The sequence below is a fragment of the Oncorhynchus mykiss genome, chromosome 7, assembly GCF_013265735.2.
Source record: "Oncorhynchus mykiss isolate Arlee chromosome 7, USDA_OmykA_1.1, whole genome shotgun sequence".
Lineage (NCBI taxonomy): Eukaryota > Metazoa > Chordata > Actinopteri > Salmoniformes > Salmonidae > Oncorhynchus > Oncorhynchus mykiss.
Genome location: NC_048571.1, coordinates 88,489,654 through 88,561,742, shown reverse-complemented (window position 1 = coordinate 88,561,742; position 72,089 = coordinate 88,489,654). Strand labels below are relative to the sequence as shown.

Below are 72,089 nucleotides of genomic sequence, written 5' to 3'. Positions count from 1 at the left end.
ATTTTCACCTACCTCATCCCCATACTGTTTTTATTTATTTATTTTTATTTTTCTGCTCTTTTGCACACCAATATCTCTACCTGTACATAACCATCTGATCATTTATCACTCCAGTGTTAATCTGCATAATTGTAATTATTTGCCTACCTCATGCCTTTTGCACACAATGTATATATAGACTCCCCTTTTTTTCTACTGTGTTATTGACTTGTTAATTGTTTACTCCATGTGTAACTCTGTGTTGTCTGTTCACACTGCTATGCCTTATCTTGGCCAGGTCGCAGTTGCAAATGAGAACTTGTTCTCAACTAGCCTACCTGGTTAAATAAAGGTGAAATAAAAAAAAAAAAAAAAAAAAATACTATGGACCACCTCAGTTAGAACACATAGTATAGACCACCTCAGTTAGGACACATACTATAGATCACCTCAGTTAGGACACATACTACAGACTACCTCAGTTAGGACACATACTATAGATCACCTCAGTTAGAACACATACTATAGATCACCTCAGTTAGAACACATACTATAGACCACCTCAGTTAGAACACATACTATAGACCACCTCAGTTAGAACACATACTATAGACCACCTCAGTTAGAACACATACTATAGACCACCTCAGTTAGGACACATACTATAGACCACCTCAGTTAGAACACATACTATAGACCACCTCAGTTAGAACACATACTATAGACCACCTCAGTTAGGACACATACTATAGATCACCTCAGTTAGAACACATACTATAGACCACCTCAGTTAGGACACATACTATAGACCATCTCAGTTAGAACACATACTATAGATCACCTCAGTTAGGACACATACTACAGACTACCTCAGTTAGGACACATACTATAGATCACCTCAGTTAGAACACATACTATAGATCACCTCAGTTAGAACACATACTATAGATCACCTCAGTTAGGACACATACTATAGATCACCTCAGTTAGAACACATACTATAGACCACCTCAGTTAGAACACATACTATAGACTACCTCAGTTAGGACACATACTATAGATCACCTCAGTTAGAACACATACTATAGATCACCTCAGTTAGAACACATACTATAGACCACCTCAGTTAGAACACATACTATAGACCACCTCAGTTAGAACACATACTATAGACCACCTCAGTTAGGACACATACTATAGATCACCTCAGTTAGAACACATACTATAGACCACCTCAGTTAGGACACATACTATAGACCACCTCAGTTAGAACACATACTATAGACCACCTCAGTTAGAACACATACTATAGACCACCTCAGTTAGAACACATACTATAGACCACCTCAGTTAGAACACATACTATAGACCACCTCAGTTAGAACACATACTATAGACCACCTCAGTTAGAACACATACTATATACCACCTCAGTTAGAACACATACTATAGACCACCTCAGTTAGGACACATACTATAGACCACCTCAGTTAGAACACATACTATAGACCACCTCAGTTAGAACACATACTATAGACCACCTCAGTTAGAACACATACTATAGACCACCTCAGTTAGAACACATACTATATACCACCTCAGTTAGAACACATACTATAGACCACCTCAGTTAGGACACATACTATAGACCACCTCAGTTAGAACACATACTATAGACCACCTCAGTTAGAACACATACTATAGACCACCTCAGTTAGAACACATACTATAGACCACCTCAGTTAGAACACATACTATATACCACCTCAGTTAGAACACATACTATAGACCACCTCAGTTAGGACACATACTATAGACCACCTCAGTTAGAACACATACTATAGACCACCTCAGTTAGAACACATACTATAGACCACCTCAGTTAGAAGACATACTATAGACCACCTCAGTTAGAACACATACTATAGACCACCTCAGTTAGAACACATACTATAGACCACCTCAGTTAGAACACATACTATAGACCACCTCAGTTAGAACACATACTATAGACCACCTCAGTTAGAACACATACTATAGACCACTTCAGTTAGAACACATACTATAGACCACCTCAGTTAGAACACATACTATAGACCACCTCAGTTAGGACACATACATACAGAATCCTGACTAGAACCAAAAAATTTGATCCTGTCTGGGTTGCCCCCCCCCCCCCCCCCCCTTAAGTTGTGCCGTGGCGGAGGTCTTTGTGGGCTATACTCAGCCTTGTCTCAGGATGGTATGTTGGTGGTTGAAGATATCCCTCTAGTGGTGTGGGGGCTGTGCTTTGGCAAAGTGGGTGGGGTTATATCCTTCCTGTTTGGCCCTGTCCGGGGGTGTCCTCGGAGTGGGCCACAGTGTCTCCTGACCCCTCCTGTCTCAGCCTCCAGTATTTATGCTGCAGTAGTTTATGTGTCGGGGGGCTAGGGTCAGTTTGTTATATCTGGAGTACTTCTCCTGTCCTATTCGGTGTCCTGTGTGAATCTAAGTGTGCGTTCTCTAATTCTCTCCTTCTCTCTTTCTCTCTCTCGGAGGACCTGAGCCCTAGGACCATGCCCCAGGACTACCTGACATGATGACTCCTTGCTGTCCCCAGTCCACCTGACTGTGCTGCTGCTCCAGTTTCAACTATTCTGCCTTATTATTATTCGACCATGCTGGTCATTTATGAACATTTGAACATCTTGACCATGTTTTGTTATAATCTCCACCCGGCACAGCCAGAAGAGGACTGGCCATCCCACATATGCTCTCTCTAATTCTCTCTTTCTTTCTCTCTCTCGGAGGACCTGAGCCCTAGGACCATGCCCCAGGAATACCTGACATGATGACTCCTTGCTGTCCCCAGTCCACCTGACTGTGCTGCTGCTCCAGTTTCAACTATTCTGCCTTATTATTATTCGACCATGCTGGTCATTTATGAACATTTGAACATCTTGACCATGTTTTGTTATAATCTCCACCCGGCACAGCCAGAAGAGGACTGGCCACCCCACATAGCCTGGTTCCTCTCTAGGTTTCTTCCTAGGTTTTGGCCTTTCTAGGGAGTTTTTCCTAGCCACCGTGCTTCTTCACCTGCATTGCTTGCTGTTTGGGGTTTTAGGCTGGGTTTCTGTACAGCACTTTGAGATATCAGCTGATGTACGAAGGGCTATATAAAATAAATTTGATTGATTGATACTATAGACCACCTCAGTTAGAACACATACTATAGACCACCTCAGTTAGGACACATACTATAGACCACCTCAGTTAGAACACATAAACTCAGCAAAAAATACAAACATCCCTTTTTCAGGATCCTGTCTTTCAATGATAATTCCTAAAAATCCAAATAACTTCACAGATCTTCATTGTAAAGGGTTTAAACACTGTTTCCCATGCTTGGTCAATGAACCATAAACAATTAATGAACATACACCTGTGGAAAGGTTGTTAATACACTAATTATTTATGCGCTTAATTATCCGTTATTTATGTCCAATTAGCTACTTTTGTTTGAGCGTTTGGTACACCTATCCAAACGCTGGTGCTGGTCGACCTTTTCTTCGGACAAAAACTTCAAAAAGTTATATTACAGGTGGAAGAAACATTTCAAACTCAGTACAGAATCAATCATTAGGATGTTTTTATCATATATCTTCAATAAATTTCCAACCGGAGAATTCCTTTGTGTCTTGAGGAGCAACGGAATGCAAGTGGATCATGTGGAATGCGCGTGAACAGAAAATGGATGACACCTGTTCATTCTGTTATTATTCAGTCCCACAACACAGTAGAAGCCTCATTCAAAATTCTATAGACGGTTGACATCTTCATTCATATCTCAAGGGGATTTCAATGGGAACTGTGTTGAAAACCTGCCAACCTCAGATTTCTCACTTCCGTTTTGGATTTCTCCTCAGGTTTTTGCCTGCCATATGAGTTCTGTTATACTCACAGACATCATTCAAACAGTTTTAGAAACCAGTTTTCTATCCAATACTAATAATAACATGCATATATTAGTAACTGGGACTGAGGAGCAGGCCGTTTACTCTGGGCACCTTTCATCCAAGCTAGTCAATACTGCCCCTGCAGCCATAAGAAGTTAAGGGACCCTAGTCTATAAGAGATGGTGAACCTAAATCTGGTTAAAAACATGGCCAACCTTGCCTGACGAGGATTCAGTCTCTTCGCTGCACGTATATACTCCAGACTACGATGGTCAGTCCAGGTGAAGAAAGGGTGCTTGGCCCCCTCAAGCCAATGTCTCCACACCTTCAGAGCTTTTACCACAGCTAACAACTCCCGGTCCCCCACATCATAATTTTGCTTGATAGCACGGCTCCAACCCCAGCCTCAGACAAGTCCACCTCCACCATGAAGGGTCCGGATGAACCAACACCGGAGCATTGGTAAACAGCGCCTTCAGACGACAAAAAGCTCTGTTCACCTCCGCTGACCACTGTAAACGCACCGGCCCCCCCTTCAGCAGTGAGGTAATGGGAGCCGCCACCTGGCCAAAACCCTTGATAAACCTCTGGTAGTAATTGGCAAATACGCACCAAGTTATACACGCTCCTGAGGTCCAGATTTGTGAAAAAGCACACTCCGTGAAATGATTCTACCACCGTAGTGATGAGAGGTAGCTGGTAACTAAACCCCACTGTGATGGAATTTAGACCTCTGTTATCAATGCACAGACGCAGACCTCCCTCCTTATTTTTCACAAAAAAGAAACTCGAGGAGACGGGTGACGCGGAGGGCTGAATGTACCTATGTCTCCATAGCCACTGTCTCATCCAGTTAAGACCAAATTCTTATTTACAATGACGGCCTAAACAGGGAACAGCGGGTTAACTGCCTTGTTCAGGAGCAGAATTACAGAGTTTTACCTGGTCAGCATGGGGATTTGATCCAGCAAACTTTTGGTTACTGGCCGAACGCTCTAACCGCTAGGCTACCTACCGCCTTCTTCAACACACTGTCTGTGTGGGTGGACCATTTCAGTTTGTCAGTGATGTGTACACTGGGGAATTTGAAGCTTTCCACCGGCTCCACTGCGGTCCCATCCATGTGGATTGTCGAAGTGCATAGGGGCTCCCACTGCTGTTTCCTGAAGGCCACGATTAGGTCCTTTGTTTTGTAGACATTGTGTGAGAGGGAGGAGATCAGATGGGGGAGATCAGTAACAAAATCTATGGCCTTTCTAGGGAGTTGTTCCTAGCCACCGTGCTTCTACACCTGCATTGCTTGCTGTTTGGGGGGGGGTTAGGCTGGGTTTCTGTACAGCACTTTGAGATATCAGCTGATGTATGAAGGGCTATATAAATACATTTGATTTGATTTGACAGATGGTACCAATGATGGTGCGGTCTGGTTAACCTCTCTTTTGTAGGGGGAAGCATTTTGACATCCGGATAAAAAGCATGCCCAAATTAAACTGCCTGTTACTCAGGCCCAGAAGCCAGGATATGCATATAATTGGTAATTGGTAGATTTGGATAGAACACTCTAACATTTCTAAAACTGTTACAATAATGTCTGTGAGTATAACAGAACTGATATGGCAGGCAAAAACCTGAGAAACTACCATCCAGGAAAAAAATAATTGAGGTCACTCTCTTTTCAATTATATTTCTATGTGGATCTAGATTTCTAAGGCACTTGCTTGCAGTTCCTATCGCTTCCACTAGATGTCAACAGTCTTTAGAAATTGGTTGATGTTTTTCCTTTGATAAATGAAGAAGTAGGGCTTGCTAGAACGAGGGTTGAGTCTGGTGTACTGTTGTGGTTGGGGCGCATGACCTGAAAGCTCGCTCCACTTTGTTTTTGTGCGGTATTGAACACAGATTATCCCGTCTTAAATTTTATCGATTATTTACGTAAAAAAATCCTAAAGTTGTATTAGGAAAGTTGTTTGAAATGTTTGGAACAAGTTTACAGGTAACTTATTAGATATTTTGTAGTCATGTTGCGCGAGTTGGAACCAGTGTTTTTCTGGATCAAACGCCCCAAATAAATGGACATTTTGGAGATATAACGACATAATTTATTGAAAAAAAGGACCGTTTGTGATGTTTATGGGACATTTTGGAGTGCCAACAAAATAAGTTCTTCAAAGGTAAGGCATTAATTATATTGTTATTTCTGAGTTTTGTGTGACGCCTGGCGGGTTGATTGTTTGTTTGATGTCTTCAGATAATCGCATGCTTTACTTTCGCAGGAAAGCCTTTGTGAAATCTGACACATTGGCTGGATTAACAACACGTGAAGCTTTAATTTGGTGTATTGCATGTGTGATTTCATGAAAGTTTAATATTTATAGTAATTTAATTTGAATTTGGCGCTCTGCCATTTCACCGGATGTTGTCGAGGGGCTCCACTAGCGGAACGTCTAGCTGTAACAGGCTAATCTGAAGATGGTGCTAGCTAAGGCTAAAACTGGTGAGTGTAGAGAGTAGAGGGATATTGTTATCCACGTCAGCACCAACGATGTTAGAATGAAAATGTCAGAGGTCACCAAGTGCAACATAGCCTCAGCATGTAAATCAGCTGAGTAATTGTCTCTGCCCCCCTCCCTGTTAAGGGCAGTGATGAGCTCCACAGCAGAGTCTCACAACTCAATCGCTGGTTGAAAACAGTTTTCTCCCAGAAGCTAGAATGTGTAGATAATTGGCCCTGTTTCTGAGACTCACCCACAAACAGGACCAAGCCTGGCCTGCTGAGGAGTGACGGACTCCATCCTAGCTGGAGGGGCCTTGTCTACGAACATAGACAGGGCTCTAACTCCCCTAGCTCCACAATGAGATAGGGTGCAGGCCAGACATCAGGCTGTTAGCCAGCCTGCCAGCTTAGTGGAGTCTGCCACTAGCACAGTCAGTGCAGTCAGCTCAGCTATCCCCATTGAGACCGTGTCTGTGCTACCTCCATTCCTGTCGTTATTGAAAGAGATTGTGATAGCTCACATCTCAAAATAGGGCAACTTAATGTTAGATCCCTCACTTCCAAGGTAGTTATATTCAATGAACTAATCACTGATCATAACCTTGATGTGATTGGCCTGACTGAAACATGTCTTAAGCATGATGAATTTACTGTGTTAAATGAGGCCTCTCCTCCTGGTTACTAGTGACCATATCCCCCGCGCATCCCGCAACTGAGGAGGTGTTACTAACATTTACGATAGCAAATTTCAATTTACTAAATAAAACGACTGCGTTTTCGTCTTTTGAGCTTCTAGTCATGAAATCTATGCAGCCTACTCAATCACTTTTTATAGCGACTGTTTACAGGCCTCCTGGGCCATATACAGAGTTCCTCACTGAGTTCCACCGGGTGTACCAAACTGACTAAAAGTGGCAGTAATAAAGCTTCTCTTGAAAAAGCCAAACCTTGACCCAGAAAATATAAAAAATGATCGGCCTATATCGAATCTTCCATTCCTCTCAATTAAAAAAATATGTAGCGCAGGAATTCACTGCCTTCCTGAAGACAACAATGTATACAGTGCCTTGCGAAAGTATTCGGCCCCCTTGAATTTTGCAACCTTTTGCCACATTTCAGGCTTCAAACATAAAGATATAAAACTTTATTTTTTTGTGAAGAATCAACAACAAGTGGGACACAATCATGAAGTGGAACGACATTTATTGGATATTAGAAATTATTCAGCCCCCTTAAGTTAATACTTTGTAGCGCCACCTTTTGCTGCGATTACAGCTCTAAGTCACTTGGGGTATGTCTCTATCAGTTTTGCACATCGAGAGACTGACATTTTTTCCCATTCCTCCTTGCAAAACAGCTCGAGTTCAGTGAGGTTGGATGGAGAGCATTTGTGAACAGCAGTTTTCAGTTCTTTCCACAGATTCTCGATTGGATTCAGGTCTGGACTTTGACTTGGCCATTCTAACACCTGGATATGTTTATTTTTGAACCATTCTATTGTAGATTTTGCTTTATGTTTTGGATCATTGTCTTGTTGGAAGACAAATCTCCGTCCCAGTCTCAGGTCTTTTGCAGACTCCATCAGGTTTTCTTCCAGAATGGTCCTGTATTTGGCTCCATCCATCTTCCCATCAATTTTAACCATCTTCCCTGTCCCTGCTGAAGAAAAGCAGGCCCAAACCATGATGCTGCCACCACCATGTTTGACAGTGGGGATGGTGTGTTCAGCTGTGTTGCTTTTACGCCAAACATAACGTTTTGCATTGTTGGCAAAAAGTTCAATTTTGGTTTCATCTGACCAGAGCACCTTCTTCCACATGTTTGGTGTGTCTCCCAGGTGGCTTGTGGCAAACTTTAAACAACACTTTTTATGGATATCTTTAAGATATGCCACTCACATAAAGGCCAGATTTGTGCAATATACGACTGATTGTTGTCCTATGGACACAGTCTCCCACCTCAGCTGTAGATCTCTGCAGTTCATCCAGAGTGATCATGGGCCTCTTGGCTGCATCTCTGATCAGTCTTCTCCTTGTATGAGCTGAAAGTTTAGAGGGACGGCCAGGTCTTGGTAGATTTGCAGTGGTCTGATACTCCTTCCATTTCAATATTATCGCTTGCACAGTGCTCCTTGGGATGTTTAAAGCCTGGGAAATATTTTTGTATCCAAATCCGGCTTTAAACTTCTTCACAACAGTATCTCGGACCTGCCTGGTGTGTTCCTTGTTCTTCATGATGCTCTCTGTGCTTTTAACGGACCTCTGAGACTATCACAGTGCAGGTGCATTTATACGGAGACTTGATTACACACAGGTGGATTGTATTTATCATCATTAGTCATTTAGGTCAACATTGGATCATTCAGAGATCCTCACTGAACTTCTGGAGAGAGTTTGCTGCACTGAAAGTAAAGGGGCTGAATAATTTGGCACGCCCAATTTTTCAGTTTTTGATTTGTTAAAAAAGTTTGAAATATCCAATAAATGTTGTTCCACTTCATGATTGTGTCCCACTTGTTGTTGATTCTTCACAACAAAAATACAGTTTTATATCTTTATGTTTGAAGCCTGAAATGTGGCAAAAAGTTGCAAAGTTCAAGGGGGCCGAATACTTTCGCAAGGCACTGTACAAAAGACTTCAGTGTGAAGTTGGTAAATGACCTTTTAATGGCATCAGACCGAGGCTCTGCATCTGTCCTCGTGCTCCTAGACCTTAGTGCTGCTTTTGATACCATCGATCAACACATTCTTTTGGAGAGATTGGAAACTCAAATTGGTCTACATGGACAAGTTCTGGCCTAGTTTAGATCTTACCTGGCAGAAATATATCAGTTTTCTCTGTAGATGGTTTGTCCTATGACAAAACAACTGTAAATTGCGGTGTTCCTCAAGGCTCCGTTTTAAGACCACTTTTGTTTTCACTATATATTCTACCTCTTGGTGATGTCATTCAGAAACATAAGGTAAACTTTCACTGCTATGCGGACGATACACAGCTGTACATTTCAATGAAACATGGTGAAGCCCTCGGCGTTACTCTGGACCCTGATCTCTCTTTTGACAAACTTATCAAGACTGTTTCAAGAACCTTGATAGTGCTGCTGCAAGTGTTATATATGTTTTTTTGTGTGTTTTTATTTTGTATTTTTTTTGAGTGCGTGTACGTATGTATGTATGTATGTATGTCTATATATATATATATATATATATATATATATATATATATATATATATATATATGTGTGTGTGTGTGTGTATATGTGGGTATGTATGTATATATATGCACCAAGGAAAAAAAAATAGAAAAAAAAATATTAAAAAACTTTTATTATTTTTATTAATCTTTTATTTCAATTGTATTTTTTATTCAAATGTATTATTATATTTTTTTTACTTTTATTTTTTTTAAGCCTGTCACATCTGTGAATGTGGAATGTGTTTTGTTGGTTGATTGAAAAACAAGAAAAAAAAGACTGTTTCAAGGACAGCTTTTTTCCATCTACGTAACATTGCAAAAATCAGAAACTTTCCGTCCAAAAATTATGCAGAAAAATGTATCCATGCTTTTGTCACTTCTAGGTTAGACAACTGCAATGCTCTACTTTCCGGCTACCCGGATAAAGCACTAAATAAACTTCAGTTAGTGCTAAATACGGCTGCTAGAACCCTGACTAGAATAAAAAAATGTGATCATATTACCCCATATTACCTAGCCTCTCTGCACTGGCTTCCTGTTAAGGCTAGGGCTGATTTCAAGGTTTTACCGGCAGGCCCAACAAAGCATTACATAATGGGCTTGCTCCTACCTATAGTTCCGATTTGGTCCTGCCGTACATACCTACACGTACGCTACAGTCACAAGACACAGGCCTCCTAATTGTCCCTAGAATTTCTAAGCAAACAGCTGGAGGCAGGGCTTTCTCCTATAGAGCTCCATTTTTATGGAATGGTCTGCCTACCCATGTGAGAGACGCAGACTCAGTCTCAACCTTTAAGTCTTTACTGAAGACTCATCTCTTCAGTAGGTCCTATGATTGAGTGTAGTCTGGCCCAGGAGTGTGAAGGTGAACGGAAAGGCACTTGGAGCAACGAACCGCCCTTGCTGTCTCTGCCTGGCCGGTTCCCCTCTGTCCACTGGGATTCTCTGCTTCAAACCCTATTACAGAGACTGAGTCACTGACTTACTGGTGCTCTTCCATGCCGTCCTAGGAGGGGTGCATCACTTGAGTCACTGACATGATCTTCCTGTCCGGCGCCCTCCTTTGGGTTCAAGCCGTGAGGAAGATCTTCATGGGCTATACTCGGCCTTGTCTCAAGATAGTAAGTTGGTGGTTGAAGATATCTCTCTAGTAGTGTGGGGGCTGTGCTTTGGCAAAGTGGGTGGAGTTATATCCTGCCTTTTTTGTCCTGTCCGTCGGACGGGGCCACAGTGTGTCCCGACCCCTCCCGTCTCAGCCTCCAGTATTTATGCTGCAACAGTTTATGTGGGGGCTAGGGTCAGTCTGTTATATCTGGAGTATTTCTCCTGTCTTATCCGGTGTCTTGTGTGAATTTAAGTATCCTCTCTCTACTTATCTCTCTTTATTTTTCTCTCTTTCTTTCTTTCTTTCTTTCTTTCTCTCGGAGGACCTGAGCCCTAGGACCATGCCTCAGGACTACCTGGCCTGATGACTCCTTGCTGTCCCCAGTCCACCTGTTCATGCTGCTGCTCCAGTTTCAACTGTTCTGCCTGCGGCTATGGAACCATGACCTGTTCACCAGACATGCTACTATGTCCTGGACCTGCTGTTTTCAACTCTCTCTCTCTACTGCACCTGCTGTCTCAAACTCTGAATTATCGGCTATTTCTGTACAGCAGTTTGTGACATCAGCTGATGTAAGAAGGGCTTTATAAATTAATTTGATTGCTATACAAATTGATGTAAAGTGGTGATTGGGGAAAAACACACAACATTATAAAATCAGTTAAAATTGGCAAAAAAAACACACATTTCTTCCCACAGGGCCGTGGGATGAGACGGGGATGCAGCTTAAGCCCCACCTTCTTCAACATATATATCATCGACTTGGCGAGGGCACCAGAACAGTCTGCAGCACCCGGCCTCACCCTACTAGCATCTCAAGTCAAATGTCTACTGATGATCTGGTGCTTCTGTCACCAAACAAGGAGGGCCTACAGCAGCACCTAGATCTTCTGCACAGATCCAAAATGGTCCAGTTGTCAGGACCACAAATATAAATTCCATCTAGACACCGTTGCCCTCGAGCACACAAAAAAAACGTCACATACCTTGGCCTAAACATCAGCGCCACAGGTAACTTCCACAAAGCTGTGAATCATCTGAGAGACAAGGCAAGAAGAACCTTCTATGCCATCAAAAGGAACATAAAATTCAACATACCAATTAGGATCTGACTAAAAACACCTGAATCAGTTATAGAACCCATTGCCCTTTGTGGTTGTTTGGTCTGGGGTCCGCTCACCAACCAAGACTTCACAAAATGAAAAAACACCAAATTGGAGACACTGCATGCAGAATTCTGCAAAAATATCCTTTGTGTACAACGTAAAACACCAAATAATGCATGCAAACACAAACACCATTGTAAATACAACCCATATTTAGGTTTATTTATTTTCCCTTTTGTACTTTAACCATTTGTACATCGTTACAATACTGTCTATAGGCATAATATGACATTTGTAATGTCTTTATTCTTTTGGAACTTCTGCGAGTGTAATGCTATTTTGTATTTGTATTGTTTTATTATCTGCCTCACTTGTTTTGGCAATGTTAACATATGTTTCCCATGTAGTAAAGCCCCTTGAATTGAATTGAGAGAGAGAGGACAAGAGAGAGAGAGGGGACAAGAGAGCGAGAGAGAGAGAGAGAGAGAGAGGACGAGGGAAGGAAACAGGACAGAGAGAGAGAGAGAGAGAGAGAGAGAGAGAGAGAGAGAGAGGACGAGGGAAGGAAACAGGACAGAGAGAGAGAGAGAGAGAGAGAGAGAGAGAGAGAGAGAGAGAGAGAGAGAGGACGAGGGAAGGAAACAGGACAGAGAGAGAGAGAGACAGAGAGAGAGAGAGAGAGAGAAAGAAAGAAAGAAAGAAAGAAATAAAGAAAGAAAGAGAGAAAGAGAGAAAGAGGATGAGGGAAGGGAAAAGGGAAAAGAGAGAGAAATAATTGGCTGGCAGAGCTGATGTTTTGGGAGGGAAACATTCAACAAGGTGGTTTGGGTTCTTCGCCTCAGGTACTTGGATCAGTTGGGAATGCATTATATTTCTAGGAAAGAGTTGTTGAGTTATTCAGAGGGCAACACCACTCATTTCTTCCTCAGTATAGATCTCAACATTTAGAGGCTATCGGACCCATTGTGCATCCCAAATGATACAATATTCTCTCTCTATTACCTATTGGCCCTGGTAAAAAAAAAGTTGTGCACTATATAGGGAATAGGTTGCCAGTTGGGACAGCCTGGAACTCAATTAATTTCTACAGTAGGTAGCCGTTAGTGGTGGTCAAGACACTTTATTTATCTATCTCAAAATTGAATCATACATTCTCTGATTAATCTCAGCTGGATCACGTAAATCGATTTGGATAAAATCGTCTGCTAAATGGCATTTATTACACAATGTTATTTTATTTAAACTTCAGATGAAGTAGGGTAGCTGCTGTTGTTGCACTTCAGATCTAAACCCAAAGACCTTTCTAAACTGAGGGTGTGGTAACGTTGTTAAATTGGCTGCCAACTTTCCATTATAAACTGAAGTATAGTCCTCTGTAAACAACATGTTCCTGCTACCTTGTAGAATCCATGAATTCAGAGCAGACCTTCTCTATAGTACAATATGAGGACCGAAGTGAGCTGAGGTTATATGATTCCCATTGTAGCTAATCTCGTTCTCAGAGACTGCTGACAAAATGGTCTGGTAGACCAGCACATCAACCTTAGCCTTCGTTAGTTAGGGTTAGGTTTCAAATCACATTTGAAGAAGATACATTGTGGAAAAGGGTATAATTATGACTTTTTGACTGTGTTAGTAGTGACGATGACAAATACTTTACTCAGTGAGGTCACTGCTATAGAATTCTATGGTCAGTCCGACTAAGGCCAACTCTGAATGGTTGATATCTCAGGCTTATATGTGCTGTGTGTTCAATAGCCTGGAGACGACGTTACACCAAGAAACACTAACCTTGATGAAAGCCCCTAACCTACGGAAACACTTACCTTGATGAAAGCCCCTAACGTCCAGAAACACTTACCTTGATGAAAGCCCCTAACCTACAGAAACACTTACCTTGATGAAAGCCCCTAACCTACGGAAACACTAACCTTGATGAAAGCCCCTAACCTACGGAAACACTTACCTTGATGAAAGCCCCTAACCTACGGAAACACTAACCTTGATGAAAGCCCCCAACCTAAAGAAAGAATAACCTTGATGAAAGCCCCCAACCTATAGAAACACCTTGATGAAAGCCCCCAACCTAAAGAAACACCTTGATGAAAGCCCCCAACCCAAAGAAACACCTTGATGAAAGCCCCCAACCTAAAGAAACACCTTGATGAAAGCCCCCAACCCAAAGAAACACCTTGATGAAAGCCCCCAACCTAAAGAAACACTAACCTTGATGAAAGCCCCTAACGTCCAGAAACACTAACCTTGATGAAAGCCCCCAACCTAAAGAAACACTAACCTTGATGAAAGCCCCCAACCTATAGAAACACTAACCTTGATGAAACCCTCAACCTATAGAAACACTAACCTTGATGAAAGCCCCCAACCTAAAGAAACACTAACCTTGATGAAAGCCCCTAACGTCCAGAAACACTAACCTTGATGAAAGCCCCCAACCTACAGAAACACCAACCTTGATTAAAGCCCCCAACCTATAGAAACACTAACCTTGATGAAAGCCCTCAACCTAAAGAAACACCAACCTTGATTAAAGCCCCTAACGTCCAGAAACACTAACCTTGATGAAGCCCCCAACCTACAGAAACACTAACCTTGATGAAAGCCCCCAACCTAAAGAAACACTAACCTTGATGAAAGCCCCCAACCTACAGAAACACTAACCTTGATGAAAGCCCCCAACCTACAGAAACACTAACCTTGATGAAAGCCCCCAACCCAAAGAAACACCTTGATGAAAGCCCCCAACCTAAAGAAACACTAACCTTGATGAAAGCCCCCAACCCAAAGAAACACCTTGATGAAAGCCCCCAAAGACGAGTGTATTAACACTTGGGGAATTATCACTAAGAGCTAAAAACAAATCATCATTAAAGACATATTTAAATCATACAAATACATGAAGTTTCAAGAAGTCCAGCAATGTAATTTCATAGAACATTACACTGGGCAGTGAATAGTGTAGCTGGTCCCTGAGATCCTTCCCTCTCTGCCTGCTGGAGGTGCTGCATGTTGGTTCCAACCTTAAAAGTTACAACAAAGAAAGTTAGCAGGTCTGTTATGAAATGCCATTGTCACACCATCTGGATAAGGGCTGTGCTGTGCCATAAAATCTAAATGGGTAGATGGTGGAAACTCCATTCAATTCATATTATTATGTTCCTCTTTCATTTACAAATCTCATGACCTGACTATGAGACATGGCTGTATCTTAGGGGATTTTTATTTAGCTGAGCGTGCGAGCTAACTAGCTAGCTAAATTTCAGCTAGCTAGCAATTGTTGTGAAGTCACCCAAATGATTCTAAATAACAACTAGAGTACGTAATCTCACTCAACACTTAACTTCTACAAACTAATTTAAATTACGATAAACAAAGGTTAATTTACTTGTTTTTCGCTGTCCGTTGCCGCCACAATTTGGCAATTGATTTGCAAACTCGTCACATGATCAGCATGTGGTCAGCAACACTAAAAAAGTACTTCCAGGTCGCGGAATTTCAAAAATGTTTCTAAAACCTGTATTTATTCATGATATATGAAAAATCATTGTCAAAAAAATCTGAACGATTGATATTTGTTCCTGTTTAAGTGACATTTGCATTAAATGTGGTTTTAAAATGTTCCTAGGTCGTATAAATGTCCCCAATTGTCACGTATACTCACTCTCCGACCTCTAGGTCATCAGGCTGCTGATTATCCCGCACACCTGTCACAATCGTCTCGAGCGCCTTATGGCACTCACCGAAACTCCATCAGCTCCTTGATTATCTTCCCTATATCTGTCACTCCCCTTGGTTCTTTCCTCAGGTGTTATTGACTCTGTTTTCGTGCCGTTGCGTTGTTTGTGTTTTGTGTTCATTGATTATTTGATTTATTAAAACACTCACTCCCTGAACTTGCTTTCCGACTCTCAGTGCACTCGTTACACCAATGCAAATCACTTTATATGGAATACATATTGGCTTATAGAGCAAGAACTATTCTAGGTGCCAAATTAAAAGTACTGTATATACGGTGACATTTCATGAGGCTTAGCCCGAAGCCACTCCTGCATTGTCTTAGCAGTGTGCTTAAGGTTGTTGTTCTTTTGGAAGGTGAACCTTCACCACATTCTGAGGTCCTGAGCACTCCAGAGCAGGTTTTCACCAAGGACCTCTCAGTACTTTGCTCCGTTAATCGTTCCCTCGATCCTGACTAGTCGCCCAGTCCCTGCCGCTGAAAAACATCCCAACAGCATGATGCTGCCACCACAATGCTTTGCCGTAGGGATGGTGGCAGGTTTCCTCCAGACGTGACGCTTGGCACTCAGGCCAAAGAGTTCAATCTTGGTTTCATCAGAACAGAGAATCTTGTTTCTCATGGTCTGAGTGTCTTTAGGTGCCTTTTGGCAAACTCCAAGGGGGCTGTCATGTGCCTTTTACTGAGGAGTGGCTTCAATTTGGCCACTCTACCATAAAGGCCTGATTGGTGGAGTGCTGCAGAGATGGTCGCCCTTCTGTAAAGTTCTCCCATCATCACAGAGAAACTCTGGAGCTCTATCAGAATGATCATCAGATCCTTGGTCACTCCCCTGACCAAGGCCTTTCTCCCCCGATTGCTCAGTTTGGCCTTGCGGCCAGCTCTAGGAAGAGTCTTGGTGGTTCCAAAGTTCTTCCATTTAAGAATGATGGAGGTCACTGTGTTCTTGGGGACCTTCAATCCCAGAACTGTGCCTCAACACAATCCTGTCTCAGTGCTCTACAAACAATTTATTTGACCTCATTGCTTGGGTTTTGCTCTGACATGCACTATCAACTGTATGACCTTATATAGACAGGGGTGTGCCTTTCCAAATCATGTCCAATCAATTGAATTTACCACAGGTTGATTCCAATCAACATTTTAAAAAGCCCCTAGCAATGTTTGAAATGGCCCTATAAACATTTTAAATGGCCCTACCAACATTTTAAAAGGCCCTAACAACATTTTAAAAGGCCCTACCAACGTTTTAAAAGGCCCTAACAACGTTTTAAAAGGCCCTACCAACGTTTTAAAAGGCCCTAACAACGTTTTAAAAGGCCCTAGCAACGTTTTAAAAGGCCCTAACAACGTTTTAAAAGGCCCTAACAACGTTTTAAAAGGCCCTACCAACGTTTTAAAAGGCCCTAACAACGTTTTAAAAGGCCCTACCAACGTTTTAAAAGGCCCTAACAACGTTTTAAAAGGCCCTACCAACATTTTAAAAGGCCCTACCAACGTTTTAAAAGGCCCTACCAACGTTTTAAAAGGCCCTACCAATGTTTTAAAAGGCCCTACCAACGTTTTAAAAGGCCCTATCAACATTTTAAAAGGCCCTACCAACGTTTTAAAAGGCCCTAACAACATTTTAAAAGGCCTAACAACATTTTAAAAGGCCCTACCAACGTTTTAAAAGGCCCTACCAACGTTTTAAAAGGCCCTATCAACGTTTTAAAAGGCCCTACCAACGTTTTAAAAGGCCCTATCAACATTTTAAAAGGCCCTATCAACGTTTTAGAAGGCCCTATCAACGTTTTAAAAGGCCCTATCAACATTTTAAAAGGCCCTACCAACGTTTTAAAAGGCCCTAGCAACGTTTTAAAAGGCCCTATCATGTTTTAAAAGACCCCTACCAACTTTATAAAAGGCCCTATCAACGTTTTAAAAGGCCCTACCAACATTTTAAAAGACTATAATGTTTTAAAAGACCCTACCAACATTTTAAAAGACTATCATGTTTTAAAAGACCCTATCAATGTTTTATAAGTCCATACCAATGTTTTAAAAGGCCATACCCATGTTTTAAAGGGCCCTACCAATGTTTTTTGCATGACTTCACTTCAGAGTGTGCGTCATCCTGAAGCACAGCATTGTGGGGGAAGTTGAGGTCAGGCCCAATATTGACTATGCACCCGAGAGGGAAAGTGATTGGGCCATCCTAGAAATGTTTTAGAGTAATACATCAAATTTAGCAGACAGTTTTATCCAAAGCGACTTACAGTCATGAGTGAATACATTTTTACGTATGGGTGGTCCCGGGAATCAAACCCACTAACCCGGCCTTGCAATGCTCTCCCAAAATGCATGACAGGGCTATAAAAGCTTTGTGAAGCCTCAATTTAACATGATTTATACGGCCTTTATCAAGCTGTGCTTATGCCACCCTTTATAAAGCACAGATTTATGTCATATTTGACAGCGTGTTATATCACATTATACATTGACGGTTACGTCACACGGTTATGCCACATTTATGAACCCTTTTATAAAGCGCGACATACGGTTACAGATGCTTTGTAACACGTTTATGTAGTGTTTATGAAGGCTTTATGAAAGCCGCGCGTCATTTAAGGCGGGACCATATTGTTATTATTGCTGTTATAAAGGTTTTATGAATACATACATACATACAGGGGAAGACAGCAAAGGGTTACCTAAAGTTCATTACAATGGATAGGGTCGTGACAATTATCTTCGGTGTAGAGTCACTCCAACAGTTGTTTCCAAAACACAGCTATGGAAATAACAAGAAAACAAAGTCATCAGACGAGAGATGAAGGGGAGAAAGAAAACGTCTCCTTGTTGAATTTGATCCCTCAATGATGATTGTAATATTTTGGCAGTGTTCTGTAAACACAGGGCAGTTAGGTCAACTTATTTTACTGTAATTGTTGACGTTTTGTAATGGGAGCTCGTGGCTCACACTATTGAAGTGCACTACTTTTGACAAGAGTGCCCTGGGTTGGGTGTCGTTTGGGATCACACCATCTTGGCAGTTATTTTAAATTCAACATCACACCAAATCAAATTCTATTCGTCAAATGCGCAGATTACAACAGGTTACAGTGAAAATGCTTACTTACAGGCCCTAAACCAACAATGCATTTAAAAAAATAAAAAATAAAGACATAACAGTAACGACTAATTAAAGATTAGCAGTAAAATAACAACGTGGAGGCTATATACAGGGGGTACCAGTACAGAGTCAATGTGGAGGCTATATACAGGGGGTACCGGTACAGAGTCAATGTGGAGGCTATATACAGGGGGTACCGGTACAGAGTCAATGTGGAGGCTATATACAGGGGGTACCGGTACAGGGTCAATGTTTCTCCACCGGTTAGTCGAGGTAATTGAGGTAATATGTACATGTAGGTAGAGTTAAAGTGACTATGCATAGAGAATAATAACAGAGAGTAGCAGCAGTGTAAAATGGGGGGGGGGGGGGGGGGGGGGGGGGGGGGGGGGGGGGAATGCAAATAGTCTGAGTAGCCATTTGATGAGATATTCAGGAGTCTTATGTCTTGGGGGTAGAAGCTGTTTAGAAGCCTCTTGGACCTAGACTTGGCACACCGGTACCACTTGCCGTGCGGTAGCGAAGAGAACAGTCTATGACTAATGTGGCTGGAGTCTTTGACAATTTTTAGGGCCTTCCTCTGACACCGCCTGGTATAGAGGTCCTGGATGGCAGGTGCTTCGCCCCGGTGATGTTCTGGGCTGTACGCACTACCCCCTGTAGTGCCTTGCAGTCGGAGGCAGAGCAGTTGCCATACCAGGCAGTGATGCGACAAGTCAGGATGCTCTCGATGGTGCAGCAGTAAAACCTTTTGAGGATCTGAGGACCCATGCCAAATCTTTTTAGTCTCCTGAGGGGGATTAGATTTAGTCCTGCCCTCTTCACGACTGTCTTTGGCTTGGACCATGTTAGTTTGTTGGTGCTTTGGACACCAATGAACTTGAAGCTCTCGACCTGCTCCACTACAGCCCCGTCGATGAGAATGGGGGCGTGCTCAGTGCTCCTATAACTGTGGTCCACAATGAACCCCTTTGTCTTGATCACTTTGAGGGAGAGGTTGTTGTCCTGGCACCACACAGTCAGGTCTCTGACCTCCTCCCTATAGGCTGTCTCATCGTTGTCGGTGACACTGTTGTGTCATCGGCAAACTTAATGATGGCGTGCACCCCTGAGGCGCCCCGTGTTGAGGATCAGCGTGGCAGATGTGTGTTGTTACCTACCCTTTCCACCTGGGGGCGGCCCGTCAGGGAGTCCAGGATCCAGTTGCAGAGGGAGGTGTTTAGTCCCAGGGTCCTTAGCTTAGTGATGAGCTTTGAGGGCGCTATGGTGTTGAACGCTGAGCTGTAGTCAATGAACAGCATTCTCACATAGGTGTTCCTTTTGTCCAGGTGGGAAAGGGCAGTGTGGAGTGCAATAGAGATTACATCATCTGTGGATCTGTTGGGGCGGTATGCAAATTGGAGTGGGTCTAGGGTTTCTGGGATGATGGTGTTGATGTGAGCCATTACCAACCTTTCAAAGCACTTCATGGCTACAGATGTTAGTGCTACGGGTCGGTAGTCATTTAGGCAGGTTACCTTAGCCACTCGTCGCCGGATCCTCACAAGGCACCCCGATCTCCTTCCCGTGAAACCTCCATCGATATCTCCATCTCTTTCTCCTGGCAATGACGGGGATGAGGGCCTGTTTGGGTGTCTGGAGTACATCCCTCTCGTCCGACTCATTAAAGAAAAAGGATTTGTCCAATTCAAGGTGAGTAATTGCTGTTCTGATGTCCAGAAGCTCTTTTCGGTCATAAGAGACGGTAGCAGCAACATTATGTACAAAACAAGTTACAAACAATGTGAAAAAACTAACAAAATAGTAAGGTTGGTTAAGAGCCCAATAAATGGCCGCCATCCCTTCCGGCGCCATCATCCATACGATGCTTAGTGGTGCTTGTTTTACATATGTATGGGACCAGCATGATAAGTCTTTTGCCAATGACTGCCAGTGATTTTATTAGGTCAAATTGTTTCTGCACTTTCAGTCCTGTGCTTTTTTCAAGTACGAAAAACTGCATCAAGTGAAACGTTTTACCTAACCAGTCAAAGCAGAATCCTTTCACCCCCTAGAGTTGATGTCTGCACCCCGCGGAAAACAAATTAGCATAATCATATATATTTTTTAATTATTCAGTTTAAGCTAGCAATATCACTTTTTTTTTGTGCATATCAATCCACCCCTTCCGCATTTGCGGAGGAAGATGACAGAGTGGTGTTTTTCAGACCATGAGACATCCTGAAAATCGGTCTTATCACAAAATAGCCTGTAGTATCCAAACGGTTTGGCCGTACCCCTCCTTAGAAAGATAAGACTCTCACGATGGTGTTCTCTGTTTTGCTCTGAGTCCCCCACAAGTGTCTAGGAACTCATCTGAAGTCGGTACAGCCGATCTGCCAACTTCTGTCTTCTGTCTGTAGCGTCCCTGAAATGTTTGGGCTACACCCTAATATGTGGAGAGGTGAGACTCTCACGGACATATACAGTACCAGTCAAAATTTGGACACACCTACTCATTCAAGTGTTTTTCTGTATTTTTTTTACTACCATTTTCTACATCGTAGAATAATAGTGAAGACGTCAAAACTATGAAATAACACACATGGAATCATAAGGTAACCCCCCCCCCCCCCCCAAAAAAAAGTGTTCAAATCAAAAATAAATTTGAGATTCTTCAAAGTAGCCACCCTTTGCCTTGATGACAGCTTTGTAAACTCTTGGCATTCCCTCACTAGGCACTGCTCCTAGTGTAACCCACACGGTGCTTTGCGGCAGGGGAAAGTCACTAGGCAGCGTGTTGTGTGGGCAATAACCAGACTGCCGCTTCTGGCGAATTCAGGGTGGTCATTTTCATTTCATATCGGTTTGGGGCGTAATTATATTTCTCCATAGTATGTTGAACCAAAGTTGACTGACTGATAGGGAAATGTAGCGTTATGACTATAACTATTGTTCCCTGAAAGAGGAGAACAAAGTACACCATTTGTCGAGCCCCACGCCCCGCGTTCCTTTGGCTCGGTGAGGAGCGCTATTAAAATGAAGAAATTAATCCGAGCCTCACGTGTATCACCTGTGGAAGGCGGGGCTTTCAGCGAGGCATTCAGGAAGGCCGGAAGGCCGGGGCGTGATTGTAGACACTTCAACCTTAAAGTGGCGAGAATGTGTTTGTTTCTTCGTTCTCCTTCTTTACATGGAACAGTAGTTATAGTCATAATGTTACAGAAAACGATACCAATACATCCTTACTGTAGATGAGGTTTCCAAGCAGCCAACTCAGCTTCAGTACTGGCTGCTGTGGTTCTGTAGGGAAACATTAATCTACTGTCTGTCTGATAGCTGTGAGAGGTGTGTGTGCACGCGTGTGTGTTCTGCACGTGTGTGTGTGTGTGTGTGCGGTTGTCTCTGTATGAATAGCAGTATGAGGGAGAATTTATCAGTGTCAGGCATCTCCTGGGGCAGGAAATATATAGCTGTGAGGTTACGTATCTACATGTCTTAGTTTTCCTATAGGTTTATTTATGAAGCTCTACATCTCCGCAGGCAGGATGATGGTTTTCCCAAGGCAACGCATACATCAGACAGCTGTCTGTGTGTGTGTGTGTGTGTGTGTGTGTGTGTTTGTGTGTGTGTGTGTGTGCGCGTCAAAGGCAGCTGCAGGTCTTCCCAGGGCGACACATACATCAGCGATACATCCCCAGGCCATAACTATGGCCTCATGAAGACATCAACAGGCTACCAGAACATCTAATCTACTGGGATCCAAAGGTCACTGGAGGTCACAGATGTGTCAGACCTATTTTTCTTAACAAACCACAACCAAATCTCAGGTGAGACTCTGACCTCAGGAAGACATCAACACAGACTGCCATAAAATTGTGAGACCACAACTCTGACCTCAGGAAGACGTCACAGACTACCATGACATTTACTAAGACCAATGGATGTCACTATGTCAGCTTACCAATACCACATAGCACCCTATTCCCTATATAGTGCACTACCTTTGTCCTGAGCCTTATGGGTAAATAAGGGTATATATATATATATATATATATATATATATATGTATAAATAAACACACACCTACATATATATACAGTGCATTCAGAAAGTATTCAGACCCATTCATTGTAAAGTACACTACATAGGGAATAGGGTGTTATTTTGGGAGGCAACCTGAGTCAGGCCTACTGCACAGTCTTCACATTTTGCTGCCTTAAAATTACACATTTGATTTGCTTTAACCGATCATCCATATTTTAAAGAGAAATAAAAAAATTATAGAAAATTGTTCTAATTCATGAAAAAAAAAAAAATATATATATGTATTGATTGTTAAACGTCTTCAAAACCCCAGAGATAATACGCGCCTGTAAATAGAGATAGATCGGTAAAACCTAAGTACCATACAAAAAGCAGTGCAGATAGTCAAACTACGAAATCATAGGCTTAAAAATACATTATGTTTAGACAACATTTGATCCATTTGTTTTCCAACAGCCAATGAAACCAGTTAAAACCAGGAATCCCGCCAACCTCCAGGATTCCTCCACTCCTACACAGACTATGTATGCATGTTGCTTAGCAAGGTGTCTTCTAACAACATTTAACAGGCCCTCAGACTGCTTAAACAACAAATAGAGAGGAGAGGAGGAAACGTCCTCCCAGGTCAGCAGTACATCACCGGGAATAGGGTGTGTGAGTGTGTACAGTGTGTATAATTTGTGTGTGTGTGTGTGTGTCCACTCCTAGGTCAGCAGGGCAACAAGATACTGGGGGGAAACACGGCTCTTTATTATGTTGTTGGACAATTACTCACACCCACATATATTGTCACGGTTTTCTAGGTGAGAAGGAGAGTCGGACCAAAATGCAGCGTGTCTATTGCGATCCATGTTTAATGAAGAAACACACTAAACACAAACACTACCAAAACAATAAACGTAACGAAAACCGAAACAGCATATACTTGTGTAAACTAACACAGAACAAGGCCATCAGGACACTAAGGACAATCACCCACAACAAACTCAAAGAATATGGCTGCCTAAATATGGTTCCCAATCAGAGACAACGATAAACACCTGCCTCTGATTGAGAACCACTTCAGACAGCCATAGACTTAACTAGAACACCCCACTAGCTACAATCCCCATACATACACACCACATACAAAAACCCATGCCACACCCTGGCCTGACCAAATAAATAAAGATAAACACAAAATACTTCGACCAGGGCGTGACAGAACCCCCCCCCCCCTAAGGTGCGGACTCCTGAACGCACCGCAAAACAATAGGGAGGGTCCGGGTGGGCGTCTGTCCATGGTGGCGGCTCCGGCACGGGACGTGGACCCCACTCAATCAATGTCTTAGTCCCTTCTCCTCGCGTCCTTGGATAGTCCACCCTCGCCGCCGACCATGGCCTAGTAGTCCTCACCCAGAACCCCACTGGACTGAGGAGCAGATCGGGACTGAGGGGCAGCTCGGGACTGAGGCAGCTCGGGACTGGGGGGAAGCTCAGGAGTGAGAGGAAGCTCAGGAGTGAGAGGAAGCTCAGGCAGGTTGATGAATCTACCAGATCCTGGCTGGCTGGCAGATCCCAGCTGACTGGCGGTTCTGGCAGATCCCGGCTGACTGGCGGATCTGGAAGAGTCTGGCCGACTGGCGGATCTGGAAGAGTCTGGCCGACTGGCGGATCTGGAAGAGTCTGGCCGACTGGCGGATCTGGAAGAGTCTGGCCGACTGGCGGATCTGGAAGAGTCTGGCCGACTGGCGGATCTGGAAGAGTCTGGCGGATCTGGAAGAGTCTGGCCGACTGGCGGATCTGGAAGAGTCTGGCCGACTGGCGGATCTGGAAGAGTCTGGCCGACTGGCGGATCTGGAAGAGTCTGGCCGACTGGCGGATCTGGAAGAGTCTGGTCGACTGGCGGATCTGGAAGAGTCTGGTCGACTGGCGGATCTGGAAGAGTCTGGTCGACTGGCGGATCTGGAAGAGTCTGGTCGACTGGCGGATCTGGAAGAGTCTGGTCGACTGGCGGATCTGGAAGAGTCTGGTCGACTGGCGGATCTGGAAGAGTCTGGTCGACTGGCGGATCTGGAAGAGTCTGGTCGACTGGCGGATCTGGAAGAGTCTGGTCGACTGGCGGATCTGGAAGAGTCTGGTCGACTGGCGGATCTGGAAGAGTCTGGTCGACTGGCGGATCTGGAAGAGTCTGGTCGACTGGCAGATCTGGAAGCTCCATGCTGACTGGCTGCTCTGGCTGCTCCATGCTGACTGGCTGCTCCATGCTGACTGGCTGCTCTGGCTGCTCCGTGCTGACTGGCAGCCCTGGTTGCTCCATGCTGACTGGCGGCCCTGGCTGCTCCATGCTGACTGGCGGCCCTGGCTGCTCCATGCTGACTGGCGGCCCTGGCTGCTCCATGCTGACTGGCGGCCCTGGCTGCTCCATGCTAACTGGCGGCTCCTTGCAGACTGGCAGCTCTGGCGGCTCCTTGCAGACTGGCAGCTCTGGCGGCTCCTTGCAGACTGGCAGCTCTGGCGGCTCCTTGCAGACTGGCAGCTCTGGCGGCTCCTTGCAGACTGGCAGCTCTGGCGGCTCCTTGCAGACTGGCAGCTCTGGCGGCTCCTTGCAGACTGGCAGCTCTGGCGGCTCCTTGCAGACTGGCAGCTCTGGCGGCTCCTTGCAGACTGGCAGCTCTGGCGGCTCCTTGCAGACTGGCAGCTCTGGCGGCTCCTTGCAGACTGGCAGCTCTGGCGACTCCTTGCAGACTGGCAGCTTTGGCGGCATCCTGCAGACTGGCAGCTCTGAACAGGCGGAAGACTCCGGCAGCGCTGTAGAGGAGGAAGGCTCTAACAGCGCTAGACAGGCGGGAGACTCCGACAGCGCTGGAGAGGAGGAAGGCTCTGGCAGCGCTGGACAGGCAAGGCGCACTGTAGGCCTGATGCGTGGTGCTGGCACTGGTGGTACTGGGCCGAGGACAAGCACAGGAAGCCTGGTGCGGGGAGCTGCTACCGGAGGGCTGGGGTGTGGAGGTGGTACTGGAAAGACCGGACCGTGCAGGCGCACTGGAGCTCTTTAGCACCGAGCCTGCCCAACCTTACCTGGTTGAATACTCTCGGTCGCCCTGCCAGTGCAGCGAGGTGGAATAGCCCGCACTGGGCTATGCAGGCGAACCGGAGACACCGAGCGCAAGGCTGGTGCCATGTAAGCCGGCCCAAGGAGACGCACTGGGGACCAGATGCGTAGAGCCGGCTTCATGGCATTAGGCTCGACGCTCAATCTAGCCCGGCCGACACGCGGAGCTGGAATATACCGCACCGGGCTATGCACCCGCACTGGAGACACCGTGCGCACCACTGCATAACACGGTGCCTGTCCGGTCTCTCTAGCCCCCCGGTAAGCACAGGGAGTCTGCCCAGGTCTCCTACCTGGCGTAGCCATACTCCCTGTTAGCTCCCCCCCCCCCCCCCCAAGAGATTTTTGGGGCTGACTCTCAGGCTTCCATCCGCGTCGCCGTGCTGCCTCCTCATACCAGCGCCTCTCTGCTTTCGCCGCCTCCAGTTCCTCTTTGGGACGGCGATATTCTCCAGGCTGTGCCCAGGGTCCTTTACCGTCCAAATCGTCCTCCCAAGTCCATTTCTCCAAGTAATGCAGCCTCTCCCACTGCTGCTGCTGCTCCTGCCTCTGTTCCTTCTCCTGCTGCTGCTGCCTGTTGACACGCCGCTTGGTCCAGTTGTGGTGGGTGATTCTGTCACGGTTTTCTAGGTGAGAAGGAGAGTCGGACCAAAATGCAGCGTGTCTATTGCGATCCATGTTTAATGAAGAAACACACTAAACACAAACACTACCAAAACAATAAACGTAACGAAAACTGAAACAGCCTATACTTGTGTAAACTAACACAGAACAAGGCCATCAGGACACTAAGGACAATCACCCACGACAAACTCAAAGAATATGGCTGCCTAAATATGGTTCCCAATCAGAGACAACGATAAACACCTGCCTCTGATTGAGAACCACTTCAGACAGCCATAGACTTAACTAGAACACCCCACTAGCTACAATCCCCATACATACACACCACATACAAAAACCCATGCCACACCCTGGCCTGACCAAATAAATAAAGATAAACACAAAATACTTCGACCAGGGCGTGACATATATATATATATATATATATAAATAAACACACCCATATATATATATATATAAAAATAAACACCCACACACACACATATATATATATATATATATATATAAATAAACACACACAAACACACACATATACTGTATGTGTGTGTGTATATATATATATATAATATATATGTATATATATATATATATATATAACTAACCCTTACGGTAAATCTAGCAATTATGCACATAAACCTAACTCTAACTCTGCAACCCCCCCAGGATGCTATTTGGGATCTGTTGTAACTAAATGAATGACCTCAGAGATGCCAAGCTAGAGGCTAATCCCTCTCAAGGCCTGTGGCTGCTCACAAGGACAACAGTTTGAGCCACCCTATGACATAGGGTTACATTTCTGTCATATTGACTCTATCCGACACCCCCGCACCCCCCCCCCCCCCCTAACACTCCCAGTGAGGCCTGGTTGAGTTGGCAGACGGCTCCAACAGCAGCAGCTAGAGAGAGAACAGCCTTCCGGAGCCAAGAGGCTTTAGGACGGGAATGTAGTAGAATAACAACTAACACAGAGTGAAAGATACACTGTGGTGGGCCCAGAGAGAGATTGTGTGTGTGTGTGTGTGTACTTTCAGAGAGGGTATCTGAAAGGCTTTCATGTTTTTAAATGAGTCCCAAGCGTCATCGTCTTCCCTTTATAGTGCACTACTTGAAGGTAGACACTGATAGAAACTGTCCAGTGTGTTTCACAAACAGAGAGGTGTATGTGAGCACAGCTCTGGTTAAAATGTAGTGCACTATATATATATATAGAGAGAGAGAGAGAGAAGAGGGTCCCATTTGGGACGTAGCCATGACGTTGTTACTACATGATTCAGACCTCTCATCGTAGTAGACTCTGTGATGATCATTCATATGATCCCTGTCTTGTGATGCGTTCTCACCATTGTAGCATTCACCACCATAGACCCAGTAGCAAATGATAATGTAGTGCATTACCAATAATGTAATAGCTGCTAATAATGAAATAAGGTTTGCATTTATAACATCCTAAATGCTTATTATGCAATACATATGCTAAACTAATAGCGTTTTTGAACATACTGTAATAATTAAATAATTATTATTACATCATGTGTTGATTATTACATTATAAAGTGGTTTAAAAAAGATAAAGTGTAATAAACTAAACCAATCACGTAATAACTTAAAATGACTCTTTCTTTAATGGCATGAACCCCCCCCCTCTGCTTAGCCAAGCGCCCACACCACCAGCACCACCCCTTTAAATGTCAGAGCACGGTCAAAGATGATCTATTATATTGACAAGATGGTCGAGTGATCGTTCTAACAATGGAAATACATGTCCTCAAAGACGGAAAGCAAGTGGGCGGAGGCGATATCAGGTGGGACCCCTTCTAGCCAATGAGGAGCAGATACGATTGTGAACAGGCACAACTCTGATATAAAGTGTTGTCGTCAACCGCCTGAATTCAATGGCGAAGGTATTTCAAATTCATCTACCTCACGAATATGAATAGCCCGTCTTGAATTTCAAAAAAGAGACAACTCCGATACAAAGTAGGGTTTCTCTCAAAGTTGGGACATTCAATGACCACAAGGGGACGTTTCATGATGATCAAGGGGATGTCGCATGATCGTCCAAGCCTAAATAAGCTCAGGAGTAAAAATGTGCTTAACAAGTCACATAACAAGTTGCATGGACTCTCTCTGTGTGCGATAATAGTGTTTAACATGATTTCTGAATGACAACCTCATATCTGTAAGGTCCCTCAGTGGAGCAGTGAATTTCAAACACAGATTCAACCACAAAGACCAGGGAGGTTTTCCAATGCCTCACAAAGAAGGGCTCCTATTGGTAGATGGGTAAAACAATATAAAGCAGATATTGAATATCCCTTTGAGCATGGTGAAGTTAATAATTACACTTTGGATGGTGTATCAATACACCTAGTCACTACAAAGATACGGGCGTCCTTCCTAACTCAGTTGCTGGAGAGGAAGGAAACCGCTCAGGGATTTCACCATGAGGCCAATGGTGACTTTGAAACAGTTACAGAGTTTAATGGCTGTGATAGGAGAAAACTGAGGATGGATCAACAACATTGTAGTTACTCCAAAATAGTAACCTAAATGACAGAGTGAAAAGAAGGAAGCCTGTACAGAATACAAATATTCCAAAACGTACATCCTGTTTGCAACAAGAAACTAAAGTAATACTGCAAAAAATGGTGGAAAAGCAATTACCTTTTGGTTCTGAATATAAAGTGTTATGTTTGGGACAAATCCAACACAACCCATTCCTGAGTATCACTCGCCATCTTTTCAAGCATAGTGGTGGCTGCTTCATATTATGGGTATGCTTGTAATTGTTAAGGACTGGGGAGTTTTTCAGGATAAAAAAAAGAAAATGTAGCTAAACACAGGCAAAGTCCTAGAGGAAAACCTGGTTCAGTCTGCTTTCCACCAGACACAGAGATCACCTTTCAGCAGGACAATTTTATTTGTTTATTGAATTTAACCTTTATTTAGCATGTCAGTTAAGAACAAATTCTTATTTACAATGATGGCCTACCAAAAGGCCTCCTGCGGGGACGGGGGCTGGCATTTAAAATTAAAATAAATTAAATAAAAATATAGGACAAATATAGGACAAAACACATCACGACAAGAGAAACAACACAACATGACATAAAGAGACCTAAGACAACAACATAGCATGACAGCAACACATGACAACACAGCATGGTAGCAACAAAAACTAACAACAACATGGTAGCAACAAAAACTAACAACAACATGGTAGCAACAAAACATGGTACAAACATTATTGGGCAGAGACAACAGCACAAAGGGTAAGAAGGTAGAGACAACAATACACCACACAAAGCAGCCACAACTGTCAGTAAGAGTGTCCATGATTGAGTCTTTGAATGAAAACACAAGGCCAAATCTACACTGGAGTTGCTTACTAAGAAGACAGTGAATGTTCCTGAGTAGCTGAGTATTGACAAGGCCTGAAAACTGTAGTCTAACAATGATCAGAGCTTGAAGAATTTTGAAAATAATAAATTGGCAAATGTTGCACAATCCAGGTGTGCAAAGCTCTTAGAGACTTACCCAGAAAGACAAACAGCTGTAATCGTTGCCAAAGGTGCTTCTACACCCGGGGGTGTGAATACTTCTGTAAATTAAATATTTCTGTATTTCATTTAGAAACATGTTTTCAACTTGTCATTATAGGGTGTTGTGTGCAGGTGAGAAAAACATTTAATTTAATCCATTTTGAATTCAGGCTGAAACACAATTTTGGAGGAGGGAATAAGTCAAGGGGGAAGACTTTCTGAAGTCACTGTACATCAACACATTCACCAGTCATCTAGGACTGAGAAGGTTTTGAACGTTGGTATCTCCTCAGCTCCAGTGGTGTTCCAGAATGCATTCTGTCAGACACTGCAAGGCATTTCAGGTGTGAAAAACATCAGCGACCACTCGCCGAAGTCGAGGATCGGTAGGATGGTCAGTTTTACGAGGATAGGTTTGTTTGGCAGCATTAGTGAAGGATGCTTTGTTGCGAAATAAGAAGCCGAATCGAGATTTAATTTTTGGATTGGAGATGCTTAATGTGAGTCTGGAAGGAGAGTTTACAGTAACCAGACACCCAGGTATTTGTAGTTGTCCACATATTCTAAGTCAGACCGTCCAGAGTAATGATGCTAGTCGGGCGGGCAGATGCGGGCAGCGATCAGTTGAATAGCATGCATTCAGTTTTACTAGCATTTAAAAGCAGTTGGAGGCCTCGGAAGGAGAGTTGTATGGCATTGAAGCTCGTCTGGAGGTTAGTTAACACAGTGTCCAAAGGGCCAGAAGTATACAGAAAAGAGTCGGCCTGAGAATTGAACACTGTGGCACCCCCAAAGAGACTGCCAGAGGTCCGGACAACAGGCCCTCCGATTTGACAAACTGAACTCTATCTGAGAAGTAGTTGGTGAACCAGGGGAGGTAGTCATTTGAGAAACCAAGGCTGTTGAGTCTGCCGATAAGAATGTGGTAATATGACAGCTCATGGTGGATCTATGGTAGTAGTTATTGGTTGTCGGTCAACTACTGAACATGTGTGCGTGAATCACACAATCCTTCTTGGCCATGAACTCCATCTGTGTCTGGACATGACTTATTCACATTGAACATATTCTCCCACAACTCCAATCTTCCCAGACAGTGTCCCGTTTTTAATTTCACCTTTATTTGAGTACCATTGAGTCAAGAGAGCCCTGAGTCAGGTTACAAAATAAACAAGAGCAGTGTTTTATAGGATGTACCAGGTGTTTATCACTCTGGCCCGGTGCCACAACACGCAACACAACAGGAAGCTACCGTACCACGGCAAACGCTACCCCCGGACAGAAAGTTACTGTGCCACCATGCCATGTGACTGCCCCCCCCTCTCCAAGGGGAAGTTCCTGCCCTCCCCCCTCTCTCCCAAGGGAAGTTCCTGCCCCCCCCCCCTCTCCCAGGGGAAGATCCTGCCCCCCCACCTCCTTCGGAAGTTCCTGCCCCCCCACCCACACACCAACTGACCTCAAATAATCAGCTCTGACATTAACATTATTTACGTGAAAAGTATGCAAGTACAGTGTTGGGATCCATTATATAAAACCACTGTATATACCGAATACAGACAAATGATTATTCAATATAAACACATCCATGACTGTAACCTGTAACTGTAAACAACAAAGACAAGCACTGATGGGTTTTCAGAGATTCATTTGGTACCAGGTAGTTGTGGCTTATCGATGCAATGTGGAAGCTCCCTAAAAAAAACTCCTGTAAGGCCATTCGCTGAGACATTACCGCCACCTGCTGGTAGCAACAGACGACTACACAAAAGAGAAGGGAATCGCAACGAAGAACAGGACACTTGACTCTGTCCACAATATAAGAGCTTCAGAATGTAAGAAAATTGAACATGGCTGGTTATTCTCTAATTAATATATTATTTTTTTTAAATGGAAGAGGAATCACATATCCAGCTGCATGCATACTGAACAAAAATATTAACCTAACACACAACAATTTCAACAAATCAGTCAATTGAAATAAATCTATGGATTTCACATGACTGGGCAGCCGTGGGTGAGACAAGTCCAGCCAATCAGAATGATTTTTTCCCCCCCACACAAAAGGGTTTAATTACAGACAGAAATATTCCTCAGTTTCATCAGCTGTCCAGGTGGCTGGTCTCAGACGATGGCAAAGAAGCCAGATGTGGAGGTTCTGGGCTGGTGTGGTTACATGTGGTTTGGGGTTGTGAGGCCGGTTGGACGTACTGCCAAATTCTCTAAAACGACATTGGCGGCTTACGGTAAAGAAATTAATATTAAATTCTCTGGCAACAGCTCTGGTGTACATTCCTGCAGTTCGCATGCAAATTGCACACTCTCAAAACTTGAGACATCTGTGGCATTGTGATGTGTGACAAAACTGCACATTTTAGAGTAGCCGTTTATTGTGCACGGCACAAGGTTCACCTGTGTAATTACTTTCTTTCCCCCCTTCTTTTAGGGGTAGATCAGCTTTAATATAGCAGATAGGTTGTAGCTTCCGTCAATGTAATTGTCTGCAACACTTCCAATCCCCCACACCTATGCATTCAAGGGTTTTTCTTTATTTTTACTATTTTCTACATTGTAGATTAATAGTGAAGGACACTATGAAATAACACATATGGATTCACGTAGTGACCAAAAAAGTGTTACACAAATCAAAATATATTTTACAATTTTGATTCTTCAAAGTAGCCACCCTTTGCCTTGATCACAGCTTTGTACACTCTTGGCATTCTCTCAACCAGTTTCAGGTGGTAGTTACCTGGAACACATTTCAATTAACAGGTGTGCCTTCTTAAAAAAGTTAATTTGTGGAATTTCTTTCCTTCTTAATACGTTTGAGCCAACCAGTTGTGATGTGTCAAGGTATATAGAAGTTAGCACTATTTGGTAAAACATCAAGTCCATATTAATGGCAAGAACAGCTCAAATAAGCAAAGAGAAACGACCGTCCATCATTACCTTAAGACATGAATGTCAGACAACTCAGAAAAAGCGTTATTTCATAGTTTTGATGTCTTCACTTCTGATCTACAATATAGATAGTACAAATAAAGAAAAGCACAGGAATGAGTAGGTGTGTCCAGACATGACTGGTACTGGACATACATACATGCATAAATATATATATTTTTAAATATATATTTGCCTTTATTACATTTGACATTTACAGTAACCGTAATTGTAAAAAATGTGGGATGTGTTGAAATCCGTCTCCAAACGTATTTTTTGTGTGTTAAAACTTGGAGTAAACTAAGCGAACAACGATGGTTAGGCTTCTACTTCCAGCTCATACATACTATATAGACTTTAGGGGGAACAGTCTATTTTACAATAGGGATGTTTTGTTTGTTTTCACTCCTGTCCTTCCTCTAACCTCAATCTCTCCCATGTATTTATTTCACAAAAGTTCTGAACCTATATACGTTTCACAGACACAGTGTGTTTTACATTAGTTATCTTGTTGTTATTAGTCCCACCCTTCAGCTCATTCAACCTCTTAACACCATCCATATTGGATTTCTATTTGCCATATATTTATATGTATAAACTGTCCTGTGATGTTTCACAAAAGGTATGACATTTCTATTCTTATAGTTTCTACAGATTTTAAATTTAAAACCATTTTTAATTATACTTCTTTATTCATCACAGTTTTCTTTAACCAGTTATGGTCTTTAATGCCGACAATTAGTTGTTTCTAATTTTGGGTAGAACAGACATTTCCATTTATTTTTGTTAGATGCATGTGTGGCAACTCCACAAGTCCTATTTATATTATTTACAAAGATACCCTTTAAAAAATACAGATCTTAAAGTTAAAAAATATTTAAATATTTTAACTGTTTGCTAGGTGTAGGTATGACAATAAGCAAATAGGTAAACTGGGATGTGACTAAAGAGGTAATCAGGGTGATTTTTCCACAAATAGACAAGTATTTTCCTTTCAACGGTAGCAAAATCATATTTATTTTTTTGCTAACTTTCTATTACAATTTATTGGAGTGAGATCATTAATTTATTTCGGGATATGAATACTGATAATGTCCACATCCCCGTCTGACCATTTTATTGGTAAACTACACGGTAATGTAAAGTTGTATTTGTTAATGATCCAATACGTGATATAGTACAATTATCATAACTTGGTTGTAATCCAGAGAGGTTAGAAAACGTGTCTAGATCCTCTAAGAGGCTGTAGAGGGATTCTAAATGGTGGTTTTAAAAGAAAACATGAATCATCAGCGATGAAGGCCCTTAATATTATTGTTGGATCAGATTTTAATCGCTAACATTTCAAAATAAATAGATATGCCGATCATGGGCAACCTTGTTTACTCCTCTTGACAGTTTAACACCTTCTGAGAAGAAGCCATTATTTACTATTTTACACCTCTGGCTACTATACATAACTTCACCCCATTTTATAAGAGATTCTACAAAATTAAAATGGCATTTATATATAAACTCAAATCGTACTTTTATCAAAAGCCTTTTCAAAGTCAGCTATGAATAGCAGGCCTGGTTTCCCAGATGTTTCACTGTATCGTCCATGTAAAAAACCTGTCTGATTAGAATGAATAATATTAGACTATACCTAATTCTATGCGCTATATATACACTCTCCTAGAATGTTTTCCATCACAACACTGAAGTGTAAGGGGCCTCCTTTTTTTTGGGGGGGGGGGGGGGCTGGATCTTTAGATTTATCACTTGTATCCCGTTTCAGTAATAATGAAACCAGACCTTCCTGTTGAGTATCCCGAATCTACCATGTATATAGAAGTGGTTAAAACATGCTAATAATGGTCCTCTGAGTAAATCAAAAAAAGGTTTGGCATACTTCCACTGGTCTGCCATCCAGCCCTGGAGTTTTCCCATCCTTAAAAGGCTTTAATTGTATCAAGAAGTTCCTCTGTAATTTGTCCTTCACATGAGTCTTTCTGTACACATGTTAAATTTTACATTATTCATAGAAAAATAAATCCATACAATTAACTTTGGTTAGAGAAGATGGAGAATGAAACGAAAACATTAAAAGTACTTTTCATTCTCTTTCAAAATATCGTTTGGTGAATCATGGGAGACTCCGTCATTTGTAACAAGTAAAGAAAATAATTTGGTGCATTTTTCCACATATTCCATCCAGTTTACTTTGTTTTTATAATATATTACACTTGATCTTTCTGGACTAAGTTCCTCAATTTATTTAGTTTTTTCCTCTAATGTATTCTGAGCCATCTGTGTAATGATCATGTTGTTTAATCAGCTTATTGATATAAAAACACACCTGTCAGTTGGATGGATTATTTGGGCAAAGGAAAATGCTCACTAACAGGGATGTAAAGACATTTGTGCATATGGAAAATGTCTGGAATCTTTTTATTTTAGCTCATGATACAAGGGACCAGCACTTTACATGTTGCATTTATATACGTTTTATAATATTTGACTAAAACATTTCTGAGTCTCCCACTGTTGAGGGTCCACGTGGGGTTTAGGATCTGTTGTTCCTGAAACCATGTGTTTGATACTGTTCCATTAATTCTGATCCAGAGCCTCCAATATAAAGTACCATCAGCCGCCATTGGGTCAGACCCCATCTAAAACCCTAACCTCATCTCTTCATCAGGTGGTTGATGGCCTTCACCTCGACATCGGAAAGAGGAGACAGGTTGTATCCTGTCAGCTCCGGTTTCCCTGGAAACACAAACACAAGTCTTTACAACACTATCCACATCACAAGATAATGCAAACTAACTATGCATTGTTGAAGGAGGTAATGTAAACTAACTAGGCATTGTTGAAGGAGGTAATGCAAACTAACTATGCATTGTTGGAGGAGGTAATGTAAACTAACTATGCATTGTTGAAGGACGAAATGGAGCCTAACTAGGCATTGTTGAAGGAGGTAATGTAAACTAACTAGGCATTGTTGAAGGAGGTAATGTAAACTAACTAGGCATTGTTGAAGGAGGTAATGCAAACTAACTAGGCATTGTTGAAGGAGGTAATGCAAACTAACTAGGCATTGTTGAAGGAGGAAATGGAGCCTAACTAGGCATTGTTGAAGGAGGAAATGGAGCCTAACTAGGCATTGTTGAAGGAGGAAATGGAGCCTAACTAGGCATTGTTGAAGGAGGAAATGGAGCCTAACTAGGCATTGTTGAAGGAGGAAATGGAGCCTAACTAGGCATTGTTGAAGGAGGAAATGGAGCCTAACTAGGCATTGTTGAAGGAGGAAATGGAGCCTAACTAGGCATTGTTGAAGGAGGTAATGCAAACGAACTATACATTGTTGAAGGAGGTAATGTAAACTAACTAGGCATTGTTGAAGGAGGTAATGTAAACTAACTATGCATTGTTGGAGGAAATGGAGCCTAACTAGGCATTATCGAAGGAGGTAATGTAAACTAACTATGCATTGTTGAAGGAGGAAATGGAGCCTAACTATGCATTGTTGAAGGAGGAAATGGAGCCTAACTAGGCATTATCGAAGGAGGTAATGCAAACTAAGTATGCATTGGAGGAAATGGAGCCTAACTAGGCATTGTCGAACGAGGTAATGCAAACTATGCATTGTTGAGGTAATGCAGTTAACGCATTGTCGATTGAGGTAACGCAAACTAACTAGGCATTGTCGGAGGTAATGCAGACTGTTCATTGTCGAATGAGGTAATGCCAAATATGCATTGTCAGAGGAAATGTAGACAAACGATGTATTGTCGAAGGAGGTAATGCATACTAACATTAGGCTATGCATGGTTGAAGGAGATAAGACTAACTATGCATTGTCGAATGAGGTAATGCAGACTAACCACGCATTGTTAAATGGGGTAATGTAGACTAACTATACATTGTCGGAGGAGATAATGCATTGTTGGAGGTAATGCCACCTATGCATTGTTGGAGGAGGTAATGCAGCCCAACTATGCAATGTTGAAGGAGATAATGCAAGCTAACTATACATTGTCGGAGGAGATAATGCGAACAATCCATGCATTGTTGGAGGTAATGCAGAATAACATTAGTTTATTCATTGTTGAAGGATACATTACTGAGATCAGGGCACGGTTTTGCTAAGCGCATCATTAAAACCATAGGATCCTGTGGTTCTATGATGAAATTAACTTTGCCTTAAGATGCTTTTGGGAAACGGGTCCCTGTACTGTTCACTACAGCCTCAAGGAAGCATGGTTGATGACGTTATGTAATGATTTTTACCTTGCAGTTCATTGAGGCGGTTCAGTTTGTCTTTAAGGGCTTGGCGAAGGTTGTTGATCTCCTTGTCTAGCTGCTGCTGGTCTGGTCAGAGAAACGCAACACACAACATATGAAACAGGACATTACAGAGGCTGGCATCCTGCTTCACAGTCATTAAACAGGACATTACAGAGGCTGGCATCCTGCTTCACAGTCATTCAACAGGACATTACAGAGGCTGGCATCCTGCTTCACAGTCATTAAACAGACATACAGAGGCTGGCATCCTGCTTCACAGCTCTTACCTCTCTGTATCATCTCTTTCGTCTTCGCTTTGGGGAATTTGATGAACATGTTTCCAAAGCAAACCTTCACTTTTTCTGCATGTACAAAAAAAAAGGATAAGAAGAGATTAAATTGCCGGTGATTCATTTTTAAATATAGAAGTCTTTTCTGAGAGATAATGGAACATGAATAATTATTTAGAAAGACTAATATGAAATGTCGTCATTGTCCACAGCTCTGCCTCTGTGACTTTTAATTGAGTGTATCAAAGAGGGAGGAAGTGTCTTTTGGGTCGTATTCATCTTTGAATAAGAGCTCCAAACTGTAATTATTTTGCACCCACCTTCCGATGCCATCTCATGTTTCAGAGCATTCAACGCTTCCCTGTTCATATTCCGCTTCGTGTCCAGATCCACGATCTAACAAACAGCCACATGGACACAGCGGTAGTTGTGTTAACTGTATTACATAGTGACACCGAGTGGATGTGAGGAAAATGGAAAGTCAAAAAAAATAGCGAGCTAGCAGCACGTGCTGCCTGGGTACGACCTAGCCTGGGAAGCCACTAGTGGGATTTATGGGTCTCCACAGCTGCTAGTGGGCTTTATGGGTCTCCACAGCTGCTAGTGGTCTTTATGGGTCTCCACAGTTGCTAGTGGGCTTTATGGGTCTCCACAGCTGCTAGTGGACTTTATGGGTCTCCACAGCTGCTAGTGGACTTTATGGGTCCCCATAAATGTGCACAGCTGGTAATACACCTGTTTATCCCGGCGACCGGTTCCGTTTTTGCTGCCTTCTTGCCATTCAAATCTAGTTAAGGAGAAAATGTAAGCCTTTGCAGCCTGAATGGAGAATGTTTATGTGCGAACCATAGAGATAGAGGACTCATCTTTGTATCTATGCCATTAAGGCTATCTCCATTTTGAAGTAGTCCATTTTTTTTCCCACGATTGGCTGATTCCTCCTGTTGACCTGGTTGGACATGACTAACAGGGTCACCAGGAAGGATCAACCAATGAAATTGTAAGTCCAAACCAGTTGCAAGTATGGTTAGCTGCAGCCCAATATGGCGACTGGGCGAGTGGGTGTGTCGAAAGGAGAGGGTGTATGGAAAGCGAATCAGCTAATTGGTCAGATTTGTTGCCTCAATACCGTGTCGCGTGTCTGATTGGGCTGCCAGTGACCAGCATTGTATAAACATGCATGTTGACATGAGACAGGACCACGATACCACGGCTGTGTCGCCGGCGTTCGCTAACGTGGCAATCCCCCCCCCCCATGATTTTATTTCAAGTAGGATGGCAGCCTACTCAATAAATAACTAATATTGATAACCATCGAGATGTCACCTTGACACATACAGTCAGTCTACTTCTCAACGTGGAGGGCTGTACTGCAACAACACCGAGACACAGTGCCTTTCGCTCCCGCTTGACAAGCACGGCTGTCCAGTAACAGGAAGTAACTACCTAGTATCAGGGTTACAGCCGCAGTAAGAACATGCATGTTTTATTTTATTTAACCAGGAAGGGCTCATTGAGATTAAAATCTATTTTTCAAGAGCGCCCTGGCCAAGACAGCATACAACTCATGAAGCAACAGTTCACCCACCATCAGTACTTTTAATAAAATTAAACTAATCTTTAGTTTTAGAACTGAATATTTACAATTATTTGTGTAAAATGAACAGTGAAATAAGACTCATCCACTGGTTTCAAAACAGAAGTCCAAACTCTCGTTTGGATGTGTGGTAGTTGCCAGTGGTGTGAAGTACTTAAGTAGTACTCTAAAGTATTTTTACCTAAGTAGTTTTTGGGGGTATCTGTACTTTTCTATTTATGTTTTTGACAACTTTTACCTCTACTTTAGTATACTCCCTTATTTGACCTTATTTGCACTCACTGTATATAGACTTTGTTTCTACTGTAGACTTTTCTACTGTATTATTGGCTGTATGTTTTGTTTATTCCATGTGTAACTCTGTGTTGTTGTATTGTGTCGAATTGCTTTGCTTTATCTTGGCCAGGTCGCAGTTGCAAATGAGAACTTGTTCTCAACTAGCCTACCTGGTTAAATAAAGGTGTTCTCAACTAGTCTACCTGGTTAAATAAAGGTGTTCTCAACTAGCCTACCTGGTTAAATAAAGGTGTTCTCAACTAGCCTACCTGGTTAAATAAAGGTGTTCTCAACTAGCCTACCTGGTTAAATAAAGGTGTTCTCAACTAGCCTACCTGGTTAAATAAAGGTGTTCTCAACTAGCCTACCTGGTTAAATAAAGGTGTTCTCAACTAGCCTACCTGGTTAAATAAAGGTGTTCTCTACTAGCCTACCTGGTTAAATAAAGGTGTTCTCTACTAGTCTACCTGGTTAAATAAAGGTGAAATAAAAAAAATACAAAAACATTCCTAAATAAAATGATGTAACTTTTACTCCAAACATTTTCCCCTGACACCCAAAATTACTCATTACATTTTGAATGCTTAGCAGGAACAGGAAAATTGTCCAATTCGCACACTTATCAAGAGAACATCCCTGGTCATCCCCACGATCTGGCGGACTCACTAAACACAAACACTTTGTTTTTACATTATGTCTGTGTTGGAGTGTGACCCTGGCTATCTGTAAATAAATAAATACAATTGTACCATCTGCATTGCTTAATATAATGATTTTTTTTTTATGATTTGTACTTTTAACTTTTGAGACTTAGGTATATTTTAGGAACTACATTTACTTTTGATACTTAAGTATATTTAAAACCAAATACTTTTCGACTTTCACTCTAGTAGTATTTTACTGGGTGACTTTCACTTGAGTCATTTTCTATTAAGGTATCTTTAATGTTATGATAATTGTGCACTTTTTACACCACTGGTAGTTGCGTGGTAAGACACCGCAGACAAAAAAAACAACTCAATCAAAACCATCTAAACTATAACAGAGCACGTTCTCCAAACCCACTCCGTCCACACCCACTACTTTTCTTTGGTTGCCATTTCCGTGGTTTTCCAGAGAAATGTGGCTACTTTGAAAACGATGTTGCGGGTGAAAATATATTGGTTGCAGATTGTTGGCATACAAAATTGCAACGCGCTGCCATGCATTTTTCTTAAAATATATATTTTACCGTGACCTGTTGCTGACTATCCGGCAGTTAGCAGACTATTACTGGAGGGAGGGAGGGAGGGAGGGCGCAGGGCTGTGTGTGTGCGGAGTGTTGAGAAAGCGCTGCAGCAGGAAGCCGATTCACGGAGACAGATCAGCACGCACGTCTGACCCGTTTTTACCAGTTGTAGGCAGGCTATTTATATATGGGTATTATGGAGACACTCATTTCCAATCCCCAAAAACATATGAATGCGCTAGAACTGATAACGGCGACAAAACAAAATTATTTTAAGGCGCACTACAGTGCTTTAGATAAATTCTCTCAGGGAGGTGGTTTAAAGAAAAACTATATTCTAATGTCAACTTTTCTTATGGGAAAAACCGTATCAAGCGTAGGGTTTTTGACTCTGTTCTAGGGTCTGACGGAATGCGCCAGAGGAAATTAGAAATGGAACTCAACTCCCTCGTTCTGTTATGGGGGGGAAAAAACAATGAAACGGACATTTCTACCGTGCTCTGTGCTCGCAAACTGGTGCACGGGAGGGTCAGAGTATCAAAGTATGCGAAACGGAGAACGGAGGGCACTTCTCGAATGAGTACTCTGTTTGTACATATTTTGAAGCAGGCCTACATACACAAACAGGATTTATTTACAATTATAAACGGAGTGGTTTGAGCCCTGAATACTGATTGGTTGAAAGCTCTGGTATATCAGACCGTGTACCACAGGTATTTTTGATATATTTTCACCTTTATTTAACCAGGTAGGCCAGTTGAGAACAAGTTCTCATTTACAACTGCGACCTGGCCAAGATAAAGCAAAGCAGTGTGACACAAACACAGAGTTACACATGGAATAAACAAGCGTACAGTCAATAACACAATAGAAAAAAAAGTATATTTAAAGTGTGTGCAAATGGAGTGAGGTGGCAATAAATGGGCCATAGTAGCAAAGTAATTACAATTAGGCAAATTAACACTGCTGTGAAAGATGTGCAGATGGTGATGTGCAAGTAGAGATACAGGTGTGCAAAAGAGCAGAAAAGTAAATAAAAACAATATGGGGATGAGGTAGGTAGATTGCCTCCAGAAGGCGAGGTCAGTACAGGTGCATCAAAGCTGGGACCGAGAGACTGAAAAACAGCTTCTATCTCAAGGCTATCAGACTGTTAAACAGCCACCACTAACATTGAGTGGCTGCTGCCAACACACTGACACTGACTCAACTCCAGCCACTTTAATAATGGGAATTGATGGGAAATGATGTAAATATATCACTAGCCACTTTAACCAATGCTACCTTATATAATGTTACTCACCCTACATTATTCATCTCATAGGCATACGTATATACTGTACTCTATATCATCGACTGTATCCTTATGTAATACATGTATCACTAGCCACTTTAACTATGCCACTTTGTTTACATACTCATCTCATATGTATATACTGTACTCGATACAATCTACTGTATCTGCCTATGCTGCTCTGTACCATCACTCATTCATATATCCTTATGTACATATTCTTTATCCCCTCACACTGTGTACAAGACAGTAGTTTTGGAATTGTTAGTTAGATTACTTGTTGGTTATTACTGCATTGTCGGAACTAGAAGCACAAGCATTTCGCTACACTCGCATTAACATCTGCTAACCATGTGTATGTGACAAATAAAATTTGATTTGATTTGATTTTCTATTTACAGATGGGCTATGTACAGCTGCAGCGATCAGTTAGCTGCTCAGATAGCTGATGTTTAAAGTTAGTGAGGGAAATAAAAGTCTCCAGCTTCAGCAATTCTTGTAATTTGTTCCAGCCATTGCCAGCAGAGAACTGGAAAGAAAGGCAGCCAAAGGAGGTGTTGGCTTTGGGGATGATCGGAGCCAGTGGGTTTGGCGACGAATATGTAGCAAGGGCCAGCCGACTAGAGCATACAGGTCGCAGTGGTGGGTGGTATAAGGGGCTTTAGTGACAAAACGGATGGCACTGTGATAGACTGCATCCAGTTTGCTGAGTAGAGATTTGGAAGCTATTTTGTAAATGACATCGCAGAAGTCGAGGATCGGTAGGATAGTCAGTTTAACGAGGGTATGTTTGGCGGCGTGGGTGAAGGAGGCTTTGTTGTGAAATAGGAAGCCGATTCTAGATTTAATTTTGGATTGGAGATGTTTAATATGAGTCTGGAAGGAGAGTTTACAGTAACCAGACACCTAGATATTTGTAGTTGTCCACATATTCTAAGTCAGAACAGTCCAGAGTAGTGATGCTGGGTGGGTGGGCAGGTGCAGGCAGCGAACGACTGAAAAGCATGCATTTGGTTTTACTAGCGTAAAACAAGTCGGAGGCCACGGAAGGAGTGTTGTATGGCATTGAAGCTCGTCTGGAGGTTAGTTAACACAGTCTCCAAAGAAGGGCCAGACGTATACAGAATGGTGTCGTCTGCGTAGAGGTGAACGAGAGAATCACCTGCAACAAGAGCGACATCGTTGATATATACAGAGAAAAGAGTCGGCCTGAGAATTGACAAAAACAATTTTTTGTTTACTGTTGGTAACCAGTTTATCATAGCAATCAGACACCCCAGGGGTTTGTGGGACATGACCTAAGAACAGCACTTAGCCGTGGTATATTGGCCATATAGCCTACCACATCTCCCTGGGCCTTATAGCTTAATCATAACAGTCAAACAAGTTAAATCGTCATCTATTGATGGAAAATGATTTGGTGAGTTTAAAAAGGGCAAATGATCTTTTCTCTTGAGACATATTCTTAAGCAATAAAAATTATTTTGATGGAAAGCGTATTTTGCTTATTTAGCCTACATCTTTACAAATTAATTCGCTCCATAACATTATGGAAAATGGGTTTATTGGATAAAATGTGGCAACTCCTGAGTGGGCTCCTGCGGTCTAAGGCACTGCATCTCAGTGCTAGAGGCGTCACTACAGACCCTGCTTCGAATCCAGGCTGTATCACAACCGGCCATAATTGGGAGTTCCATAGGGCAGCGCACAATTCACCCGGGTTAGGGCTTGGCCTCCATTGTAAATAAGAATTTGTTCTGACTTGCCTAGTTAAATAAAGGTTAAATAAATAGTTGTGGGTGGTCATTGTGCTTAAAATTCTTGCTACACCTGGCAACCTTGAACTCCCCCATACTAAAAAGTCGCCATATTGACCTGCAGCTACCCCCTTCTCCCCTAGTTAACTACATTAAAATGGTGGAAAACCTCAATGGCCCTGTCCATGCTAATACGGCTTTATGGCCACTAGAGGCCTCTATCATTCTCTATGGTACAAAATGGTCGCTGGGGAAAACGAGTGTATAACCGGCTGTGGTTATCAAGCCGAGCCGATAGTGGAGAGCTCCATAAAGCCCACTCTAGGTGCGACTAACCATGTCCTGGTGATTCCCCCCAAAAAATACGCCATTCGATACAGCTACGACTTTTTCGTAGTACGGTAGGAGAATTAGGGGGGTGAAAGTCCCTTGTATCGAAGTGGCGTGTTTTTAGGGTTGTCAAATGGCTCGCTAGCTTCCCAGCCAATGTTTGGTCAAATTACAACCGATTTAACTAGCCTGAGAGCTAGCATCATGGACAGTAACCGTGTTCGTACAAAGTATTTTTGAATTACTAAGCATTACCTGTTGTTTGTTTGCAAGAACATCCTCTGCAGCCTCTTCAACTTCGGTCAGACATTGTAAAATTCGTTCCGCCTCCATGATGGCTGTGTGTTGCAACAAAAATATGTCCTACGTGCAGCAAGTACTTCTCAACATATTTGGTTCCCATTATAAAACAATTGACCCTAAGGGACGACTGAAGTCCTAAAGATGAATGAATATGTTTTCATTGAAACAAAGACCCAAATACGTTTATTTTCTTCTTCTTCTTCTTCTTCTTCTTCTTCTTCTTCTGTGGATTTCATATGGCAGTTTGCAACCAAGTTTAAAGTGCATTACCTCCACCAATTGGACTGGAGTGTGGACCAGAGACAGTGAAAAAAATCCTACCCAATAATTCCGTGTCCCCTAAGGAAACGAAATACATAATGAAATACAACAACCCCTGAAGATTTCCCCACTTAATCCTGGCTCTTCGACCCCATTACTCCTCAAATCTAATAACAATCGCTCCCTTTTCTCTCACATATTTCTGGCACTGAAATAGAACGTGTTCCACTGTCTCCATCTCCTCCTGACAATGATCACACCTCCCAGTCGGATGGTTCCCCACCAATTTCAATGTACTCTTTTGTGTGTCCCAGTCTCAGCCTTGTATGTCCCAGTCTCAGCCTTGTGTGTCCCAGTCTCAGCCTTGTATATCCCAGTCTCAGCCTTGTGTGCCCCAGTCTCAGCCTTGTGTGCCCCAGTCTCAGCCTTGTATGTCCCAGTCTCAGCCTTGTGTGTCCCAGTCTCAGCCTTGTATGTCCCAGTCTCAGTCTTGTGTGTCCCAGTCTCAGCCTTGTATGTCCCAGTCTCAGCTTTGTATGTCCCAGTCTCAGCCTTGTGTGTCCCAGTCTCAGCCTTGTATGTCCCAGTCTCAGCCTTGTGTGTCCCAGTCTCAGCCTTGTGTGTCCCAGTCTCAGCCTTGTGTGTTCCAGTCTCACCCTTGTGTGTCCCAGTCTCAGCCTTGTGTGTCCCAGTCTCAGCCTTGTGTGTTCCAGTCTCACCCTTGTGTGTCCCAGTCTCAGCCTTGTGTGTCCCAGTCTCAGCCTTGTATGTCCCAGTCTCAGCCTTGTGTGTCCCAGTCTCAGCCCTGTATGTCCCAGTCTCAGCCTTGTGTTTCCCAGTCTCAGCCTTGTATGTCCCAGTCTCAGCCTTGTGTGTCCCAGTCTCAGCCTTGTATGTACCAGTCTCAGCCTTGTGTGTCCCAGTCTCAGCCTTGTATGTCCCAGTCTCAGCCTTGTGTGTCCCAGTCTCAGCATTGTATGTCCCAGTCTCAGCCTTGTATATCCCAGTCTCAGCCTTGTGTGTCCCAGTCTCAGCCTTGTGTGTCCCAGTCTCAGCCTTGTGACGACCCTTTCCGCCCTTCTCTCTCGGCTTGAGGACCACCCTGCCCCCACTTTTTCCTGGATCTTCTACAGGTGTCGTCCCTTTCTCTCCCTGTTCCACATCTCTTGCCACTTATTTTTAACCATTGTTCTTATTAACCCCTTGGCGTCTGCTTTACTGATTGACAATTTCATGTCAACATTAGGATGTTTAAGAGTCTGCTTGGTGATACCATCCACCTCCTCATTCCCCTCTACTCAAATCAAATGTTATTGGTCACAAACACATGGTTAGCAGATGTTATTACGGGTGTAGTGAAATGTGTGTGCTTCTAGTTCTGACAGTGCAGCAATATCTAACAAGTAATATCTAAAAAAAAAAAAATCACAACATACACCCAATACACACAACTCTAAGTAAAGGAATGGAATTAAGAATATATGAATATATGGACATAGCAATGTCATAACAGTGTAACAGCATAACTTTAGACCGTCCCCTCGCCCATACCTGGGCGCGAACCAGGGACCCTCCCTGCACACATCAACAACAGTCACCCAGGAAGCATCGTTACCCATCGCTCCACAAAAGCCGCGGCCCTTGCAGAGCAAGGGGAACCACTACTTCAAGGTCTCAGAGCAAGTGACGTCACCGATTGAAACGCTATTTAGCGCGCACCACCGCTAACTAGCTAGCCGTTTCACATCCGTTACAACAGCATAGACTAGGATACAGTAGAATAGTATAGAATACAGTATATGCATATGAGCTGGTACCCAGAGGAACATCACAAATACCCCCTGTTTCACCCTGTACAAGCACTGCAAAATCTCATACAATACATCCTGTCTGCTCTGAGACACAAATGCATTTAAGCTCATCAGTGCTGCAGATAACATGGGGGTTGGAGGATGGGTTTTTAGTGCTGCACAGGAATCAGAGCAGATGATTACCCTGTCTGGCCTCACCTCCTCCTCCACACTCTGCAGCCAATAGTATGGCCAACAACTCCATTGTGTAAACAGATAAATTATCCATTGCTGTTTTCGTCACTGTCACCTCAAAACTCAGGAACACTGAAAGCTGCTCCTGTCCTCCCTGTTTTAGGATCCTTTAGATCCCTAGATCTATCACTGGCTGAGGGAGAAACCAAGGTGGGATTGCAGGAAGAACCACAGAGGGGCTAAACTCCCTCCCATACAACCACATCTCTCTCGCCATGCCAACACTCTTTGCCCTTCATCCCTGACTGAAGCAGCTGTACTGTGGTGCCAGCCAACAGTGAGTGAGGGAGTGAGTGAGTGAGTGAGTGAGTGAGTGAGTGAGTGAGTGTGTGTGTGTGTGTGTGTGTGTGTGTGTGTGTGTGTGTGTGTGTGTGTAAGTGAGTGTGTGTGCGTGCCCATGTCTCCTATAAGCCCCATGCTCTAATGGCAGCTGCTGTCCCCCTAATCAGTGGCTGCTCCCAGGGCCATGGGCAGGGAGGGCAGAGGAGAGACCTTCAGCCCTGGCCCTAAACACCACTTTGTGCTCCTCTCACGTGGCACATAGGTTGTTGTCATAGCTCCCCTGACTAACACACACTTTCAGAGCCAATACCACCCAAAGCATGTATTCAGATTTGGTTCATGTTCTCAGCACTCTAGGAGTATCTTTGATCAAGTTTAAGTTAAGACCCAGATGTTGAAATAACAAAGTTTATTATTCGAACAGAGGTCAGGTCAGGGGCAGGCAGAGGACAGGTCAAGGGGCAGGCAGAGGTCAGGTCAAGGGCAGGCAGAGGTCAGTAATCCAGAAAGGAAAAAGTCAAAACATATAATGTATCTTTATAAAACAACTTATTACACCTGAACAGGATTTACCATCTACTATCTCTGGATGAAAGACAGATGGAAAACCTCAACGTATGAATAAACATGGATGGGTGATGGGTGATTACACAGGCCTTCTGGAAGATCTGATGAAGGATGGGACGATGGACAAGATAAAAAAGGAGCGTCATGGAAAATGTTTTGAGTGAATATGGTATGGAGGACCGCACAGAACCTTTGGAAGAGCTTGAGGAGGAAATGGGACAGGACGAGAGTGAGGATGAATTAAACGTGGTGGCAGGTGGGACAGGATGAGAGTGAGGATGAATTAAATGTGGTGGCAGGTGGGACAGGATGAATTAAACGTGGTGGCAGGTGGGACAGGATGAGAGTGAGGAGGAATTAAACGTGGTGGCAGGTGGGACAGGATGAGAGTGAGGATGAATTAAACATGGTGGCAGGTGGGACAGGATGAGAGTGAGGAGGAATTAAACGTGGTGGCAGGTGGGATGAGAGTGAGGATGAAGTAAACGTGGTGGCAGGTGGGACAGGATGAGAGTGAGGATGAATTAAACGTGGTGGCAGGTGGGACAGGATGAGAGTGAGGATGAAGTACCTAAGGGGAGGATCGCCGAGTTCAGGCTTCGTCACAAAGATGATGAGGATGACTTTGGCATGAGATTTGTAGACAGAATGGATCTTTGCTGTTTGGTTGATCTATATGTGGTGTCAGGTTGGGTGTAGGAGAGGTTGGAGACTGTTGAGTTGGTGAAGGTAACTTGGAGTAGACTCACAATGATTTATTGTGTTTCCACCGGCAAGAGGGAGCTCTGGATTACGAGATTAGGGGCAAGAATTGTGACGTGCTTTGCTCTCCGGAGCAGGGCGCCGTTGAAAGGAGTGATAATGGGGGTGGCATTAGGTGTTGAGGAGGAGCAGTTGAAATGGAAGATTCCCCAGCGTCTGTGACGCCCACCTCTTGATGAGAGGTAGATCCGGTAGGGGAACGGAGAAGACATTACCTGTCATGCTGAGTTTTGATGCGTCGTTACTAGATAAGATCAAGGTAGGAAGTGTCAGTTATCCCGGGAGAGTTTATGTTCCAAAAATATTACGATGTTTTAGGTGTCAAGATTATGGGCATGTTGCTGCAGTGTGTAAGAGGGAGAGTACTAGATGTGAGAAGTGTGCAGGAGGGCAAGAGACGAAGGAATGTGTAGTATCGGTGGAGAAAGTTGTGTTTGTTAGCTGTGGGTGTGCCCATGAGACTGGAATGTTGGGTGAGATAGAGGCAGGCTGAGGTTGGCAGGGTTAGAGTAGTACAGAAAGTGTTGTGTGCCGTAGCAGTGAAGAGAGTGGTAGAGGAAGATGGGTACAGGGTGAGGGATCCTGAGAGGATTCCTGTGAGTAGGCAGATATCAAAGAGACAATGATGGGAAGAATATGTGCTTCAGTAAACTGGGCTTTTTAGCATTCATAGCCATGGTTGTCAATTGTACTGTAGAAATGGATCAGAAGTCACAGAAAATAGAGGTTGGATTGGCAGCAGCAGAGAAGTCCTTGGGATTGTGCAGATTTACTGCAGAAGAGCTGCAGGGGATGTTGAGTGGGAGTGATATGTCCTCTCCGACCGTCGGTCTGGAGTCGAATTAGATAGGGTGAAATAGTGGAATGGGTGGAGGTTTTTTATTTCATTTTCTTGGAATTCACCTTTATTTAACCAGGTAGGCCAGTTGAGAACAAGTTCTCATTTACAACTGTGACCTGGCCAAGATAGAGCTAAGCAGTGTGACACAAACACCACAGTTACACATGGAATAAACAAAAGTACGGTCAATAACACAATAGAAACATCTATATACAGTGTGTGCAAATTAGGCACGATTAGGTAGGTAAGGCAATAAATAGGCCATTGTGGCAAAATTATTACAATTTAGAATTAACACTGGAGCAATAGATGTGCAAATGATGAATGTGCAAGTGGAGATACTGGGGTGCAAAAGAGCATTTAAAAAAAATAAAATAACAATATGGGGATGAGATAGTTGGGTGGGCTATTTACAGAGTGGCTGTGTACAGCTGCAGTGATCGGTAAACTGCTCTGACAGCTGATGCTTAAAGTTAGAGAGGGAGATATAAGTCTGCAGCTTCAGTGATATTTGCAATTTGTTCAAGTCGTTGGCAGCAGAGAACTGGAAGGAAAGGCGGCCAAAGGAGGTGTTGGGTTTGGGGATGACCAGTGACATATACCTGCTGGAGCGTGTGCTATGGGTGGGTGTTGCTATGGTGACCAGTGAGCTGAGATAAGGCGAGGCTTTAACTAGCAAAGACTTATAGATGACCTGGAGCCAGTGGGTTTGGCGATGAATATGTAGCGAGGGCCAGCCAACGAGAGCATACAGGTCACGGTGGTGGGTAGTGTATGGGGCTTTGGTGACAAAACGGATGGCATTGTGATAGACTGCATCCAATTTGCTGAGTAGAGTGTTGGAGGCTATTTTGTAAATGACATCACCGAAGAGGGTTTTAGTGGGCTCATAGGTGGCAGGATTATATAGTGGAATGGGTGGTAGGGTTAAATAGTGGAATGGGCCGTGGGTTATATAGAGGAATGGGTGGTAGGGTTATATAGTGGAATGGCTTAAATAGTGGAGTGGGTGGTGTTTTTTGTGGAATGGGTGGTAGGGTTATATAGTGGAATGGGTGGTAGGGTTGTATAGTGGAATGGGTGGTTGGGTTATATAGCGGAATGGCTTAAATATTGGAATGGGTGGTGGGTTTTAGTGGAATGGGTGGTAGGGTTATATAATGGAATGGGTGGTAGGGTTAAACAGTGGAATGGTTGGTAGGGTTATATAGTGGAATGGCTTAAATAGTGGAATGGGTGGTAGGCTTACAGTCATGGAATGGGTGGTGGGGTTAAATAGTGGAATGGGTGGTAGGGTTATATAGTGGAATGGATGGTAGGGTTATATAGTGGAATGGGTGGTAGGGTTATCTAATGGAATGGGTGGTGGGGTTATATAGTGGAATGGGTGGTAGGGTTATATAATGGAATGGGTGGTGGGGGTTATATAATGGAATGGGTGGTAGGGTTATATAGTGGAATAGGTGGAAGGGTTACATAATGGAATGGGTGGTGGGGTTATATAGTGGAATGGGTGGTGGGGTTAAATAGTGGAATGGGTGGTAGGGTTATATAGTGGAATGGGTGGTAGGGTTAAATAGTGGAATGGGTGGTAGGGTTAAATAGTGGAATGGCTTAAATAGTGGAATGGGTGGTAGGGTTAAATAGTGGAATGGCTTAAATAGTGGAATGGGTGGTAGGGTTAAATAGTGGAATGGGTGGTGGGGTTAAATAGTGGAATGGGTGGTCTGGTTAAATAATGGAATGAGTGGTAGGGTTATATATCGGAATGGGTGGTAGGGTTAAATAGTGGAATGGTGGTAGGGTTATATAGTGGAATGGGTGGTAGGGTTAAATAGTGGAATGGCTTAAATAGTGGAATGGGTGGTAGGGTTATAATGGGTGGTAGGGTTATATAGTGGAATGGGTGGTGGGGTTAAATAGTGGAATGGGTGGTGGGGTTATATAGTGGAATGGGTGGTGGGGTTAAATAGTGGAATGGGTGGTGGGGTTATATAGTGGAATGGGTGGTGGGGTTAAATAGTGGAATGGGTGGTAGGGTTAAATAGTGGAATGGGTGGTGGGGTTATATAGTGGAATGGGTGGTGGGGTTAAATGGTGGAATGAGTGGTGGGGTTAAATAGTGGAATGGGTGGTGGGGTTAAAGAGTGGAATGGGTGGTGGGGTTAAATTGTGGAATGGGTGGTGGGTTCTCCCAATACTGACCTTGGGAGACGACAGGGCCAGAACACGACTAACCAATGCTGACCTTGAAAGACCTGCGGGCCAGAAAATGGCTAACCAATGCTGACCTTGAGAGATATGAGGGCCAGAATATGGCTAGCCAATGTTGACCTTAAGAGATATGAGGGCCAGTAGATCTAGCTTGTCTGTCATAATATAAGAGAGAGAGAGAGTAGATCTGGCTGGTCTGTCATAATACAATAGAGACAGTATATCTAGCTGATCTGTCATAATATAATTGGAGACAGTAGATCTAGCTGGTCTGTCATGATATAATAGAGACAGTAGATATAGCTGGTCTGTCATATTATAATAGAGACAGTATATCTAGCTGGTCTGTCATAATAGAGTAGAGACAATAGATCTAGCTGGTCTGTCATAATACAATAGAGACAGTATATCTAGCTGATCTGTCATAATATAATTGGAGACAGTAGATCTAGCTGGTCTGTCATGATATAATAGAGACAGTAGATATAGCTGGTCTGTCATATTATAATAGAGACAGTATATCTAGCTGGTCTGTCATAATAGAGTAGAGACAATAGATCTAGCTGGTCTGTCATAATATAATAGAGACAGTAGATATAGCTGTCATAATATAATAGAGACAGTAGATCTAGCTGGTCTGTCATATTATAATAGAGACAGTAGATCTAGCTGGTCTGTCATAATATAATAGAGACAGTAGATCTAGCTGGTCTGTCATATTATAATAGAGACAGTGGATCTAGCTGGTCTATCATAATATAATAGAGACAGTAGATCTAGCTGGTCTGTCATAATATAATAGAGACAGAACATCTGGCTGGTCTGTCATAATACAATAGAGACAGTATATCTAGCTAGTCTGTCATAATATAATAGAGACAGTAGATCTAGCTGGTCTGTCATAATTTAATAGAGACAGTATATCTAGCTGGCCTGTCATCATATAATAGAGACAGTAGATCTAGCTGGTCTGTCATAATATAATAGAGACAGTAGATCTAGCTGGTCTGTCATAATACAATAGAGACAGTATATCTAGCTGGCCTGTCATTATATAATAGAGACATAGAGACAGTAGATCTAGCTGGTCTGTCATATTATAATAGGGACAGTAGATCTAGCTGGTCTGTCATATTATAATAGAGACAGTAAATCTAGCTGGTCTGTCATAATATAATAGAGACAGTATATCTAGCTGGTCTGTCATAATATAATAGAGGCAGTAGATCTAGCTTGTCTGTCATGATATTAAAGAGAGAGAGTAGATCTGGCTGGTCTGTCATAATACAATAGAAACAGTATATCTAGCTTGTCTGTCATAATATAATGGAGACAGTAGATCTAGCTGGTCTGTCATAATATAATAGAGACAGTAGATGTAGCTGGTCTGTCGTATTATAATAGAGACAGTAGATCTAGCTGGTCTGTCATAATATAATAGAGACAGTAGATCTAGCTGGTCTGTCATAATATAATAGAGACAGTAGATCTAGCTGTTCCTGTCATAACATAATAGAGAGGACAGATCTAGCTGGTCTGTCATAATATAATAGAAACAGTAGATCTGGCTGGTCTGTCATAATATAATAGAGACAGTATATCTAGCTGGTCTGTCATAATATAATAGAGACAGTAGATCTAGCTGGCCTGTCATAATATAATAGAGACAGTAGATCTAGCTGGTCCTGTCATAATACAACAGAGAGGATAGATCTAGCTGGTCTGTCATAATATAATAGAGACAGTAGATCTAGCTGGTCTGTCATAATATAATAGAGACAGTAGATGTAGCTGGTCTGTCGTATAATAATAGAGACAGTATATCTAGCTGGTCTGTCATAATATAATAGAGACAGTAGATCTAGCTGGTCTGTCATAATATAATAGAGACAGTAGATCTAGCTGGTCTGTCATAATATAATAGAGACAGTAGATCTAGCTGGTCCTTTCATAATATAATAGAGAGGATAGATCTAGCTGGTCTGTCAAAATATAATAGAAACAGTAGATCTGGCTGGTCTATCATAATACAATAGAGACAGTAGATCTAGCTGGTCTGTCATAATATAATAGAGACAGTAGATCTAGCTGGCCTGTCATAATATAATAGAGACAGTAGATCTAGCTGGTCCTGTCATAATACAACAGAGAGGATAGATCTAGCTGGTCTGTCAAAATATAATAGAGACAGTAGATCTGGCTGGTCTGTCATAATACAATAGAGACAGTATATCTAGCTGGTCTGTCATAATATAATAGAGACAGTAGATCTAGCTGGTCTGTCATAATATAATAGAGACAGTAGATCTAGCTGGTCTGTCATAATACAATAGAGACAGCATATCTAGCTGTCCTGTCATTATATAATAGAGACATAGAGACAGTAGATCTAGCTGGTCTGTCATATTATAATAGGGACAGTAGATCTAGCTGGTCTGTCATATTATAATAGAGACAGTATATCTAGCTGGTCTGTCATAATATAATAGAGACAGTAGATCTAGCTGGCCTGTCATAATATAATAGAGACAGTAGATCTAGCTGGTCCTGTCATAATACAACAGAGAGGATACATCTAGCTGGTCTGTCAAAATATAATAGAGACAGTAGATCTGGCTGGTCTGTCATAATACAATAGAGACAGTAGATCTAGCTGGTCTGTCATAATATAATAGAGATAGTAGATGTAGCTGGTCTGTCGTATAATAATAGAGACAGTATATCTAGCTGGTCTGTCATAATATAATAGAGACAGTAGATCTAGCTGGTCTGTCATAATATAATAGAGACAGTAGATCTAGCTGGTCTGTCATAATATAATAGAGACAGTAGATCTAGCTGGTCCTGTCATAATATAATAGAGAGGATAGATCTAGCTGGTCTGTCAAAATATAATAGAAACAGTAGATCTGGCTGGTCTATCATAATACAATAGAGACAGTAGATCTAGCTGGTCTGTCATAATATAATAGAGACAGTAGATCTAGCTGGCCTGTCATAATATAATAGAGACAGTAGATATAGCTGGTCCTGTCATAATACAACAGAGAGGATAGATCTAGCTGGTCTGTCAAAATATAATAGAGACAGTAGATCTGGCTGGTCTGTCATAATACAATAGAGACAGTATATCTAGCTGGTCTGTCATAATATAATAGAGACAGTAGATCTAGCTGGTCTGTCATAATATAATAGAGACAGTAGATCTAGCTGGTCTGTCATAATACAATAGAGACAGTATATCTAGCTGGCCTGTCATTATATAATAGAGACATAGAGACAGTAGATCTAGCTGGTCTGTCATATTATAATAGGGACAGTAGATCTAGCTGGTCTGTCATATTATAATAGAAACAGTATATCTAGCTGGTCTGTCATAAAATAATAGAGACAGTAGATCTAGCTGGTCTGTCATAATATAATAGAGACAGTAGATCTAGCTGGTCTGTCATAATATAATAGAGACAGTAGATCTAGCTGGTCTGTCATAATATAATAGAGACAGTAGATCTAGCTGGTCTGTCATATTATAATAGAGACAGTGGATCTAGCTGGTCTATCATAATATAATAGAGACAGTAGATCTAGCTGGTCTGTCGTATAATAATAGAGACAGTAGATCTAGCTGGTCTGTCATAATATAATAGAGACAGTAGATCTAGCTGGTCTGTCATAATATAATAGAGACAGTAGATCTAGCTGGTCTGTCATAATATAATAGAGACAGTAGATCTAGCTGGTCTGTCATATTATAATAGAGACAGTGGATCTAGCTGGTCTATCATAATATAATAGAGACAGTAGATCTAGCTGGTCTGTCATAATATAATAGAGAGGATAGATCTAGCTGGTCTGTCATAATATAATAGAGACAGTAGATATGGCTGGTCTGTCATAATACAATAGAGAAAGAGTAGATCTAGCTGGTCTGTCATAATATAATAGAGACAGTAGATCTAGCTGGTCCTGTCATAATTTAATAGAGAGGATAGATCTAGCTGGTCTGTCATAATATAATAGAGACAGAACATCTGGCTGGTCTGTCATAATACAATAGAGACAGTAGATCTAGCTGGTCTGTCATAATATAATAGAGACAGTAGATGTAGCTGGTCTGTCGTATAATAATAGAGACAGTAGATCTAGCTGGTCTGTCATAATATAATAGAGACAGTAGATCTAGCTGGTCTGTCATAATATAATAGAGACAGTAGATCTAGCTGGTCTGTCATAATATAATAGAGACAGTAGATCTAGCTGGTCTGTCATAATATAATAGAGACAGTAGATCTAGCTGGTCTGTCATAATTTAATAGAGACAGTATATCTAGCTGGCCTGTCATCATATAATAGAGACAGTAGATCTAGCTGGTCTGTCATAATATAATAGAGACAGTAGATCTAGCTGGTCTGTCATAATACAATAGAGACAGTATATCTAGCTGGCCTGTCATTATATAATAGAGACATAGAGACAGTAGATCTAGCTGGTCTGTCATATTATAATAGGGACAGTAGATCTAGCTGGTCTGTCATATTATAATAGAGACAGTAAATCTAGCTGGTCTGTCATAATATAATAGAGACAGTATATCTAGCTGGTCTGTCATAATATAATAGAGGCAGTAGATCTAGCTTGTCTGTCATGATATTAAAGAGAGAGAGTAGATCTGGCTGGTCTGTCATAATACAATAGAGACAGTATATCTTGCTTGTCTGTCATAATATAATGGAGACAGTAGATCTAGCTGGTCTGTCATAATATAATAGAGACAGTAGATGTAGCTTGTCTGTCGTATTATAATAGAGACAGTAGATCTAGCTGGTCTGTCATAATATAATAGAGACAGTAGATCTAGCTGGTCTGTCATAATATAATAGAGACAGTAGATCTAGCTGTTCCTGTCATAACATAATAGAGAGGACAGATCTAGCTGGTCTGTCATAATATAATAGAGACAGTATATCTGGCTGGTCTGTCATAATATAATAGAGACAGTATATCTAGTTGGTCTGTCATAATATAATAGAGACAGTAGATCTAGCTGGCCTGTCATAATATAATAGAGACAGTAGATCTAGCTGGTCCTGTCATAATACAACAGAGAGGATAGATCTAGCTGGTCTGTCATAATATAATAGAGACAGTAGATCTAGCTGGTCTGTCATAATATAATAGAGACAGTAGATCTAGCTGGTCTGTCATAATATAATAGAGACAGTAGATCTAGCTGGTCCTGTCATAATATAATAGAGAGGATAGATCTAGCTGGTCTGTCAAAATATAATAGAAACAGTAGATCTGGCTGGTCTATCATAATACAATAGAGACAGTAGATCTAGCTGGCCTGTCATAATATAATAGAGACAGTAGATCTAGCTGGTCCTGTCATAATACAACAGAGAGGATAGATCTAGCTGGTCTGTCAAAATATAATAGAGACAGTAGATCTGGCTGGTCTGTCATAATACAATAGAGACAGTATATCTAGCTGGTCTGTCATAATGTAATAGAGACAGTAGATCTAGCTGGTCTGTCATAATATAATAGAGACAGTAGATCTAGCTGGTCTGTCATAATACAATAGAGACAGTATATCTAGCTGGCCTGTCATTATATAATAGAGACATAGAGACAGTAGATCTAGCTGGTCTGTCATATTATAATAGGGACAGTAGATCTAGCTGGTCTGTCATATTATAATAGAGACAGTATATCTAGCTGGTCTGTCATAATATAATAGAGACAGTAGATCTAGCTGGCCTGTCATAATATAATAGAGACAGTAGATCTAGCTGGTCCTGTCATAATACAACAGAGAGGATAGATCTAGCTGGTCTGTCATAATATAATAGAGACAGTAGATCTAGCTGGTCTGTCATAATATAATAGAGACAGTAGATGTAGCTGGTCTGTCGTATAATAATAGAGACAGTAGATCTAGCTGGTCTGTCATAATATAATAGAGACAGTAGATCTAGCTGGTCTGTCATAATATAATAGAGACAGTAGATCTAGCTGGTCTGTCATAATATAATAGAGACAGTAGATCTAGCTGGTCTGTCATATTATAATAGAGACAGTGGATCTAGCTGGTCTATCATAATATAATAGAGACAGTAGATCTAGCTGGTCTGTCATAATATAATAGAGAGGATAGATCTAGCTGGTCTGTCATAATATAATAGAGACAGTAGATATGGCTGGTCTGTCATAATACAATAGAGAAAGAGTAGATCTAGCTGGTCTGTCATAATATAATAGAGACAGTAGATCTAGCTGGTCCTGTCATAATTTAATAGAGAGGATAGATCTAGCTGGTCTGTCATAATATAATAGAGACAGAACATCTGGCTGGTCTGTCATAATACAATAGAGACAGTATATCTAGCTAGTCTGTCATAATATAATAGAGACAGTAGATCTAGCTGGTCTGTCATAATATAATAGAGACAGTAGATCTAGCTGGTCTGTCATAATTTAATAGAGACAGTATATCTAGCTGGCCTGTCATCATATAATAGAGACAGTAGATCTAGCTGGTCTGTCATAATACAATAGAGACAGTATATCTAGCTGGCCTGTCATTATATAATAGAGACATAGAGACAGTAGATCTAGCTGGTCTGTCATATTATAATAGGGACAGTAGATCTAGCTGGTCTGTCATATTATAATAGAGACAGTAAATCTAGCTGGTCTGTCATAATATAATAGAGACAGTATATCTAGCTGGTCTGTCATAATATAATAGAGGCAGTAGATCTAGCTTGTCTGTCATGATATTAAAGAGAGAGAGTAGATCTGGCTGGTCTGTCATAATACAATAGAGACAGTATATCTAGCTTGTCTGTCATAATATAATGGAGACAGTAGATCTAGCTGGTCTGTCATAATATAATAGAGACAGTAGATGTAGCTGGTCTGTCGTATTATAATAGAGACAGTAGATCTAGCTGGTCTGTCATAATATAATAGAGACAGTAGATCTAGCTGGTCTGTCATAATATAATAGAGACAGTAGATCTAGCTGTTCCTGTCATAACATAATAGAGAGGACAGATCTAGCTGGTCTGTCATAATATAATAGAAACAGTAGATCTGGCTGGTCTGTCATAATATAATAGAGACAGTATATCTAGCTTGTCTGTCATAATATAATAGAGACAGTAGATCTAGCTGGTCTGTCATAATATAATAGAGACAGTAGATCTAGCTGGCCTGTCATAATATAATAGAGACAGTAGATCTAGCTGGTCCTGTCATAATACAACAGAGAGGATAGATCTAGCTGGTCTGTCATAATATAATAGAGACAGTAGATCTAGCTGGTCTGTCATAATATAATAGAGACAGTAGATGTAGCTGGTCTGTCGTATAATAATAGAGACAGTAGATCTAGCTGGTCTGTCATAATATAATAGAGACAGTAGATCTAGCTGGTCTGTCATAATATAATAGAGACAGTAGATCTAGCTGGTCTGTCATAATATAATAGAGACAGTAGATCTAGCTGGTCCTGTCATAATATAATAGAGAGGATAGATCTAGTTGGTCTGTCAAAATATAATAGAAACAGTAGATCTGGCTGGTCTATCATAATACAATAGAGACAGTAGATCTAGCTGGTCTGTCATAATATAATAGAGACAGTAGATCTAGCTGGCCTGTCATAATATAATAGAGACAGTAGATCTAGCTGGTCTGTCATAATATAATAGAGACAGAACATCTGGCTGGTCTGTCATAATACAATAGAGACAGTATATCAAGCTAGTCTGTCATAATATAATAGAGACAGTAGATCTAGCTGGTCTGTCATAATATAATAGAGACAGTAGATCTAGCTGGTCTGTCATAATTTAATAGAGACAGTATATCTAGCTGGCCTGTCATCATATAATAGAGACAGTAGATCTAGCTGGTCTGTCATAATACAATAGAGACAGTATATCTAGCTGGCCTGTCATTATATAATAGAGACATAGAGACAGTAGATCTAGCTGGTCTGTCATATTATAATAGGGACAGTAGATCTAGCTGGTCTGTCATATTATAATAGAGACAGTAAATCTAGCTGGTCTGTCATAATATAATAGAGACAGTATATCTAGCTGGTCTGTCATAATATAATAGAGGCAGTAGATCTAGCTTGTCTGTCATGATATTAAAGAGAGAGAGTAGATCTGGCTGGTCTGTCATAATACAATAGAGACAGTATATCTAGCTTGTCTGTCATAATATAATGGAGACAGTAGATCTAGCTGGTCTGTCATAATATAATAGAGACAGTAGATGTAGCTGGTCTGTCGTATTATAATAGAGACAGTAGATCTAGCTGGTCTGTCATAATATAATAGAGACAGTAGATCTAGCTGGTCTGTCATAATATAATAGAGACAGTAGATCTAGCTGTTCCTGTCATAACATAATAGAGAGGACAGATCTAGCTGGTCTGTCATAATATAATAGAAACAGTAGATCTGGCTGGTCTGTCATAATATAATAGAGACAGTATATCTAGCTTGTCTGTCATAATATAATAGAGACAGTAGATCTAGCTGGTCTGTCATAATATAATAGAGACAGTAGATCTAGCTGGCCTGTCATAATATAATAGAGACAGTAGATCTAGCTGGTCCTGTCATAATACAACAGAGAGGATAGATCTAGCTGGTCTGTCATAATATAATAGAGACAGTAGATCTAGCTGGTCTGTCATAATATAATAGAGACAGTAGATGTAGCTGGTCTGTCGTATAATAATAGAGACAGTAGATCTAGCTGGTCTGTCATAATATAATAGAGACAGTAGATCTAGCTGGTCTGTCATAATATAATAGAGACAGTAGATCTAGCTGGTCTGTCATAATATAATAGAGACAGTAGATCTAGCTGGTCCTGTCATAATATAATAGAGAGGATAGATCTAGTTGGTCTGTCAAAATATAATAGAAACAGTAGATCTGGCTGGTCTATCATAATACAATAGAGACAGTAGATCTAGCTGGTCTGTCATAATATAATAGAGACAGTAGATCTAGCTGGCCTGTCATAATATAATAGAGACAGTAGATCTAGCTGGTCCTGTCATAATACAACAGAGAGGATAGATCTAGCTGGTCTGTCAAAATATAATAGAGACAGTAGATCTGGCTGGTCTGTCATAATACAATAGAGACAGTATATATAGCTGGTCTGTCATAATATAATAGAGACAGTAGATCTAGCTGGTCTGTCATAATATAATAGAGACAGTAGATCTAGCTGGTCTGTCATAATACAATAGAGACAGTATATCTAGCTGGCCTGTCATTATATAATAGAGACATAGAGACAGTAGATCTAGCTGGTCTGTCATATTATAATAGGGACAGTAGATCTAGCTGGTCTGTCATATTATAATAGAGACAGTATATCTAGCTGGTCTGTCATAATATAATAGAGACAGTAGATCTAGCTGGCCTGTCATAATATAATAGAGACAGTAGATCTAGCTGGTCCTGTCATAATACAACAGAGAGGATAGATCTAGCTGGTCTGTCATAATATAATAGAGAGGATAGATCTAGCTGGTCTGTCAAAATATAATAGAGACAGTAGATCTGGCTGGTCTTTCATAATACAATAGAGACAGTATATCTAGCTGGTCTGTCATAATATAATAGAGACAGTAGATCTAGCTGGTCTGTCATATTATAATAGGGACAGTAGATCTAGCTGGTCTGTCATAATATAATAGAGACAGTAGATCTAGCTGGTCTGTCATATTATAATAGGGACAGTAGATCTAGCTGGTCTGACATATTATAATAGAGACAGTAGATCTAGCTGGTCCTGTCATAATGCAATAGAGACAGTATATCTAGCTGGTCTGTCATAATATAATAGAGACAGTAGATCTAGCTGGTCTGTCAAAATATAATAGAGACAGTAGATCTAGCTGGCCTGTCATAATATAATAGAGACAGTAGATCTAGCTGGTCCTGTCATAATACAACAGAGAGGATAGATCTAGCTGGTCTGTCATAATATAATAGAGACAGTAGATCTAGCTGGTCTGTCATAATACAATAGAGACAGTATATCTAGCTGGCCTGTCATTATATAATAGAGACATAGAGACAGTAGATCTAGCTGGTCTGTCATAATATAATAGAGACAGTAGATGTAGCTGGTCTGTCGTATAATAATAGAGACAGTAGATCTAGCTGGTCTGTCATAATATAATAGAGACAGTAGATCTAGCTGGTATGTCATAATATAATAGAGACAGTAGATCTAGCTGGTCTGTCATAATATAATAGAGACAGTAGATCTAGCTGGTCCTGTCATAATATAATAGAGAGGATAGATCTAGCTGGTCTGTCAAAATATAATAGAAACAGTAGATCTGGCTGGTCTGTCATAATATAATAGAGACAGTAGATCTAGCTGGTCTGTCATAATATAATAGAGACAGTAGATCTAGCTGGTCTGTCATAATATAATAGAGACAGTAGATCTAGCTGGCCTGTCATAATATAATAGAGACAGTAGATCTAGCTGGTCCTGTCATAATACAACAGAGAGGATAGATCTAGCTGGTATGTCAAAATATAATAGAGACAGTAGATCTGGCTGGTCTGTCATAATACAATAGAGACAGTATATCTAGCTGGTCTGTCATAATATAATAGAGACAGTAGATCTAGCTGGTCTGTCATAATATAATAGAGACAGTAGATCTAGCTGGTCTTTCATAATACAATAGAGACAGTATATCTAGCTGGCCTGTCATTATATAATAGAGACATAGAGACAGTAGATCTAGCTGGTCTGTCATATTATAATAGGGACATTAGATCTAGCTGGTCTGTCATATTATAATAGAGACAGTAAATCTAGCTGGTCTGTCATAATATAATAGAGACAGTAGATCTAGCTGGCCTGTCATAATATAATAGAGACAGTAGATCTAGCTGGTCCTGTCATAATACAACAGAGAGGATAGATCTAGCTGGTCTGTCAAAATATAATAGAAACAGTAGATCTGTCTGGTCTGTCATAATACAATAGAGACAGTATATCTAGCTGGTCTGTCATAATATAATAGAGACAGTAGATCTAGCTGGTCTGTCATAATACAACAGAGAGGATAGATCTAGCTGGTCTGTCATAATATAATAGAGACAGTAGATGTAGCTGGTCTGTCGTATAATAATAGAGACAGTAGATCTAGCTGGTCTGTCATAATATAATAGAGACAGTAGATCTAGCTGGTCTGTCATAATAAAATAGAGACAGTAGATCTAGCTGGTCTGTCATAATACAACAGAGAGGATAGATCTAGCTGGTCTGTCAAAATATAATAGAGACAGTAGATCTGGCTGGTCTGTCATAATACAATAGAGACAGTATATCTAGCTGGTCTGTCATAATATAATAGAGACAGTAGATCTAGCTGGTCTGTCATATTATAATAGGGACAGTAGATCTAGCTGGTCTGACATATTATAATAGAGACAGTATATCTAGCTGGTCTGTCATAATATAATAGAGACAGTAGATCTAGCTTGTCTGTCATAATATTAAAGAGAGAGAGTAGATCTGGCTGGTCTGTCATAATACAATAGAGACAGTATATCTAGCTTGTCTGTCATAATATAATGGAGACAGTAGATCTACCTGGTCTGTCATAATATAATAGAGACAGTAGATGTAGCTGGTCTGTCGTATTATAATAGAGACAGTAGATCTAGCTGGCCTGTCATAATACAATAGAGACAGTATATATAGCTGGCCTGTCATTATATAATAGGGACAGTAGATCTAGCTGGTCTGTCATATTATAATAGAGACAGTATATCTAGCTGGTCTGTCATAATATAATAGAGACAGTATATCTAGCTGGTCTGTCATAATATAATAGAGAAAGTAGATCTAGCTTGTCTGTCATAATATTAAAGAGAGATAGTAGATCTGGCTGGTCTGTCATAATATAATAGAGACAGTAGATCTAGCTGGTCCTGTCATAATACAACAGAGAGGATAGATCTAGATGGTCTGTCAAAATATAATAGAGACAGTAGATCTGGCTGGTCTGTCATAATACAATAGAGACAGTATATCTAGCTGGTCTGTCATAATATAATAGAGACAGTAGATCTAGCTGGTCTGTCATATTATAAAAGGGACAGTAGATCTAGCTGGTCTGACATATTATAATAGAGACAGTATATTTAGCTGGTCTGTCATAATATAATAGAGAAAGTAGATCTAGCTTGTCTGTCATAATATAATGGAGACAGTAGATCTACCTGGTCTGTCATAATATAATAGAGACAGTAGATGTAGCTGGTCTGTCGTATTATAATAGAGACAGTAGATCTAGCTGGCCTGTCATAATACAATAGAGACAGTATATCTAGCTGGCCTGTCATTATATAATAGGGACAGTAAATCTAGCTGGTCTGTCATATTATAATAGAGACAGTATATCTAGCTGGTCTGTCATAATATAATAGAGACAGTAGATCTAGCTTGTCTGTCATAATATTAAAGAGAGAGAGTAGATCTGGCTGGTCTGTCATAATACAATAGAGACAGTATATCTAGCTTGTCTGTCATAATATAATGGAGACAGTAGATCTAGCTGGTCTGTCATAATTTAATAGAGACAGTATATGTAGCTGGTCTGTCGTATTATAATAGAGACAATCTATCTAGCTGGTCTGTCATAATATAATAGAGACAGTTGATCTAGCTTTTCTGTAATGATATTAAAGAGAGAGAGTAGATCTGGCTGGTCTGTCATAATACAATAGAGACAGTATATCTAGCTTGTCTGTCATAATATAATGGAGACAGTATATCTAGCTGGTCTGTCATAATATAATAGAAACAGTAGATCTGGCTGGTCTGTCATAATATAATAGAGACAGTAGATCTAGCTGGTCTGTCATAACATAATAGAGACAGTAGATCTAGCTGGTCTGTCATAATATAATAGAGACAGTAGATCTAGCTGGCCTGTCATAATATATAGAGACAGTAGATCTAGCTGGTCCTGTCATAATACAACAGAGAGGATAGATCTAGCTGGTCTGTCATAATATAATAGAGACAGTAGATCTAGCTGGTCTGTCATAATATAATAGAGACAGTAGATGTAGCTGGTCTGTAGTATAATAATAGAGACAGTAGATCTAGCTGGTCTGTCATAATATAATAGAGACAGTAGATCTAGCTGGTATGTCATAATATAATAGAGACAGTAGATCTAGCTGGTCTGTCATCATATAATAGAGACAGTAGATCTAGCTGGTCCTGTCATAATATAATAGAGAGGATAGATCTAGCTGGTCTGTCAAAATATAATAGAAACAGTAGATCTGGCTGGTCTGTCATAATACAATAGAGACAGTATATCTAGCTGGTCTGTCATAATATAATAGAGAAAGTAGATCTAGCTTGTCTGTCATAATATTAAAGAGAGAGAGTAGATCTGGCTGGTCTGTCATAATACAATAGAGACAGTATATCTAGCTTGTCTGTCATAATATAATGGAGACAGTAGATCTAGCTGGTCTGTCATAATATAATAGAGACAGTAGATGTAGCTGGTCTGTCGTATTATAATAGAGACAATCTATCTAGCTGGTCTGTCATAATATAATAGAGACAGTTGATCTAGCTTTTCTGTAATGATATTAAAGAGAGAGAGTAGATCTGGCTGGTCTGTCATAATACAATAGAGACAGTATATCTAGCTTGTCTGTCATAATATAATGGAGACAGTATATCTAGCTGGTCTGTCATAATATAATAGAAACAGTAGATCTGGCTGGTCTGTCATAATATAATAGAGACAGTAGATCTAGCTGGTCTGTCATAATATAATAGAGACAGTAGATCTAGCTGGTCTGTCATAATATAATAGAGACAGTAGATCTAGCTGGCCTGTCATAATATAATAGAGACAGTAGATCTAGCTGGTCCTGTCATAATACAACAGAGAGGATAGATCTAGCTGGTCTGTCATAATATAATAGAGACAGTAGATCTAGCTGGTCTGTCATAATATAATAGAGACAGTAGATGTAGCTGGTCTGTAGTATAATAATAGAGACAGTAGATCTAGCTGGTCTGTCATAATATAATAGAGACAGTAGATCTAGCTGGTATGTCATAATATAATAGAGACAGTAGATCTAGCTGGTCTGTCATAATATAATAGAGACAGTAGATCTAGCTGGTCCTGTCATAATATAATAGAGAGGATAGATCTAGCTGGTCTGTCAAAATATAATAGAAACAGTAGATCTGGCTGGTCTGTCATAATACAATAGAGACAGTATATCTAGCTGGTCTGTCATAATATAATAGAGACAGTAGATCTAGCTGGTCTGTCATAATATAATAGAGACAGTAGATCTAGCTGGCCTGTCATAATATAATAGAGACAGTAGATCTAGCTGGTCCTGTCATAATACAACAGAGATGATAGATCTAGCTGGTCTGTCAAAATATAATAGAGACAGTAGATCTGACTGGTCTGTCATAATACAATAGAGACAGTATATCTAGCTGGTCTGTCATAATATAATAGAGACAGTAGATCTAGCTGGTCTGTCATAATATAATAGAGACAGTAGATCTAGCTGGCCGTCATAATATAATAGAGACAGTAGATCTAGCTGGTCCTGTCATAATACAACAGAGAGGATAGATCTAGCTGGTCTGTCAAAATATAATAGAGACAGTAGATCTGGCTGGTCTGTCATAATACAATAGAGACAGTATATCTAGCTGGTCTGTCATAATATAATAGAGACAGTAGATCTAGCTGGTCTGTCATAATATAATAGAGACAGTAGATCTAGCTGGTCTGTCATAATACAATAGAGACAGTATATCTAGCTGGCCTGTCATTATATAATAGAGACATAGAGACAGTAGATCTAGCTGGTCTGTCATATTATAATAGGGACAGTAGATCTAGCTGGTCTGTCATAATATTAAAGAGAGAGAGTAGATCTGGCTGGTCTGTCATAATACAATAGAGACAGTATATCTAGCTTGTCTGTCATAATATAATGGAGACAGTAGATCTAGCTGGTCTGTCATAATATAATAGAGACAGTAGATGTAGCTGGTCTGTCGTATTATAATAGAGACAATCTATCTAGCTGGTCTGTCATAATATAATAGAGACAGTTGATCTAGCTTTTCTGTAATGATATTAAAGAGAGAGAGTAGATCTGGCTGGTCTGTCATAATACAATAGAGACAGTATATCTAGCTTGTCTGTCATAATATAATGGAGACAGTATATCTAGCTGGTCTGTCATAATATAATAGAAACAGTAGATCTGGCTGGTCTGTCATAATATAATAGAGACAGTAGATCTAGCTGGTCTGTCATAATATAATAGAGACAGTAGATCTAGCTGGTCTGTCATAATATAATAGAGACAGTAGATCTAGCTGGCCTGTCATAATATAATAGAGACAGTAGATCTAGCTGGTCCTGTCATAATACAACAGAGAGGATAGATCTAGCTGGTCTGTCATAATATAATAGAGACAGTAGATCTAGCTGGTCTGTCATAATATAATAGAGACAGTAGATGTAGCTGGTCTGTAGTATAATAATAGAGACAGTAGATCTAGCTGGTCTGTCATAATATAATAGAGACAGTAGATCTAGCTGGTATGTCATAATATAATAGAGACAGTAGATCTAGCTGGTCTGTCATAATATAATAGAGACAGTAGATCTAGCTGGTCCTGTCATAATATAATAGAGAGGATAGATCTAGCTGGTCTGTCAAAATATAATAGAAACAGTAGATCTGGCTGGTCTGTCATAATACAATAGAGACAGTATATCTAGCTGGTCTGTCATAATATAATAGAGACAGTAGATCTAGCTGGTCTGTCATAATATAATAGAGACAGTAGATCTAGCTGGCCTGTCATAATATAATAGAGACAGTAGATCTAGCTGGTCCTGTCATAATACAACAGAGATGATAGATCTAGCTGGTCTGTCAAAATATAATAGAGACAGTAGATCTGACTGGTCTGTCATAATACAATAGAGACAGTATATCTAGCTGGTCTGTCATAATATAATAGAGACAGTAGATCTAGCTGGTCTGTCATAATATAATAGAGACAGTAGATCTAGCTGGCCGTCATAATATAATAGAGACAGTAGATCTAGCTGGTCCTGTCATAATACAACAGAGAGGATAGATCTAGCTGGTCTGTCAAAATATAATAGAGACAGTAGATCTGGCTGGTCTGTCATAATACAATAGAGACAGTATATCTAGCTGGTCTGTCATAATATAATAGAGACAGTAGATCTAGCTGGTCTGTCATAATATAATAGAGACAGTAGATCTAGCTGGTCTGTCATAATACAATAGAGACAGTATATCTAGCTGGCCTGTCATTATATAATAGAGACATAGAGACAGTAGATCTAGCTGGTCTGTCATATTATAATAGGGACAGTAGATCTAGCTGGTCTGTCATATTATAATAGAGACAGTAAATCTAGCTGGTCTGTCATAATATAATAGAGACAGTAGATCTAGCTGGCCTGTCATAATATAATAGAGACAGTAGATCTAGCTGGTCCTGTCATAATACAACAGAGAGGATAGATCTAGATGGTCTGTCATAATATAATAGAGACAGTAGATGTAGCTGGTCTGTCGTATAATAATAGAGACAGTAGATCTAGCTGGTCTGTCATAATATAATAGAGACAGTAGATCTAGCTGGTCTGTCATAATATAATAGAGACAGTAGATCTAGATGGTCTGTCATAATATAATAGAGACAGAAGATCTAGCTGGCCTGTCATAATATAATAGAGACAGTAGATCTAGCTGGTCCTGTCATAATACAACAGAGAGGATAGATCTAGCTGGTCTGTCAAAATATAATAGAGACAGTAGATCTGGCTGGTCTGTCATAATACAATAGAGACCGTATATCTAGCTGGTCTGTCATAATATAATAGAGACAGTAGATCTAGCTGGTCTGTCATATTATAAAAGGGACAGTAGATCTAGCTGGTCTGACATATTATAATAGAGACAGTATATCTAGCTGGTCTGTCATAATATAATAGAGACAGTATATTTAGCTGGTCTGTCATAATATAATAGAGAAAGTAGATCTGGCTTGTCTGTCATAATACAATAGAGACAGTATATCTAGCTGGTCTGTCATAATATAATAGAGACATTAGATCTAGCTTGTCTGTCATAATATTATAGAGAGAGAGTAGATCTGGCTGGTCTGTCATAATACAATAGAGACAGTATATCTAGCTTGTCTGTCATAATATAATGGAGACAGTAGATCTACCTGGTCTGTCATAATATAATAGAGACAGTAGATGTAGCTGGTCTGTTGTATTATAATAGAGACAGTAGATCTAGCTGGCCTGTCATAATACAATAGAGACAGTATATCTAGCTGGCCTGTCATTATATAATAGGGACAGTAAATCTAGCTGGTCTGTCATATTATAATAGAGACAGTATATCTAGCTGGTCTGTCATAATATAATAGAGACAGTAGATCTGGCTGGTCTGTCATAATACAATAGAGACAGTATATCTAGCTTGTCTGTCATAATATAATGGAGACAGTAGATCTAGCTGGTCTGTCATAATTTAATAGAGACAGTAGATGTAGCTAGTCTGTCATATTATAATAGAGACAATCTATCTAGCTGGTCTGTCATAATATAATAGAGACAGTTGATCTAGCTTTTCTGTAATGATATTAAAGAGAGAGAGTAGATCTGGCTGGTCTGTCATAATACAATAGAGACAGTATATCTAGCTTGTCTGTCATAATATAATGGAGACAGTATATCTAGCTGGTCTGTCATAATATAATAGAAACAGTAGATCTGGCTGGTCTGTCATAATATAATAGAGACAGTAGATCTAGCTGGTCTGTCATAATATAATAGAGACAGTAGATCTAGCTGGTCTGTCATAATATAATAGAGACAGTAGATCTAGCTGGCCTGTCATAATATAATAGAGACAGTAGATCTAGCTGGTCCTGTCATAATACAACAGAGAGGATAGATCTAGCTGGTCTGTCATAATATAATAGAGACAGTAGATCTAGCTGGTCTGTCATAATATAATAGAGACAGTAGATGTAGCTGGTCTGTAGTATAATAATAGAGACAGTAGATCTAGCTGGTCTGTCATAATATAATAGAGACAGTAGATCTAGCTGGTATGTCATAATATAATAGAGACAGTAGATCTAGCTGGTCTGTCATAATATAATAGAGACAGTAGATCTAGCTGGTCCTGTCATAATATAATAGAGAGGATAGATCTAGCTGGTCTGTCAAAATATAATAGAAACAGTAGATCTGGCTGGTCTGTCATAATACAATAGAGACAGTATATCTAGCTGGTCTGTCATAATATAATAGAGACAGTAGATCTAGCTTGTCTGTCATAATATTAAAGAGAGAGAGTAGATCTGGCTGGTCTGTCATAATACAATAGAGACAGTATATCTAGCTTGTCTGTCATAATATAATGGAGACAGTAGATCTAGCTGGTCTGTCATAATATAATAGAGACAGTAGATGTAGCTGGTCTGTCGTATTATAATAGAGACAATCTATCTAGCTGGTCTGTCATAATATAATAGAGACAGTTGATCTAGCTTTTCTGTAATGATATTAAAGAGAGAGAGTAGATCTGGCTGGTCTGTCATAATACAATAGAGACAGTATATCTAGCTTGTCTGTCATAATATAATGGAGACAGTATATCTAGCTGGTCTGTCATAATATAATAGAAACAGTAGATCTGGCTGGTCTGTCATAATATAATAGAGACAGTAGATCTAGCTGGTCTGTCATAATATAATAGAGACAGTAGATCTAGCTGGTCTGTCATAATATAATAGAGACAGTAGATCTAGCTGGCCTGTCATAATATAATAGAGACAGTAGATCTAGCTGGTCTGTCATAATATAATAGAGACAGTAGATGTAGCTGGTCTGTAGTATAATAATAGAGACAGTAGATCTAGCTGGTCTGTCATAATATAATAGAGACAGTAGATCTAGCTGGTATGTCATAATATAATAGAGACAGTAGATCTAGCTGGTCTGTCATAATATAATAGAGACAGTAGATCTAGCTGGTCCTGTCATAATATAATAGAGAGGATAGATCTAGCTGGTCTGTCAAAATATAATAGAGACAGTATATCTAGCTGGTCTGTCATAATATAATAGAGACAGTAGATCTAGCTTGTCTGTCATAATATTAAAGAGAGAGAGTAGATCTGGCTGGTCTGTCATAATACAATAGAGACAGTATATCTAGCTTGTCTGTCATAATATAATGGAGACAGTAGATCTAGCTGGTCTGTCATAATATAATAGAGACAGTAGATGTAGCTGGTCTGTCGTATTATAATAGAGACAATCTATCTAGCTGGTCTGTCATAATATAATAGAGACAGTTGATCTAGCTTTTCTGTAATGATATTAAAGAGAGAGAGTAGATCTGGCTGGTCTGTCATAATACAATAGAGACAGTATATCTAGCTTGTCTGTCATAATATAATGGAGACAGTATATCTAGCTGGTCTGTCATAATATAATAGAAACAGTAGATCTGGCTGGTCTGTCATAATATAATAGAGACAGTAGATCTAGCTGGTCTGTCATAATATAATAGAGACAGTAGATCTAGCTGGTCTGTCATAATATAATAGAGACAGTAGATCTAGCTGGCCTGTCATAATATAATAGAGACAGTAGATCTAGCTGGTCCTGTCATAATACAACAGAGAGGATAGATCTAGCTGGTCTGTCATAATATAATAGAGACAGTAGATCTACCTGGTCTGTCATAATATAATAGAGACAGTAGATGTAGCTGGTCTGTCGTATTATAATAGAGACAGTAGATTTAGCTGGCCTGTCATAATACAATAGAGACAGTATATCTAGCTGGCCTGTCATTATATAATAGGGACAGTAGATCTAGCTGGTCTGTCATATTATAATAAAGACAGTATATCTAGCTGGTCTGTCATATTATAATAGGGACAGTAGATCTAGCTGGTCTGTCATATTATAATAGAGACAGTAAATCTAGCTGGTCTGTCATAATATAATAGAGACAGTAGATCTAGCTGGCCTGTCATAATATAATAGAGACAGTAGATCTAGCTGGTCTGTCATAATACAATAGAGACAGTATATCTAGCTGGTCTGTCATAATATAATAGAGACAGTAGATCTAGCTGGTCTGTCATATTATAAAAGGGACAGTAGATCTAGCTGGTCTGACATATTATAATAGAGACAGTATATCTAGCTGGTCTGTCATAATATAATAGAGACAGTATATTTAGCTGGTCTGTCATAATATAATAGAGAAAGTAGATCTGGCTTGTCTGTCATAATACAATAGAGACAGTATATCTAGCTGGTCTGTCATAATATAATAGAGACATTAGATCTAGCTTGTCTGTCATAATATTATAGAGAGAGAGTAGATCTGGCTGGTCTGTCATAATACAATAGAGACAGTATATCTAGCTTGTCTGTCATAATATAATGGAGACAGTAGATCTACCTGGTCTGTCATAATATAATAGAGACAGTAGATGTAGCTGGTCTGTCGTATTATAATAGAGACAGTAGATCTAGCTGGCCTGTCATAATACAATAGAGACAGTATATCTAGCTGGCCTGTCATTATATAATAGGGACAGTAAATCTAGCTGGTCTGTCATATTATAATAGAGACAGTATATCTAGCTGGTCTGTCATAATATAATAGAGACAGTA

At 41.1% G+C, this 72,089-nt stretch overlaps 1 protein-coding gene across 1 annotated transcript; it reads right to left on the bottom strand.

Annotated features, from left to right (window-relative positions):
* Nucleotides 1–35,296: 35,296 nt before the first annotated feature.
* On the bottom strand, nt 35,297–44,308 carry pdrg1 (p53 and DNA-damage regulated 1). Its single transcript, NM_001160678.2, is given in 5 exon segments — nt 35,297–35,663; nt 37,188–37,268; nt 37,472–37,546; nt 37,795–37,870; nt 44,212–44,308. Coding segments are annotated over 5 exon segments (393 nt in total). The 5' UTR covers nt 44,290–44,308; the 3' UTR covers nt 35,297–35,580.
* Between the last annotated feature and the right edge of the window lie 27,781 nt (nt 44,309–72,089).